This window comes from Montipora foliosa, chromosome 5 (genome assembly GCF_036669935.1).
Source record: "Montipora foliosa isolate CH-2021 chromosome 5, ASM3666993v2, whole genome shotgun sequence".
Classification (NCBI taxonomy): Eukaryota; Metazoa; Cnidaria; class Anthozoa; order Scleractinia; family Acroporidae; genus Montipora; species Montipora foliosa.
In genome coordinates, this window is record NC_090873.1 from 18,236,759 (window position 1) to 18,308,847 (window position 72,089).

The following is a 72,089-nucleotide window of genomic DNA, read 5'->3' on the forward strand; positions in this document are numbered from 1 at the left end:
TGCAGTGTTTGCAGCAGTTTTCCAGTAAAAACAGCAAAAACGTTTATCATGACCAATTTTTAAAAAAGTTAAAATTACAGTGCCAGTGCAAAATTGTGCAAAACGTTCGTTTTAGCCTCTAAATAACACGTTTTATGAAAACTGCTATTTTGCAGTGTTTGCAGCAGTTTTCCAGTAAAAACAGCAAAAACGTTTATCATGACCAATTTTTAAAAAAGTTAAAATTACAGTGCCAGTGCAAAATTGTGCAAAACGTTCGTTTTAGCCTCTAAATAACACGTTTTATGAAAACTGCTATTTTGCAGTGTTTGCAGCAGTTTTCCAGTAAAAACAGCAAAAACGTTTATCATGACCAATTTTTAAAAAAGTTAAAATTACAGTGCCAGTGCAAAATTGTGCAAAACGTTCGTTTTAGCCTCTAAATAACACGTTTTATGAAAACTGCTATTTTGCAGTGTTTGCAGCAGTTTTCCAGTAAAAACAGCAAAAACGTTTATCATGACCAATTTTTAAAAAAGTTAAAATTACAGTGCCAGTGCAAAATTGTGCAAAACGTTCGTTTTAGCCTCTAAATAACACGTTTTATGAAAACTGCTATTTTGCAGTGTTTGCAGCAGTTTTCCAGTAAAAACAGCAAAAACGTTTATCATGACCAATTTTTAAAAAAGTTAAAATTACAGTGCCAGTGCAAAATTGTGCAAAACGTTCGTTTTAGCCTCTAAATAACACGTTTTATGAAAACTGCTATTTTGCAGTGTTTGCAGCAGTTTTCCAGTAAAAACAGCAAAAACGTTTATCATGACCAATTTTTAAAAAAGTTAAAATTACAGTGCCAGTGCAAAATTGTGCAAAACGTTCGTTTTAGCCTCTAAATAACACGTTTTATGAAAACTGCTATTTTGCAGTGTTTGCAGCAGTTTTCCAGTAAAAACAGCAAAAACGTTTATCATGACCAATTTTTAAAAAAGTTAAAATTACAGTGCCAGTGCAAAATTGTGCAAAACGTTCGTTTTAGCCTCTAAATAACACGTTTTATGAAAACTGCTATTTTGCAGTGTTTGCAGCAGTTTTCCAGTAAAAACAGCAAAAACGTTTATCATGACCAATTTTTAAAAAAGTTAAAATTACAGTGCCAGTGCAAAATTGTGCAAAACGTTCGTTTTAGCCTCTAAATAACACGTTTTATGAAAACTGCTATTTTGCAGTGTTTGCAGCAGTTTTCCAGTAAAAACAGCAAAAACGTTTATCATGACCAATTTTTAAAAAAGTTAAAATTACAGTGCCAGTGCAAAATTGTGCAAAACGTTCGTTTTAGCCTCTAAATAACACGTTTTATGAAAACTGCTATTTTGCAGTGTTTGCAGCAGTTTTCCAGTAAAAACAGCAAAAACGTTTATCATGACCAATTTTTAAAAAAGTTAAAATTACAGTGCCAGTGCAAAATTGTGCAAAACGTTCGTTTTAGCCTCTAAATAACACGTTTTATGAAAACTGCTATTTTGCAGTGTTTGCAGCAGTTTTCCAGTAAAAACAGCAAAAACGTTTATCATGACCAATTTTTAAAAAAGTTAAAATTACAGTGCCAGTGCAAAATTGTGCAAAACGTTCGTTTTAGCCTCTAAATAACACGTTTTATGAAAACTGCTATTTTGCAGTGTTTGCAGCAGTTTTCCAGTAAAAACAGCAAAAACGTTTATCATGACCAATTTTTAAAAAAGTTAAAATTACAGTGCCAGTGCAAAATTGTGCAAAACGTTCGTTTTAGCCTCTAAATAACACGTTTTATGAAAACTGCTATTTTGCAGTGTTTGCAGCAGTTTTCCAGTAAAAACAGCAAAAACGTTTATCATGACCAATTTTTAAAAAAGTTAAAATTACAGTGCCAGTGCAAAATTGTGCAAAACGTTCGTTTTAGCCTCTAAATAACACGTTTTATGAAAACTGCTATTTTGCAGTGTTTGCAGCAGTTTTCCAGTAAAAACAGCAAAAACGTTTATCATGACCAATTTTTAAAAAAGTTAAAATTACAGTGCCAGTGCAAAATTGTGCAAAACGTTCGTTTTAGCCTCTAAATAACACGTTTTATGAAAACTGCTATTTTGCAGTGTTTGCAGCAGTTTTCCAGTAAAAACAGCAAAAACGTTTATCATGACCAATTTTTAAAAAAGTTAAAATTACAGTGCCAGTGCAAAATTGTGCAAAACGTTCGTTTTAGCCTCTAAATAACACGTTTTATGAAAACTGCTATTTTGCAGTGTTTGCAGCAGTTTTCCAGTAAAAACAGCAAAAACGTTTATCATGACCAATTTTTAAAAAAGTTAAAATTACAGTGCCAGTGCAAAATTGTGCAAAACGTTCGTTTTAGCCTCTAAATAACACGTTTTATGAAAACTGCTATTTTGCAGTGTTTGCAGCAGTTTTCCAGTAAAAACAGCAAAAACGTTTATCATGACCAATTTTTAAAAAAGTTAAAATTACAGTGCCAGTGCAAAATTGTGCAAAACGTTCGTTTTAGCCTCTAAATAACACGTTTTATGAAAACTGCTATTTTGCAGTGTTTGCAGCAGTTTTCCAGTAAAAACAGCAAAAACGTTTATCATGACCAATTTTTAAAAAAGTTAAAATTACAGTGCCAGTGCAAAATTGTGCAAAACGTTCGTTTTAGCCTCTAAATAACACGTTTTATGAAAACTGCTATTTTGCAGTGTTTGCAGCAGTTTTCCAGTAAAAACAGCAAAAACGTTTATCATGACCAATTTTTAAAAAAGTTAAAATTACAGTGCCAGTGCAAAATTGTGCAAAACGTTCGTTTTAGCCTCTAAATAACACGTTTTATGAAAACTGCTATTTTGCAGTGTTTGCAGCAGTTTTCCAGTAAAAACAGCAAAAACGTTTATCATGACCAATTTTTAAAAAAGTTAAAATTACAGTGCCAGTGCAAAATTGTGCAAAACGTTCGTTTTAGCCTCTAAATAACACGTTTTATGAAAACTGCTATTTTGCAGTGTTTGCAGCAGTTTTCCAGTAAAAACAGCAAAAACGTTTATCATGACCAATTTTTAAAAAAGTTAAAATTACAGTGCCAGTGCAAAATTGTGCAAAACGTTCGTTTTAGCCTCTAAATAACACGTTTTATGAAAACTGCTATTTTGCAGTGTTTGCAGCAGTTTTCCAGTAAAAACAGCAAAAACGTTTATCATGACCAATTTTTAAAAAAGTTAAAATTACAGTGCCAGTGCAAAATTGTGCAAAACGTTCGTTTTAGCCTCTAAATAACACGTTTTATGAAAACTGCTATTTTGCAGTGTTTGCAGCAGTTTTCCAGTAAAAACAGCAAAAACGTTTATCATGACCAATTTTTAAAAAAGTTAAAATTACAGTGCCAGTGCAAAATTGTGCAAAACGTTCGTTTTAGCCTCTAAATAACACGTTTTATGAAAACTGCTATTTTGCAGTGTTTGCAGCAGTTTTCCAGTAAAAACAGCAAAAACGTTTATCATGACCAATTTTTAAAAAAGTTAAAATTACAGTGCCAGTGCAAAATTGTGCAAAACGTTCGTTTTAGCCTCTAAATAACACGTTTTATGAAAACTGCTATTTTGCAGTGTTTGCAGCAGTTTTCCAGTAAAAACAGCAAAAACGTTTATCATGACCAATTTTTAAAAAAGTTAAAATTACAGTGCCAGTGCAAAATTGTGCAAAACGTTCGTTTTAGCCTCTAAATAACACGTTTTATGAAAACTGCTATTTTGCAGTGTTTGCAGCAGTTTTCCAGTAAAAACAGCAAAAACGTTTATCATGACCAATTTTTAAAAAAGTTAAAATTACAGTGCCAGTGCAAAATTGTGCAAAACGTTCGTTTTAGCCTCTAAATAACACGTTTTATGAAAACTGCTATTTTGCAGTGTTTGCAGCAGTTTTCCAGTAAAAACAGCAAAAACGTTTATCATGACCAATTTTTAAAAAAGTTAAAATTACAGTGCCAGTGCAAAATTGTGCAAAACGTTCGTTTTAGCCTCTAAATAACACGTTTTATGAAAACTGCTATTTTGCAGTGTTTGCAGCAGTTTTCCAGTAAAAACAGCAAAAACGTTTATCATGACCAATTTTTAAAAAAGTTAAAATTACAGTGCCAGTGCAAAATTGTGCAAAACGTTCGTTTTAGCCTCTAAATAACACGTTTTATGAAAACTGCTATTTTGCAGTGTTTGCAGCAGTTTTCCAGTAAAAACAGCAAAAACGTTTATCATGACCAATTTTTAAAAAAGTTAAAATTACAGTGCCAGTGCAAAATTGTGCAAAACGTTCGTTTTAGCCTCTAAATAACACGTTTTATGAAAACTGCTATTTTGCAGTGTTTGCAGCAGTTTTCCAGTAAAAACAGCAAAAACGTTTATCATGACCAATTTTTAAAAAAGTTAAAATTACAGTGCCAGTGCAAAATTGTGCAAAACGTTCGTTTTAGCCTCTAAATAACACGTTTTATGAAAACTGCTATTTTGCAGTGTTTGCAGCAGTTTTCCAGTAAAAACAGCAAAAACGTTTATCATGACCAATTTTTAAAAAAGTTAAAATTACAGTGCCAGTGCAAAATTGTGCAAAACGTTCGTTTTAGCCTCTAAATAACACGTTTTATGAAAACTGCTATTTTGCAGTGTTTGCAGCAGTTTTCCAGTAAAAACAGCAAAAACGTTTATCATGACCAATTTTTAAAAAAGTTAAAATTACAGTGCCAGTGCAAAATTGTGCAAAACGTTCGTTTTAGCCTCTAAATAACACGTTTTATGAAAACTGCTATTTTGCAGTGTTTGCAGCAGTTTTCCAGTAAAAACAGCAAAAACGTTTATCATGACCAATTTTTAAAAAAGTTAAAATTACAGTGCCAGTGCAAAATTGTGCAAAACGTTCGTTTTAGCCTCTAAATAACACGTTTTATGAAAACTGCTATTTTGCAGTGTTTGCAGCAGTTTTCCAGTAAAAACAGCAAAAACGTTTATCATGACCAATTTTTAAAAAAGTTAAAATTACAGTGCCAGTGCAAAATTGTGCAAAACGTTCGTTTTAGCCTCTAAATAACACGTTTTATGAAAACTGCTATTTTGCAGTGTTTGCAGCAGTTTTCCAGTAAAAACAGCAAAAACGTTTATCATGACCAATTTTTAAAAAAGTTAAAATTACAGTGCCAGTGCAAAATTGTGCAAAACGTTCGTTTTAGCCTCTAAATAACACGTTTTATGAAAACTGCTATTTTGCAGTGTTTGCAGCAGTTTTCCAGTAAAAACAGCAAAAACGTTTATCATGACCAATTTTTAAAAAAGTTAAAATTACAGTGCCAGTGCAAAATTGTGCAAAACGTTCGTTTTAGCCTCTAAATAACACGTTTTATGAAAACTGCTATTTTGCAGTGTTTGCAGCAGTTTTCCAGTAAAAACAGCAAAAACGTTTATCATGACCAATTTTTAAAAAAGTTAAAATTACAGTGCCAGTGCAAAATTGTGCAAAACGTTCGTTTTAGCCTCTAAATAACACGTTTTATGAAAACTGCTATTTTGCAGTGTTTGCAGCAGTTTTCCAGTAAAAACAGCAAAAACGTTTATCATGACCAATTTTTAAAAAAGTTAAAATTACAGTGCCAGTGCAAAATTGTGCAAAACGTTCGTTTTAGCCTCTAAATAACACGTTTTATGAAAACTGCTATTTTGCAGTGTTTGCAGCAGTTTTCCAGTAAAAACAGCAAAAACGTTTATCATGACCAATTTTTAAAAAAGTTAAAATTACAGTGCCAGTGCAAAATTGTGCAAAACGTTCGTTTTAGCCTCTAAATAACACGTTTTATGAAAACTGCTATTTTGCAGTGTTTGCAGCAGTTTTCCAGTAAAAACAGCAAAAACGTTTATCATGACCAATTTTTAAAAAAGTTAAAATTACAGTGCCAGTGCAAAATTGTGCAAAACGTTCGTTTTAGCCTCTAAATAACACGTTTTATGAAAACTGCTATTTTGCAGTGTTTGCAGCAGTTTTCCAGTAAAAACAGCAAAAACGTTTATCATGACCAATTTTTAAAAAAGTTAAAATTACAGTGCCAGTGCAAAATTGTGCAAAACGTTCGTTTTAGCCTCTAAATAACACGTTTTATGAAAACTGCTATTTTGCAGTGTTTGCAGCAGTTTTCCAGTAAAAACAGCAAAAACGTTTATCATGACCAATTTTTAAAAAAGTTAAAATTACAGTGCCAGTGCAAAATTGTGCAAAACGTTCGTTTTAGCCTCTAAATAACACGTTTTATGAAAACTGCTATTTTGCAGTGTTTGCAGCAGTTTTCCAGTAAAAACAGCAAAAACGTTTATCATGACCAATTTTTAAAAAAGTTAAAATTACAGTGCCAGTGCAAAATTGTGCAAAACGTTCGTTTTAGCCTCTAAATAACACGTTTTATGAAAACTGCTATTTTGCAGTGTTTGCAGCAGTTTTCCAGTAAAAACAGCAAAAACGTTTATCATGACCAATTTTTAAAAAAGTTAAAATTACAGTGCCAGTGCAAAATTGTGCAAAACGTTCGTTTTAGCCTCTAAATAACACGTTTTATGAAAACTGCTATTTTGCAGTGTTTGCAGCAGTTTTCCAGTAAAAACAGCAAAAACGTTTATCATGACCAATTTTTAAAAAAGTTAAAATTACAGTGCCAGTGCAAAATTGTGCAAAACGTTCGTTTTAGCCTCTAAATAACACGTTTTATGAAAACTGCTATTTTGCAGTGTTTGCAGCAGTTTTCCAGTAAAAACAGCAAAAACGTTTATCATGACCAATTTTTAAAAAAGTTAAAATTACAGTGCCAGTGCAAAATTGTGCAAAACGTTCGTTTTAGCCTCTAAATAACACGTTTTATGAAAACTGCTATTTTGCAGTGTTTGCAGCAGTTTTCCAGTAAAAACAGCAAAAACGTTTATCATGACCAATTTTAAAAAAGTTAAAATTACAGTGCCAGTGCAAAATTGTGCAAAACGTTCGTTTTAGCCTCTAAATAACACGTTTTATGAAAACTGCTATTTTGCAGTGTTTGCAGCAGTTTTCCAGTAAAAACAGCAAAAACGTTTATCATGACCAATTTTTAAAAAAGTTAAAATTACAGTGCCAGTGCAAAATTGTGCAAAACGTTCGTTTTAGCCTCTAAATAACACGTTTTATGAAAACTGCTATTTTGCAGTGTTTGCAGCAGTTTTCCAGTAAAAACAGCAAAAACGTTTATCATGACCAATTTTTAAAAAAGTTAAAATTACAGTGCCAGTGCAAAATTGTGCAAAACGTTCGTTTTAGCCTCTAAATAACACGTTTTATGAAAACTGCTATTTTGCAGTGTTTGCAGCAGTTTTCCAGTAAAAACAGCAAAAACGTTTATCATGACCAATTTTTAAAAAAGTTAAAATTACAGTGCCAGTGCAAAATTGTGCAAAACGTTCGTTTTAGCCTCTAAATAACACGTTTTATGAAAACTGCTATTTTGCAGTGTTTGCAGCAGTTTTCCAGTAAAAACAGCAAAAACGTTTATCATGACCAATTTTTAAAAAAGTTAAAATTACAGTGCCAGTGCAAAATTGTGCAAAACGTTCGTTTTAGCCTCTAAATAACACGTTTTATGAAAACTGCTATTTTGCAGTGTTTGCAGCAGTTTTCCAGTAAAAACAGCAAAAACGTTTATCATGACCAATTTTTAAAAAAGTTAAAATTACAGTGCCAGTGCAAAATTGTGCAAAACGTTCGTTTTAGCCTCTAAATAACACGTTTTATGAAAACTGCTATTTTGCAGTGTTTGCAGCAGTTTTCCAGTAAAAACAGCAAAAACGTTTATCATGACCAATTTTTAAAAAAGTTAAAATTACAGTGCCAGTGCAAAATTGTGCAAAACGTTCGTTTTAGCCTCTAAATAACACGTTTTATGAAAACTGCTATTTTGCAGTGTTTGCAGCAGTTTTCCAGTAAAAACAGCAAAAACGTTTATCATGACCAATTTTTAAAAAAGTTAAAATTACAGTGCCAGTGCAAAATTGTGCAAAACGTTCGTTTTAGCCTCTAAATAACACGTTTTATGAAAACTGCTATTTTGCAGTGTTTGCAGCAGTTTTCCAGTAAAAACAGCAAAAACGTTTATCATGACCAATTTTTAAAAAAGTTAAAATTACAGTGCCAGTGCAAAATTGTGCAAAACGTTCGTTTTAGCCTCTAAATAACACGTTTTATGAAAACTGCTATTTTGCAGTGTTTGCAGCAGTTTTCCAGTAAAAACAGCAAAAACGTTTATCATGACCAATTTTTAAAAAAGTTAAAATTACAGTGCCAGTGCAAAATTGTGCAAAACGTTCGTTTTAGCCTCTAAATAACACGTTTTATGAAAACTGCTATTTTGCAGTGTTTGCAGCAGTTTTCCAGTAAAAACAGCAAAAACGTTTATCATGACCAATTTTTAAAAAAGTTAAAATTACAGTGCCAGTGCAAAATTGTGCAAAACGTTCGTTTTAGCCTCTAAATAACACGTTTTATGAAAACTGCTATTTTGCAGTGTTTGCAGCAGTTTTCCAGTAAAAACAGCAAAAACGTTTATCATGACCAATTTTTAAAAAAGTTAAAATTACAGTGCCAGTGCAAAATTGTGCAAAACGTTCGTTTTAGCCTCTAAATAACACGTTTTATGAAAACTGCTATTTTGCAGTGTTTGCAGCAGTTTTCCAGTAAAAACAGCAAAAACGTTTATCATGACCAATTTTTAAAAAAGTTAAAATTACAGTGCCAGTGCAAAATTGTGCAAAACGTTCGTTTTAGCCTCTAAATAACACGTTTTATGAAAACTGCTATTTTGCAGTGTTTGCAGCAGTTTTCCAGTAAAAACAGCAAAAACGTTTATCATGACCAATTTTTAAAAAAGTTAAAATTACAGTGCCAGTGCAAAATTGTGCAAAACGTTCGTTTTAGCCTCTAAATAACACGTTTTATGAAAACTGCTATTTTGCAGTGTTTGCAGCAGTTTTCCAGTAAAAACAGCAAAAACGTTTATCATGACCAATTTTTAAAAAAGTTAAAATTACAGTGCCAGTGCAAAATTGTGCAAAACGTTCGTTTTAGCCTCTAAATAACACGTTTTATGAAAACTGCTATTTTGCAGTGTTTGCAGCAGTTTTCCAGTAAAAACAGCAAAAACGTTTATCATGACCAATTTTTAAAAAAGTTAAAATTACAGTGCCAGTGCAAAATTGTGCAAAACGTTCGTTTTAGCCTCTAAATAACACGTTTTATGAAAACTGCTATTTTGCAGTGTTTGCAGCAGTTTTCCAGTAAAAACAGCAAAAACGTTTATCATGACCAATTTTTAAAAAAGTTAAAATTACAGTGCCAGTGCAAAATTGTGCAAAACGTTCGTTTTAGCCTCTAAATAACACGTTTTATGAAAACTGCTATTTTGCAGTGTTTGCAGCAGTTTTCCAGTAAAAACAGCAAAAACGTTTATCATGACCAATTTTTAAAAAAGTTAAAATTACAGTGCCAGTGCAAAATTGTGCAAAACGTTCGTTTTAGCCTCTAAATAACACGTTTTATGAAAACTGCTATTTTGCAGTGTTTGCAGCAGTTTTCCAGTAAAAACAGCAAAAACGTTTATCATGACCAATTTTTAAAAAAGTTAAAATTACAGTGCCAGTGCAAAATTGTGCAAAACGTTCGTTTTAGCCTCTAAATAACACGTTTTATGAAAACTGCTATTTTGCAGTGTTTGCAGCAGTTTTCCAGTAAAAACAGCAAAAACGTTTATCATGACCAATTTTTAAAAAAGTTAAAATTACAGTGCCAGTGCAAAATTGTGCAAAACGTTCGTTTTAGCCTCTAAATAACACGTTTTATGAAAACTGCTATTTTGCAGTGTTTGCAGCAGTTTTCCAGTAAAAACAGCAAAAACGTTTATCATGACCAATTTTTAAAAAAGTTAAAATTACAGTGCCAGTGCAAAATTGTGCAAAACGTTCGTTTTAGCCTCTAAATAACACGTTTTATGAAAACTGCTATTTTGCAGTGTTTGCAGCAGTTTTCCAGTAAAAACAGCAAAAACGTTTATCATGACCAATTTTTAAAAAAGTTAAAATTACAGTGCCAGTGCAAAATTGTGCAAAACGTTCGTTTTAGCCTCTAAATAACACGTTTTATGAAAACTGCTATTTTGCAGTGTTTGCAGCAGTTTTCCAGTAAAAACAGCAAAAACGTTTATCATGACCAATTTTTAAAAAAGTTAAAATTACAGTGCCAGTGCAAAATTGTGCAAAACGTTCGTTTTAGCCTCTAAATAACACGTTTTATGAAAACTGCTATTTTGCAGTGTTTGCAGCAGTTTTCCAGTAAAAACAGCAAAAACGTTTATCATGACCAATTTTTAAAAAAGTTAAAATTACAGTGCCAGTGCAAAATTGTGCAAAACGTTCGTTTTAGCCTCTAAATAACACGTTTTATGAAAACTGCTATTTTGCAGTGTTTGCAGCAGTTTTCCAGTAAAAACAGCAAAAACGTTTATCATGACCAATTTTTAAAAAAGTTAAAATTACAGTGCCAGTGCAAAATTGTGCAAAACGTTCGTTTTAGCCTCTAAATAACACGTTTTATGAAAACTGCTATTTTGCAGTGTTTGCAGCAGTTTTCCAGTAAAAACAGCAAAAACGTTTATCATGACCAATTTTTAAAAAAGTTAAAATTACAGTGCCAGTGCAAAATTGTGCAAAACGTTCGTTTTAGCCTCTAAATAACACGTTTTATGAAAACTGCTATTTTGCAGTGTTTGCAGCAGTTTTCCAGTAAAAACAGCAAAAACGTTTATCATGACCAATTTTTAAAAAAGTTAAAATTACAGTGCCAGTGCAAAATTGTGCAAAACGTTCGTTTTAGCCTCTAAATAACACGTTTTATGAAAACTGCTATTTTGCAGTGTTTGCAGCAGTTTTCCAGTAAAAACAGCAAAAACGTTTATCATGACCAATTTTTAAAAAAGTTAAAATTACAGTGCCAGTGCAAAATTGTGCAAAACGTTCGTTTTAGCCTCTAAATAACACGTTTTATGAAAACTGCTATTTTGCAGTGTTTGCAGCAGTTTTCCAGTAAAAACAGCAAAAACGTTTATCATGACCAATTTTTAAAAAAGTTAAAATTACAGTGCCAGTGCAAAATTGTGCAAAACGTTCGTTTTAGCCTCTAAATAACACGTTTTATGAAAACTGCTATTTTGCAGTGTTTGCAGCAGTTTTCCAGTAAAAACAGCAAAAACGTTTATCATGACCAATTTTTAAAAAAGTTAAAATTACAGTGCCAGTGCAAAATTGTGCAAAACGTTCGTTTTAGCCTCTAAATAACACGTTTTATGAAAACTGCTATTTTGCAGTGTTTGCAGCAGTTTTCCAGTAAAAACAGCAAAAACGTTTATCATGACCAATTTTTAAAAAAGTTAAAATTACAGTGCCAGTGCAAAATTGTGCAAAACGTTCGTTTTAGCCTCTAAATAACACGTTTTATGAAAACTGCTATTTTGCAGTGTTTGCAGCAGTTTTCCAGTAAAAACAGCAAAAACGTTTATCATGACCAATTTTTAAAAAAGTTAAAATTACAGTGCCAGTGCAAAATTGTGCAAAACGTTCGTTTTAGCCTCTAAATAACACGTTTTATGAAAACTGCTATTTTGCAGTGTTTGCAGCAGTTTTCCAGTAAAAACAGCAAAAACGTTTATCATGACCAATTTTTAAAAAAGTTAAAATTACAGTGCCAGTGCAAAATTGTGCAAAACGTTCGTTTTAGCCTCTAAATAACACGTTTTATGAAAACTGCTATTTTGCAGTGTTTGCAGCAGTTTTCCAGTAAAAACAGCAAAAACGTTTATCATGACCAATTTTTAAAAAAGTTAAAATTACAGTGCCAGTGCAAAATTGTGCAAAACGTTCGTTTTAGCCTCTAAATAACACGTTTTATGAAAACTGCTATTTTGCAGTGTTTGCAGCAGTTTTCCAGTAAAAACAGCAAAAACGTTTATCATGACCAATTTTTAAAAAAGTTAAAATTACAGTGCCAGTGCAAAATTGTGCAAAACGTTCGTTTTAGCCTCTAAATAACACGTTTTATGAAAACTGCTATTTTGCAGTGTTTGCAGCAGTTTTCCAGTAAAAACAGCAAAAACGTTTATCATGACCAATTTTTAAAAAAGTTAAAATTACAGTGCCAGTGCAAAATTGTGCAAAACGTTCGTTTTAGCCTCTAAATAACACGTTTTATGAAAACTGCTATTTTGCAGTGTTTGCAGCAGTTTTCCAGTAAAAACAGCAAAAACGTTTATCATGACCAATTTTTAAAAAAGTTAAAATTACAGTGCCAGTGCAAAATTGTGCAAAACGTTCGTTTTAGCCTCTAAATAACACGTTTTATGAAAACTGCTATTTTGCAGTGTTTGCAGCAGTTTTCCAGTAAAAACAGCAAAAACGTTTATCATGACCAATTTTTAAAAAAGTTAAAATTACAGTGCCAGTGCAAAATTGTGCAAAACGTTCGTTTTAGCCTCTAAATAACACGTTTTATGAAAACTGCTATTTTGCAGTGTTTGCAGCAGTTTTCCAGTAAAAACAGCAAAAACGTTTATCATGACCAATTTTTAAAAAAGTTAAAATTACAGTGCCAGTGCAAAATTGTGCAAAACGTTCGTTTTAGCCTCTAAATAACACGTTTTATGAAAACTGCTATTTTGCAGTGTTTGCAGCAGTTTTCCAGTAAAAACAGCAAAAACGTTTATCATGACCAATTTTTAAAAAAGTTAAAATTACAGTGCCAGTGCAAAATTGTGCAAAACGTTCGTTTTAGCCTCTAAATAACACGTTTTATGAAAACTGCTATTTTGCAGTGTTTGCAGCAGTTTTCCAGTAAAAACAGCAAAAACGTTTATCATGACCAATTTTTAAAAAAGTTAAAATTACAGTGCCAGTGCAAAATTGTGCAAAACGTTCGTTTTAGCCTCTAAATAACACGTTTTATGAAAACTGCTATTTTGCAGTGTTTGCAGCAGTTTTCCAGTAAAAACAGCAAAAACGTTTATCATGACCAATTTTTAAAAAAGTTAAAATTACAGTGCCAGTGCAAAATTGTGCAAAACGTTCGTTTTAGCCTCTAAATAACACGTTTTATGAAAACTGCTATTTTGCAGTGTTTGCAGCAGTTTTCCAGTAAAAACAGCAAAAACGTTTATCATGACCAATTTTTAAAAAAGTTAAAATTACAGTGCCAGTGCAAAATTGTGCAAAACGTTCGTTTTAGCCTCTAAATAACACGTTTTATGAAAACTGCTATTTTGCAGTGTTTGCAGCAGTTTTCCAGTAAAAACAGCAAAAACGTTTATCATGACCAATTTTTAAAAAAGTTAAAATTACAGTGCCAGTGCAAAATTGTGCAAAACGTTCGTTTTAGCCTCTAAATAACACGTTTTATGAAAACTGCTATTTTGCAGTGTTTGCAGCAGTTTTCCAGTAAAAACAGCAAAAACGTTTATCATGACCAATTTTTAAAAAAGTTAAAATTACAGTGCCAGTGCAAAATTGTGCAAAACGTTCGTTTTAGCCTCTAAATAACACGTTTTATGAAAACTGCTATTTTGCAGTGTTTGCAGCAGTTTTCCAGTAAAAACAGCAAAAACGTTTATCATGACCAATTTTTAAAAAAGTTAAAATTACAGTGCCAGTGCAAAATTGTGCAAAACGTTCGTTTTAGCCTCTAAATAACACGTTTTATGAAAACTGCTATTTTGCAGTGTTTGCAGCAGTTTTCCAGTAAAAACAGCAAAAACGTTTATCATGACCAATTTTTAAAAAAGTTAAAATTACAGTGCCAGTGCAAAATTGTGCAAAACGTTCGTTTTAGCCTCTAAATAACACGTTTTATGAAAACTGCTATTTTGCAGTGTTTGCAGCAGTTTTCCAGTAAAAACAGCAAAAACGTTTATCATGACCAATTTTTAAAAAGTTAAAATTACAGTGCCAGTGCAAAATTGTGCAAAACGTTCGTTTTAGCCTCTAAATAACACGTTTTATGAAAACTGCTATTTTGCAGTGTTTGCAGCAGTTTTCCAGTAAAAACAGCAAAAACGTTTATCATGACCAATTTTTAAAAAAGTTAAAATTACAGTGCCAGTGCAAAATTGTGCAAAACGTTCGTTTTAGCCTCTAAATAACACGTTTTATGAAAACTGCTATTTTGCAGTGTTTGCAGCAGTTTTCCAGTAAAAACAGCAAAAACGTTTATCATGACCAATTTTTAAAAAAGTTAAAATTACAGTGCCAGTGCAAAATTGTGCAAAACGTTCGTTTTAGCCTCTAAATAACACGTTTTATGAAAACTGCTATTTTGCAGTGTTTGCAGCAGTTTTCCAGTAAAAACAGCAAAAACGTTTATCATGACCAATTTTTAAAAAAGTTAAAATTACAGTGCCAGTGCAAAATTGTGCAAAACGTTCGTTTTAGCCTCTAAATAACACGTTTTATGAAAACTGCTATTTTGCAGTGTTTGCAGCAGTTTTCCAGTAAAAACAGCAAAAACGTTTATCATGACCAATTTTTAAAAAAGTTAAAATTACAGTGCCAGTGCAAAATTGTGCAAAACGTTCGTTTTAGCCTCTAAATAACACGTTTTATGAAAACTGCTATTTTGCAGTGTTTGCAGCAGTTTTCCAGTAAAAACAGCAAAAACGTTTATCATGACCAATTTTTAAAAAAGTTAAAATTACAGTGCCAGTGCAAAATTGTGCAAAACGTTCGTTTTAGCCTCTAAATAACACGTTTTATGAAAACTGCTATTTTGCAGTGTTTGCAGCAGTTTTCCAGTAAAAACAGCAAAAACGTTTATCATGACCAATTTTTAAAAAAGTTAAAATTACAGTGCCAGTGCAAAATTGTGCAAAACGTTCGTTTTAGCCTCTAAATAACACGTTTTATGAAAACTGCTATTTTGCAGTGTTTGCAGCAGTTTTCCAGTAAAAACAGCAAAAACGTTTATCATGACCAATTTTTAAAAAAGTTAAAATTACAGTGCCAGTGCAAAATTGTGCAAAACGTTCGTTTTAGCCTCTAAATAACACGTTTTATGAAAACTGCTATTTTGCAGTGTTTGCAGCAGTTTTCCAGTAAAAACAGCAAAAACGTTTATCATGACCAATTTTTAAAAAAGTTAAAATTACAGTGCCAGTGCAAAATTGTGCAAAACGTTCGTTTTAGCCTCTAAATAACACGTTTTATGAAAACTGCTATTTTGCAGTGTTTGCAGCAGTTTTCCAGTAAAAACAGCAAAAACGTTTATCATGACCAATTTTTAAAAAAGTTAAAATTACAGTGCCAGTGCAAAATTGTGCAAAACGTTCGTTTTAGCCTCTAAATAACACGTTTTATGAAAACTGCTATTTTGCAGTGTTTGCAGCAGTTTTCCAGTAAAAACAGCAAAAACGTTTATCATGACCAATTTTTAAAAAAGTTAAAATTACAGTGCCAGTGCAAAATTGTGCAAAACGTTCGTTTTAGCCTCTAAATAACACGTTTTATGAAAACTGCTATTTTGCAGTGTTTGCAGCAGTTTTCCAGTAAAAACAGCAAAAACGTTTATCATGACCAATTTTTAAAAAAGTTAAAATTACAGTGCCAGTGCAAAATTGTGCAAAACGTTCGTTTTAGCCTCTAAATAACACGTTTTATGAAAACTGCTATTTTGCAGTGTTTGCAGCAGTTTTCCAGTAAAAACAGCAAAAACGTTTATCATGACCAATTTTTAAAAAAGTTAAAATTACAGTGCCAGTGCAAAATTGTGCAAAACGTTCGTTTTAGCCTCTAAATAACACGTTTTATGAAAACTGCTATTTTGCAGTGTTTGCAGCAGTTTTCCAGTAAAAACAGCAAAAACGTTTATCATGACCAATTTTTAAAAAAGTTAAAATTACAGTGCCAGTGCAAAATTGTGCAAAACGTTCGTTTTAGCCTCTAAATAACACGTTTTATGAAAACTGCTATTTTGCAGTGTTTGCAGCAGTTTTCCAGTAAAAACAGCAAAAACGTTTATCATGACCAATTTTTAAAAAAGTTAAAATTACAGTGCCAGTGCAAAATTGTGCAAAACGTTCGTTTTAGCCTCTAAATAACACGTTTTATGAAAACTGCTATTTTGCAGTGTTTGCAGCAGTTTTCCAGTAAAAACAGCAAAAACGTTTATCATGACCAATTTTTAAAAAAGTTAAAATTACAGTGCCAGTGCAAAATTGTGCAAAACGTTCGTTTTAGCCTCTAAATAACACGTTTTATGAAAACTGCTATTTTGCAGTGTTTGCAGCAGTTTTCCAGTAAAAACAGCAAAAACGTTTATCATGACCAATTTTTAAAAAAGTTAAAATTACAGTGCCAGTGCAAAATTGTGCAAAACGTTCGTTTTAGCCTCTAAATAACACGTTTTATGAAAACTGCTATTTTGCAGTGTTTGCAGCAGTTTTCCAGTAAAAACAGCAAAAACGTTTATCATGACCAATTTTTAAAAAAGTTAAAATTACAGTGCCAGTGCAAAATTGTGCAAAACGTTCGTTTTAGCCTCTAAATAACACGTTTTATGAAAACTGCTATTTTGCAGTGTTTGCAGCAGTTTTCCAGTAAAAACAGCAAAAACGTTTATCATGACCAATTTTTAAAAAAGTTAAAATTACAGTGCCAGTGCAAAATTGTGCAAAACGTTCGTTTTAGCCTCTAAATAACACGTTTTATGAAAACTGCTATTTTGCAGTGTTTGCAGCAGTTTTCCAGTAAAAACAGCAAAAACGTTTATCATGACCAATTTTTAAAAAAGTTAAAATTACAGTGCCAGTGCAAAATTGTGCAAAACGTTCGTTTTAGCCTCTAAATAACACGTTTTATGAAAACTGCTATTTTGCAGTGTTTGCAGCAGTTTTCCAGTAAAAACAGCAAAAACGTTTATCATGACCAATTTTTAAAAAAGTTAAAATTACAGTGCCAGTGCAAAATTGTGCAAAACGTTCGTTTTAGCCTCTAAATAACACGTTTTATGAAAACTGCTATTTTGCAGTGTTTGCAGCAGTTTTCCAGTAAAAACAGCAAAAACGTTTATCATGACCAATTTTTAAAAAAGTTAAAATTACAGTGCCAGTGCAAAATTGTGCAAAACGTTCGTTTTAGCCTCTAAATAACACGTTTTATGAAAACTGCTATTTTGCAGTGTTTGCAGCAGTTTTCCAGTAAAAACAGCAAAAACGTTTATCATGACCAATTTTTAAAAAAGTTAAAATTACAGTGCCAGTGCAAAATTGTGCAAAACGTTCGTTTTAGCCTCTAAATAACACGTTTTATGAAAACTGCTATTTTGCAGTGTTTGCAGCAGTTTTCCAGTAAAAACAGCAAAAACGTTTATCATGACCAATTTTTAAAAAAGTTAAAATTACAGTGCCAGTGCAAAATTGTGCAAAACGTTCGTTTTAGCCTCTAAATAACACGTTTTATGAAAACTGCTATTTTGCAGTGTTTGCAGCAGTTTTCCAGTAAAAACAGCAAAAACGTTTATCATGACCAATTTTTAAAAAAGTTAAAATTACAGTGCCAGTGCAAAATTGTGCAAAACGTTCGTTTTAGCCTCTAAATAACACGTTTTATGAAAACTGCTATTTTGCAGTGTTTGCAGCAGTTTTCCAGTAAAAACAGCAAAAACGTTTATCATGACCAATTTTTAAAAAAGTTAAAATTACAGTGCCAGTGCAAAATTGTGCAAAACGTTCGTTTTAGCCTCTAAATAACACGTTTTATGAAAACTGCTATTTTGCAGTGTTTGCAGCAGTTTTCCAGTAAAAACAGCAAAAACGTTTATCATGACCAATTTTTAAAAAAGTTAAAATTACAGTGCCAGTGCAAAATTGTGCAAAACGTTCGTTTTAGCCTCTAAATAACACGTTTTATGAAAACTGCTATTTTGCAGTGTTTGCAGCAGTTTTCCAGTAAAAACAGCAAAAACGTTTATCATGACCAATTTTTAAAAAAGTTAAAATTACAGTGCCAGTGCAAAATTGTGCAAAACGTTCGTTTTAGCCTCTAAATAACACGTTTTATGAAAACTGCTATTTTGCAGTGTTTGCAGCAGTTTTCCAGTAAAAACAGCAAAAACGTTTATCATGACCAATTTTTAAAAAAGTTAAAATTACAGTGCCAGTGCAAAATTGTGCAAAACGTTCGTTTTAGCCTCTAAATAACACGTTTTATGAAAACTGCTATTTTGCAGTGTTTGCAGCAGTTTTCCAGTAAAAACAGCAAAAACGTTTATCATGACCAATTTTTAAAAAAGTTAAAATTACAGTGCCAGTGCAAAATTGTGCAAAACGTTCGTTTTAGCCTCTAAATAACACGTTTTATGAAAACTGCTATTTTGCAGTGTTTGCAGCAGTTTTCCAGTAAAAACAGCAAAAACGTTTATCATGACCAATTTTTAAAAAAGTTAAAATTACAGTGCCAGTGCAAAATTGTGCAAAACGTTCGTTTTAGCCTCTAAATAACACGTTTTATGAAAACTGCTATTTTGCAGTGTTTGCAGCAGTTTTCCAGTAAAAACAGCAAAAACGTTTATCATGACCAATTTTTAAAAAAGTTAAAATTACAGTGCCAGTGCAAAATTGTGCAAAACGTTCGTTTTAGCCTCTAAATAACACGTTTTATGAAAACTGCTATTTTGCAGTGTTTGCAGCAGTTTTCCAGTAAAAACAGCAAAAACGTTTATCATGACCAATTTTTAAAAAAGTTAAAATTACAGTGCCAGTGCAAAATTGTGCAAAACGTTCGTTTTAGCCTCTAAATAACACGTTTTATGAAAACTGCTATTTTGCAGTGTTTGCAGCAGTTTTCCAGTAAAAACAGCAAAAACGTTTATCATGACCAATTTTTAAAAAAGTTAAAATTACAGTGCCAGTGCAAAATTGTGCAAAACGTTCGTTTTAGCCTCTAAATAACACGTTTTATGAAAACTGCTATTTTGCAGTGTTTGCAGCAGTTTTCCAGTAAAAACAGCAAAAACGTTTATCATGACCAATTTTTAAAAAAGTTAAAATTACAGTGCCAGTGCAAAATTGTGCAAAACGTTCGTTTTAGCCTCTAAATAACACGTTTTATGAAAACTGCTATTTTGCAGTGTTTGCAGCAGTTTTCCAGTAAAAACAGCAAAAACGTTTATCATGACCAATTTTTAAAAAAGTTAAAATTACAGTGCCAGTGCAAAATTGTGCAAAACGTTCGTTTTAGCCTCTAAATAACACGTTTTATGAAAACTGCTATTTTGCAGTGTTTGCAGCAGTTTTCCAGTAAAAACAGCAAAAACGTTTATCATGACCAATTTTTAAAAAAGTTAAAATTACAGTGCCAGTGCAAAATTGTGCAAAACGTTCGTTTTAGCCTCTAAATAACACGTTTTATGAAAACTGCTATTTTGCAGTGTTTGCAGCAGTTTTCCAGTAAAAACAGCAAAAACGTTTATCATGACCAATTTTTAAAAAAGTTAAAATTACAGTGCCAGTGCAAAATTGTGCAAAACGTTCGTTTTAGCCTCTAAATAACACGTTTTATGAAAACTGCTATTTTGCAGTGTTTGCAGCAGTTTTCCAGTAAAAACAGCAAAAACGTTTATCATGACCAATTTTTAAAAAAGTTAAAATTACAGTGCCAGTGCAAAATTGTGCAAAACGTTCGTTTTAGCCTCTAAATAACACGTTTTATGAAAACTGCTATTTTGCAGTGTTTGCAGCAGTTTTCCAGTAAAAACAGCAAAAACGTTTATCATGACCAATTTTTAAAAAAGTTAAAATTACAGTGCCAGTGCAAAATTGTGCAAAACGTTCGTTTTAGCCTCTAAATAACACGTTTTATGAAAACTGCTATTTTGCAGTGTTTGCAGCAGTTTTCCAGTAAAAACAGCAAAAACGTTTATCATGACCAATTTTTAAAAAAGTTAAAATTACAGTGCCAGTGCAAAATTGTGCAAAACGTTCGTTTTAGCCTCTAAATAACACGTTTTATGAAAACTGCTATTTTGCAGTGTTTGCAGCAGTTTTCCAGTAAAAACAGCAAAAACGTTTATCATGACCAATTTTTAAAAAAGTTAAAATTACAGTGCCAGTGCAAAATTGTGCAAAACGTTCGTTTTAGCCTCTAAATAACACGTTTTATGAAAACTGCTATTTTGCAGTGTTTGCAGCAGTTTTCCAGTAAAAACAGCAAAAACGTTTATCATGACCAATTTTTAAAAAAGTTAAAATTACAGTGCCAGTGCAAAATTGTGCAAAACGTTCGTTTTAGCCTCTAAATAACACGTTTTATGAAAACTGCTATTTTGCAGTGTTTGCAGCAGTTTTCCAGTAAAAACAGCAAAAACGTTTATCATGACCAATTTTTAAAAAAGTTAAAATTACAGTGCCAGTGCAAAATTGTGCAAAACGTTCGTTTTAGCCTCTAAATAACACGTTTTATGAAAACTGCTATTTTGCAGTGTTTGCAGCAGTTTTCCAGTAAAAACAGCAAAAACGTTTATCATGACCAATTTTTAAAAAAGTTAAAATTACAGTGCCAGTGCAAAATTGTGCAAAACGTTCGTTTTAGCCTCTAAATAACACGTTTTATGAAAACTGCTATTTTGCAGTGTTTGCAGCAGTTTTCCAGTAAAAACAGCAAAAACGTTTATCATGACCAATTTTTAAAAAAGTTAAAATTACAGTGCCAGTGCAAAATTGTGCAAAACGTTCGTTTTAGCCTCTAAATAACACGTTTTATGAAAACTGCTATTTTGCAGTGTTTGCAGCAGTTTTCCAGTAAAAACAGCAAAAACGTTTATCATGACCAATTTTTAAAAAAGTTAAAATTACAGTGCCAGTGCAAAATTGTGCAAAACGTTCGTTTTAGCCTCTAAATAACACGTTTTATGAAAACTGCTATTTTGCAGTGTTTGCAGCAGTTTTCCAGTAAAAACAGCAAAAACGTTTATCATGACCAATTTTTAAAAAAGTTAAAATTACAGTGCCAGTGCAAAATTGTGCAAAACGTTCGTTTTAGCCTCTAAATAACACGTTTTATGAAAACTGCTATTTTGCAGTGTTTGCAGCAGTTTTCCAGTAAAAACAGCAAAAACGTTTATCATGACCAATTTTTAAAAAAGTTAAAATTACAGTGCCAGTGCAAAATTGTGCAAAACGTTCGTTTTAGCCTCTAAATAACACGTTTTATGAAAACTGCTATTTTGCAGTGTTTGCAGCAGTTTTCCAGTAAAAACAGCAAAAACGTTTATCATGACCAATTTTTAAAAAAGTTAAAATTACAGTGCCAGTGCAAAATTGTGCAAAACGTTCGTTTTAGCCTCTAAATAACACGTTTTATGAAAACTGCTATTTTGCAGTGTTTGCAGCAGTTTTCCAGTAAAAACAGCAAAAACGTTTATCATGACCAATTTTTAAAAAAGTTAAAATTACAGTGCCAGTGCAAAATTGTGCAAAACGTTCGTTTTAGCCTCTAAATAACACGTTTTATGAAAACTGCTATTTTGCAGTGTTTGCAGCAGTTTTCCAGTAAAAACAGCAAAAACGTTTATCATGACCAATTTTTAAAAAAGTTAAAATTACAGTGCCAGTGCAAAATTGTGCAAAACGTTCGTTTTAGCCTCTAAATAACACGTTTTATGAAAACTGCTATTTTGCAGTGTTTGCAGCAGTTTTCCAGTAAAAACAGCAAAAACGTTTATCATGACCAATTTTTAAAAAAGTTAAAATTACAGTGCCAGTGCAAAATTGTGCAAAACGTTCGTTTTAGCCTCTAAATAACACGTTTTATGAAAACTGCTATTTTGCAGTGTTTGCAGCAGTTTTCCAGTAAAAACAGCAAAAACGTTTATCATGACCAATTTTTAAAAAAGTTAAAATTACAGTGCCAGTGCAAAATTGTGCAAAACGTTCGTTTTAGCCTCTAAATAACACGTTTTATGAAAACTGCTATTTTGCAGTGTTTGCAGCAGTTTTCCAGTAAAAACAGCAAAAACGTTTATCATGACCAATTTTTAAAAAAGTTAAAATTACAGTGCCAGTGCAAAATTGTGCAAAACGTTCGTTTTAGCCTCTAAATAACACGTTTTATGAAAACTGCTATTTTGCAGTGTTTGCAGCAGTTTTCCAGTAAAAACAGCAAAAACGTTTATCATGACCAATTTTTAAAAAAGTTAAAATTACAGTGCCAGTGCAAAATTGTGCAAAACGTTCGTTTTAGCCTCTAAATAACACGTTTTATGAAAACTGCTATTTTGCAGTGTTTGCAGCAGTTTTCCAGTAAAAACAGCAAAAACGTTTATCATGACCAATTTTTAAAAAAGTTAAAATTACAGTGCCAGTGCAAAATTGTGCAAAACGTTCGTTTTAGCCTCTAAATAACACGTTTTATGAAAACTGCTATTTTGCAGTGTTTGCAGCAGTTTTCCAGTAAAAACAGCAAAAACGTTTATCATGACCAATTTTTAAAAAAGTTAAAATTACAGTGCCAGTGCAAAATTGTGCAAAACGTTCGTTTTAGCCTCTAAATAACACGTTTTATGAAAACTGCTATTTTGCAGTGTTTGCAGCAGTTTTCCAGTAAAAACAGCAAAAACGTTTATCATGACCAATTTTTAAAAAAGTTAAAATTACAGTGCCAGTGCAAAATTGTGCAAAACGTTCGTTTTAGCCTCTAAATAACACGTTTTATGAAAACTGCTATTTTGCAGTGTTTGCAGCAGTTTTCCAGTAAAAACAGCAAAAACGTTTATCATGACCAATTTTTAAAAAAGTTAAAATTACAGTGCCAGTGCAAAATTGTGCAAAACGTTCGTTTTAGCCTCTAAATAACACGTTTTATGAAAACTGCTATTTTGCAGTGTTTGCAGCAGTTTTCCAGTAAAAACAGCAAAAACGTTTATCATGACCAATTTTTAAAAAAGTTAAAATTACAGTGCCAGTGCAAAATTGTGCAAAACGTTCGTTTTAGCCTCTAAATAACACGTTTTATGAAAACTGCTATTTTGCAGTGTTTGCAGCAGTTTTCCAGTAAAAACAGCAAAAACGTTTATCATGACCAATTTTTAAAAAAGTTAAAATTACAGTGCCAGTGCAAAATTGTGCAAAACGTTCGTTTTAGCCTCTAAATAACACGTTTTATGAAAACTGCTATTTTGCAGTGTTTGCAGCAGTTTTCCAGTAAAAACAGCAAAAACGTTTATCATGACCAATTTTTAAAAAAGTTAAAATTACAGTGCCAGTGCAAAATTGTGCAAAACGTTCGTTTTAGCCTCTAAATAACACGTTTTATGAAAACTGCTATTTTGCAGTGTTTGCAGCAGTTTTCCAGTAAAAACAGCAAAAACGTTTATCATGACCAATTTTTAAAAAAGTTAAAATTACAGTGCCAGTGCAAAATTGTGCAAAACGTTCGTTTTAGCCTCTAAATAACACGTTTTATGAAAACTGCTATTTTGCAGTGTTTGCAGCAGTTTTCCAGTAAAAACAGCAAAAACGTTTATCATGACCAATTTTTAAAAAAGTTAAAATTACAGTGCCAGTGCAAAATTGTGCAAAACGTTCGTTTTAGCCTCTAAATAACACGTTTTATGAAAACTGCTATTTTGCAGTGTTTGCAGCAGTTTTCCAGTAAAAACAGCAAAAACGTTTATCATGACCAATTTTTAAAAAAGTTAAAATTACAGTGCCAGTGCAAAATTGTGCAAAACGTTCGTTTTAGCCTCTAAATAACACGTTTTATGAAAACTGCTATTTTGCAGTGTTTGCAGCAGTTTTCCAGTAAAAACAGCAAAAACGTTTATCATGACCAATTTTTAAAAAAGTTAAAATTACAGTGCCAGTGCAAAATTGTGCAAAACGTTCGTTTTAGCCTCTAAATAACACGTTTTATGAAAACTGCTATTTTGCAGTGTTTGCAGCAGTTTTCCAGTAAAAACAGCAAAAACGTTTATCATGACCAATTTTTAAAAAAGTTAAAATTACAGTGCCAGTGCAAAATTGTGCAAAACGTTCGTTTTAGCCTCTAAATAACACGTTTTATGAAAACTGCTATTTTGCAGTGTTTGCAGCAGTTTTCCAGTAAAAACAGCAAAAACGTTTATCATGACCAATTTTTAAAAAAGTTAAAATTACAGTGCCAGTGCAAAATTGTGCAAAACGTTCGTTTTAGCCTCTAAATAACACGTTTTATGAAAACTGCTATTTTGCAGTGTTTGCAGCAGTTTTCCAGTAAAAACAGCAAAAACGTTTATCATGACCAATTTTTAAAAAAGTTAAAATTACAGTGCCAGTGCAAAATTGTGCAAAACGTTCGTTTTAGCCTCTAAATAACACGTTTTATGAAAACTGCTATTTTGCAGTGTTTGCAGCAGTTTTCCAGTAAAAACAGCAAAAACGTTTATCATGACCAATTTTTAAAAAAGTTAAAATTACAGTGCCAGTGCAAAATTGTGCAAAACGTTCGTTTTAGCCTCTAAATAACACGTTTTATGAAAACTGCTATTTTGCAGTGTTTGCAGCAGTTTTCCAGTAAAAACAGCAAAAACGTTTATCATGACCAATTTTTAAAAAAGTTAAAATTACAGTGCCAGTGCAAAATTGTGCAAAACGTTCGTTTTAGCCTCTAAATAACACGTTTTATGAAAACTGCTATTTTGCAGTGTTTGCAGCAGTTTTCCAGTAAAAACAGCAAAAACGTTTATCATGACCAATTTTTAAAAAAGTTAAAATTACAGTGCCAGTGCAAAATTGTGCAAAACGTTCGTTTTAGCCTCTAAATAACACGTTTTATGAAAACTGCTATTTTGCAGTGTTTGCAGCAGTTTTCCAGTAAAAACAGCAAAAACGTTTATCATGACCAATTTTTAAAAAAGTTAAAATTACAGTGCCAGTGCAAAATTGTGCAAAACGTTCGTTTTAGCCTCTAAATAACACGTTTTATGAAAACTGCTATTTTGCAGTGTTTGCAGCAGTTTTCCAGTAAAAACAGCAAAAACGTTTATCATGACCAATTTTTAAAAAAGTTAAAATTACAGTGCCAGTGCAAAATTGTGCAAAACGTTCGTTTTAGCCTCTAAATAACACGTTTTATGAAAACTGCTATTTTGCAGTGTTTGCAGCAGTTTTCCAGTAAAAACAGCAAAAACGTTTATCATGACCAATTTTTAAAAAAGTTAAAATTACAGTGCCAGTGCAAAATTGTGCAAAACGTTCGTTTTAGCCTCTAAATAACACGTTTTATGAAAACTGCTATTTTGCAGTGTTTGCAGCAGTTTTCCAGTAAAAACAGCAAAAACGTTTATCATGACCAATTTTTAAAAAAGTTAAAATTACAGTGCCAGTGCAAAATTGTGCAAAACGTTCGTTTTAGCCTCTAAATAACACGTTTTATGAAAACTGCTATTTTGCAGTGTTTGCAGCAGTTTTCCAGTAAAAACAGCAAAAACGTTTATCATGACCAATTTTTAAAAAAGTTAAAATTACAGTGCCAGTGCAAAATTGTGCAAAACGTTCGTTTTAGCCTCTAAATAACACGTTTTATGAAAACTGCTATTTTGCAGTGTTTGCAGCAGTTTTCCAGTAAAAACAGCAAAAACGTTTATCATGACCAATTTTTAAAAAAGTTAAAATTACAGTGCCAGTGCAAAATTGTGCAAAACGTTCGTTTTAGCCTCTAAATAACACGTTTTATGAAAACTGCTATTTTGCAGTGTTTGCAGCAGTTTTCCAGTAAAAACAGCAAAAACGTTTATCATGACCAATTTTTAAAAAAGTTAAAATTACAGTGCCAGTGCAAAATTGTGCAAAACGTTCGTTTTAGCCTCTAAATAACACGTTTTATGAAAACTGCTATTTTGCAGTGTTTGCAGCAGTTTTCCAGTAAAAACAGCAAAAACGTTTATCATGACCAATTTTTAAAAAAGTTAAAATTACAGTGCCAGTGCAAAATTGTGCAAAACGTTCGTTTTAGCCTCTAAATAACACGTTTTATGAAAACTGCTATTTTGCAGTGTTTGCAGCAGTTTTCCAGTAAAAACAGCAAAAACGTTTATCATGACCAATTTTTAAAAAAGTTAAAATTACAGTGCCAGTGCAAAATTGTGCAAAACGTTCGTTTTAGCCTCTAAATAACACGTTTTATGAAAACTGCTATTTTGCAGTGTTTGCAGCAGTTTTCCAGTAAAAACAGCAAAAACGTTTATCATGACCAATTTTTAAAAAAGTTAAAATTACAGTGCCAGTGCAAAATTGTGCAAAACGTTCGTTTTAGCCTCTAAATAACACGTTTTATGAAAACTGCTATTTTGCAGTGTTTGCAGCAGTTTTCCAGTAAAAACAGCAAAAACGTTTATCATGACCAATTTTTAAAAAAGTTAAAATTACAGTGCCAGTGCAAAATTGTGCAAAACGTTCGTTTTAGCCTCTAAATAACACGTTTTATGAAAACTGCTATTTTGCAGTGTTTGCAGCAGTTTTCCAGTAAAAACAGCAAAAACGTTTATCATGACCAATTTTTAAAAAAGTTAAAATTACAGTGCCAGTGCAAAATTGTGCAAAACGTTCGTTTTAGCCTCTAAATAACACGTTTTATGAAAACTGCTATTTTGCAGTGTTTGCAGCAGTTTTCCAGTAAAAACAGCAAAAACGTTTATCATGACCAATTTTTAAAAAAGTTAAAATTACAGTGCCAGTGCAAAATTGTGCAAAACGTTCGTTTTAGCCTCTAAATAACACGTTTTATGAAAACTGCTATTTTGCAGTGTTTGCAGCAGTTTTCCAGTAAAAACAGCAAAAACGTTTATCATGACCAATTTTTAAAAAAGTTAAAATTACAGTGCCAGTGCAAAATTGTGCAAAACGTTCGTTTTAGCCTCTAAATAACACGTTTTATGAAAACTGCTATTTTGCAGTGTTTGCAGCAGTTTTCCAGTAAAAACAGCAAAAACGTTTATCATGACCAATTTTTAAAAAAGTTAAAATTACAGTGCCAGTGCAAAATTGTGCAAAACGTTCGTTTTAGCCTCTAAATAACACGTTTTATGAAAACTGCTATTTTGCAGTGTTTGCAGCAGTTTTCCAGTAAAAACAGCAAAAACGTTTATCATGACCAATTTTTAAAAAAGTTAAAATTACAGTGCCAGTGCAAAATTGTGCAAAACGTTCGTTTTAGCCTCTAAATAACACGTTTTATGAAAACTGCTATTTTGCAGTGTTTGCAGCAGTTTTCCAGTAAAAACAGCAAAAACGTTTATCATGACCAATTTTTAAAAAAGTTAAAATTACAGTGCCAGTGCAAAATTGTGCAAAACGTTCGTTTTAGCCTCTAAATAACACGTTTTATGAAAACTGCTATTTTGCAGTGTTTGCAGCAGTTTTCCAGTAAAAACAGCAAAAACGTTTATCATGACCAATTTTTAAAAAAGTTAAAATTACAGTGCCAGTGCAAAATTGTGCAAAACGTTCGTTTTAGCCTCTAAATAACACGTTTTATGAAAACTGCTATTTTGCAGTGTTTGCAGCAGTTTTCCAGTAAAAACAGCAAAAACGTTTATCATGACCAATTTTTAAAAAAGTTAAAATTACAGTGCCAGTGCAAAATTGTGCAAAACGTTCGTTTTAGCCTCTAAATAACACGTTTTATGAAAACTGCTATTTTGCAGTGTTTGCAGCAGTTTTCCAGTAAAAACAGCAAAAACGTTTATCATGACCAATTTTTAAAAAAGTTAAAATTACAGTGCCAGTGCAAAATTGTGCAAAACGTTCGTTTTAGCCTCTAAATAACACGTTTTATGAAAACTGCTATTTTGCAGTGTTTGCAGCAGTTTTCCAGTAAAAACAGCAAAAACGTTTATCATGACCAATTTTTAAAAAAGTTAAAATTACAGTGCCAGTGCAAAATTGTGCAAAACGTTCGTTTTAGCCTCTAAATAACACGTTTTATGAAAACTGCTATTTTGCAGTGTTTGCAGCAGTTTTCCAGTAAAAACAGCAAAAACGTTTATCATGACCAATTTTTAAAAAAGTTAAAATTACAGTGCCAGTGCAAAATTGTGCAAAACGTTCGTTTTAGCCTCTAAATAACACGTTTTATGAAAACTGCTATTTTGCAGTGTTTGCAGCAGTTTTCCAGTAAAAACAGCAAAAACGTTTATCATGACCAATTTTTAAAAAAGTTAAAATTACAGTGCCAGTGCAAAATTGTGCAAAACGTTCGTTTTAGCCTCTAAATAACACGTTTTATGAAAACTGCTATTTTGCAGTGTTTGCAGCAGTTTTCCAGTAAAAACAGCAAAAACGTTTATCATGACCAATTTTTAAAAAAGTTAAAATTACAGTGCCAGTGCAAAATTGTGCAAAACGTTCGTTTTAGCCTCTAAATAACACGTTTTATGAAAACTGCTATTTTGCAGTGTTTGCAGCAGTTTTCCAGTAAAAACAGCAAAAACGTTTATCATGACCAATTTTTAAAAAAGTTAAAATTACAGTGCCAGTGCAAAATTGTGCAAAACGTTCGTTTTAGCCTCTAAATAACACGTTTTATGAAAACTGCTATTTTGCAGTGTTTGCAGCAGTTTTCCAGTAAAAACAGCAAAAACGTTTATCATGACCAATTTTTAAAAAAGTTAAAATTACAGTGCCAGTGCAAAATTGTGCAAAACGTTCGTTTTAGCCTCTAAATAACACGTTTTATGAAAACTGCTATTTTGCAGTGTTTGCAGCAGTTTTCCAGTAAAAACAGCAAAAACGTTTATCATGACCAATTTTTAAAAAAGTTAAAATTACAGTGCCAGTGCAAAATTGTGCAAAACGTTCGTTTTAGCCTCTAAATAACACGTTTTATGAAAACTGCTATTTTGCAGTGTTTGCAGCAGTTTTCCAGTAAAAACAGCAAAAACGTTTATCATGACCAATTTTTAAAAAAGTTAAAATTACAGTGCCAGTGCAAAATTGTGCAAAACGTTCGTTTTAGCCTCTAAATAACACGTTTTATGAAAACTGCTATTTTGCAGTGTTTGCAGCAGTTTTCCAGTAAAAACAGCAAAAACGTTTATCATGACCAATTTTTAAAAAAGTTAAAATTACAGTGCCAGTGCAAAATTGTGCAAAACGTTCGTTTTAGCCTCTAAATAACACGTTTTATGAAAACTGCTATTTTGCAGTGTTTGCAGCAGTTTTCCAGTAAAAACAGCAAAAACGTTTATCATGACCAATTTTTAAAAAAGTTAAAATTACAGTGCCAGTGCAAAATTGTGCAAAACGTTCGTTTTAGCCTCTAAATAACACGTTTTATGAAAACTGCTATTTTGCAGTGTTTGCAGCAGTTTTCCAGTAAAAACAGCAAAAACGTTTATCATGACCAATTTTTAAAAAAGTTAAAATTACAGTGCCAGTGCAAAATTGTGCAAAACGTTCGTTTTAGCCTCTAAATAACACGTTTTATGAAAACTGCTATTTTGCAGTGTTTGCAGCAGTTTTCCAGTAAAAACAGCAAAAACGTTTATCATGACCAATTTTTAAAAAAGTTAAAATTACAGTGCCAGTGCAAAATTGTGCAAAACGTTCGTTTTAGCCTCTAAATAACACGTTTTATGAAAACTGCTATTTTGCAGTGTTTGCAGCAGTTTTCCAGTAAAAACAGCAAAAACGTTTATCATGACCAATTTTTAAAAAAGTTAAAATTACAGTGCCAGTGCAAAATTGTGCAAAACGTTCGTTTTAGCCTCTAAATAACACGTTTTATGAAAACTGCTATTTTGCAGTGTTTGCAGCAGTTTTCCAGTAAAAACAGCAAAAACGTTTATCATGACCAATTTTTAAAAAAGTTAAAATTACAGTGCCAGTGCAAAATTGTGCAAAACGTTCGTTTTAGCCTCTAAATAACACGTTTTATGAAAACTGCTATTTTGCAGTGTTTGCAGCAGTTTTCCAGTAAAAACAGCAAAAACGTTTATCATGACCAATTTTTAAAAAAGTTAAAATTACAGTGCCAGTGCAAAATTGTGCAAAACGTTCGTTTTAGCCTCTAAATAACACGTTTTATGAAAACTGCTATTTTGCAGTGTTTGCAGCAGTTTTCCAGTAAAAACAGCAAAAACGTTTATCATGACCAATTTTTAAAAAAGTTAAAATTACAGTGCCAGTGCAAAATTGTGCAAAACGTTCGTTTTAGCCTCTAAATAACACGTTTTATGAAAACTGCTATTTTGCAGTGTTTGCAGCAGTTTTCCAGTAAAAACAGCAAAAACGTTTATCATGACCAATTTTTAAAAAAGTTAAAATTACAGTGCCAGTGCAAAATTGTGCAAAACGTTCGTTTTAGCCTCTAAATAACACGTTTTATGAAAACTGCTATTTTGCAGTGTTTGCAGCAGTTTTCCAGTAAAAACAGCAAAAACGTTTATCATGACCAATTTTTAAAAAAGTTAAAATTACAGTGCCAGTGCAAAATTGTGCAAAACGTTCGTTTTAGCCTCTAAATAACACGTTTTATGAAAACTGCTATTTTGCAGTGTTTGCAGCAGTTTTCCAGTAAAAACAGCAAAAACGTTTATCATGACCAATTTTTAAAAAAGTTAAAATTACAGTGCCAGTGCAAAATTGTGCAAAACGTTCGTTTTAGCCTCTAAATAACACGTTTTATGAAAACTGCTATTTTGCAGTGTTTGCAGCAGTTTTCCAGTAAAAACAGCAAAAACGTTTATCATGACCAATTTTTAAAAAAGTTAAAATTACAGTGCCAGTGCAAAATTGTGCAAAACGTTCGTTTTAGCCTCTAAATAACACGTTTTATGAAAACTGCTATTTTGCAGTGTTTGCAGCAGTTTTCCAGTAAAAACAGCAAAAACGTTTATCATGACCAATTTTTAAAAAAGTTAAAATTACAGTGCCAGTGCAAAATTGTGCAAAACGTTCGTTTTAGCCTCTAAATAACACGTTTTATGAAAACTGCTATTTTGCAGTGTTTGCAGCAGTTTTCCAGTAAAAACAGCAAAAACGTTTATCATGACCAATTTTTAAAAAAGTTAAAATTACAGTGCCAGTGCAAAATTGTGCAAAACGTTCGTTTTAGCCTCTAAATAACACGTTTTATGAAAACTGCTATTTTGCAGTGTTTGCAGCAGTTTTCCAGTAAAAACAGCAAAAACGTTTATCATGACCAATTTTTAAAAAAGTTAAAATTACAGTGCCAGTGCAAAATTGTGCAAAACGTTCGTTTTAGCCTCTAAATAACACGTTTTATGAAAACTGCTATTTTGCAGTGTTTGCAGCAGTTTTCCAGTAAAAACAGCAAAAACGTTTATCATGACCAATTTTTAAAAAAGTTAAAATTACAGTGCCAGTGCAAAATTGTGCAAAACGTTCGTTTTAGCCTCTAAATAACACGTTTTATGAAAACTGCTATTTTGCAGTGTTTGCAGCAGTTTTCCAGTAAAAACAGCAAAAACGTTTATCATGACCAATTTTTAAAAAAGTTAAAATTACAGTGCCAGTGCAAAATTGTGCAAAACGTTCGTTTTAGCCTCTAAATAACACGTTTTATGAAAACTGCTATTTTGCAGTGTTTGCAGCAGTTTTCCAGTAAAAACAGCAAAAACGTTTATCATGACCAATTTTTAAAAAAGTTAAAATTACAGTGCCAGTGCAAAATTGTGCAAAACGTTCGTTTTAGCCTCTAAATAACACGTTTTATGAAAACTGCTATTTTGCAGTGTTTGCAGCAGTTTTCCAGTAAAAACAGCAAAAACGTTTATCATGACCAATTTTTAAAAAAGTTAAAATTACAGTGCCAGTGCAAAATTGTGCAAAACGTTCGTTTTAGCCTCTAAATAACACGTTTTATGAAAACTGCTATTTTGCAGTGTTTGCAGCAGTTTTCCAGTAAAAACAGCAAAAACGTTTATCATGACCAATTTTTAAAAAAGTTAAAATTACAGTGCCAGTGCAAAATTGTGCAAAACGTTCGTTTTAGCCTCTAAATAACACGTTTTATGAAAACTGCTATTTTGCAGTGTTTGCAGCAGTTTTCCAGTAAAAACAGCAAAAACGTTTATCATGACCAATTTTTAAAAAAGTTAAAATTACAGTGCCAGTGCAAAATTGTGCAAAACGTTCGTTTTAGCCTCTAAATAACACGTTTTATGAAAACTGCTATTTTGCAGTGTTTGCAGCAGTTTTCCAGTAAAAACAGCAAAAACGTTTATCATGACCAATTTTTAAAAAAGTTAAAATTACAGTGCCAGTGCAAAATTGTGCAAAACGTTCGTTTTAGCCTCTAAATAACACGTTTTATGAAAACTGCTATTTTGCAGTGTTTGCAGCAGTTTTCCAGTAAAAACAGCAAAAACGTTTATCATGACCAATTTTTAAAAAAGTTAAAATTACAGTGCCAGTGCAAAATTGTGCAAAACGTTCGTTTTAGCCTCTAAATAACACGTTTTATGAAAACTGCTATTTTGCAGTGTTTGCAGCAGTTTTCCAGTAAAAACAGCAAAAACGTTTATCATGACCAATTTTTAAAAAAGTTAAAATTACAGTGCCAGTGCAAAATTGTGCAAAACGTTCGTTTTAGCCTCTAAATAACACGTTTTATGAAAACTGCTATTTTGCAGTGTTTGCAGCAGTTTTCCAGTAAAAACAGCAAAAACGTTTATCATGACCAATTTTTAAAAAAGTTAAAATTACAGTGCCAGTGCAAAATTGTGCAAAACGTTCGTTTTAGCCTCTAAATAACACGTTTTATGAAAACTGCTATTTTGCAGTGTTTGCAGCAGTTTTCCAGTAAAAACAGCAAAAACGTTTATCATGACCAATTTTTAAAAAAGTTAAAATTACAGTGCCAGTGCAAAATTGTGCAAAACGTTCGTTTTAGCCTCTAAATAACACGTTTTATGAAAACTGCTATTTTGCAGTGTTTGCAGCAGTTTTCCAGTAAAAACAGCAAAAACGTTTATCATGACCAATTTTTAAAAAAGTTAAAATTACAGTGCCAGTGCAAAATTGTGCAAAACGTTCGTTTTAGCCTCTAAATAACACGTTTTATGAAAACTGCTATTTTGCAGTGTTTGCAGCAGTTTTCCAGTAAAAACAGCAAAAACGTTTATCATGACCAATTTTTAAAAAAGTTAAAATTACAGTGCCAGTGCAAAATTGTGCAAAACGTTCGTTTTAGCCTCTAAATAACACGTTTTATGAAAACTGCTATTTTGCAGTGTTTGCAGCAGTTTTCCAGTAAAAACAGCAAAAACGTTTATCATGACCAATTTTTAAAAAAGTTAAAATTACAGTGCCAGTGCAAAATTGTGCAAAACGTTCGTTTTAGCCTCTAAATAACACGTTTTATGAAAACTGCTATTTTGCAGTGTTTGCAGCAGTTTTCCAGTAAAAACAGCAAAAACGTTTATCATGACCAATTTTTAAAAAAGTTAAAATTACAGTGCCAGTGCAAAATTGTGCAAAACGTTCGTTTTAGCCTCTAAATAACACGTTTTATGAAAACTGCTATTTTGCAGTGTTTGCAGCAGTTTTCCAGTAAAAACAGCAAAAACGTTTATCATGACCAATTTTTAAAAAAGTTAAAATTACAGTGCCAGTGCAAAATTGTGCAAAACGTTCGTTTTAGCCTCTAAATAACACGTTTTATGAAAACTGCTATTTTGCAGTGTTTGCAGCAGTTTTCCAGTAAAAACAGCAAAAACGTTTATCATGACCAATTTTTAAAAAAGTTAAAATTACAGTGCCAGTGCAAAATTGTGCAAAACGTTCGTTTTAGCCTCTAAATAACACGTTTTATGAAAACTGCTATTTTGCAGTGTTTGCAGCAGTTTTCCAGTAAAAACAGCAAAAACGTTTATCATGACCAATTTTTAAAAAAGTTAAAATTACAGTGCCAGTGCAAAATTGTGCAAAACGTTCGTTTTAGCCTCTAAATAACACGTTTTATGAAAACTGCTATTTTGCAGTGTTTGCAGCAGTTTTCCAGTAAAAACAGCAAAAACGTTTATCATGACCAATTTTTAAAAAAGTTAAAATTACAGTGCCAGTGCAAAATTGTGCAAAACGTTCGTTTTAGCCTCTAAATAACACGTTTTATGAAAACTGCTATTTTGCAGTGTTTGCAGCAGTTTTCCAGTAAAAACAGCAAAAACGTTTATCATGACCAATTTTTAAAAAAGTTAAAATTACAGTGCCAGTGCAAAATTGTGCAAAACGTTCGTTTTAGCCTCTAAATAACACGTTTTATGAAAACTGCTATTTTGCAGTGTTTGCAGCAGTTTTCCAGTAAAAACAGCAAAAACGTTTATCATGACCAATTTTTAAAAAAGTTAAAATTACAGTGCCAGTGCAAAATTGTGCAAAACGTTCGTTTTAGCCTCTAAATAACACGTTTTATGAAAACTGCTATTTTGCAGTGTTTGCAGCAGTTTTCCAGTAAAAACAGCAAAAACGTTTATCATGACCAATTTTTAAAAAAGTTAAAATTACAGTGCCAGTGCAAAATTGTGCAAAACGTTCGTTTTAGCCTCTAAATAACACGTTTTATGAAAACTGCTATTTTGCAGTGTTTGCAGCAGTTTTCCAGTAAAAACAGCAAAAACGTTTATCATGACCAATTTTTAAAAAAGTTAAAATTACAGTGCCAGTGCAAAATTGTGCAAAACGTTCGTTTTAGCCTCTAAATAACACGTTTTATGAAAACTGCTATTTTGCAGTGTTTGCAGCAGTTTTCCAGTAAAAACAGCAAAAACGTTTATCATGACCAATTTTTAAAAAAGTTAAAATTACAGTGCCAGTGCAAAATTGTGCAAAACGTTCGTTTTAGCCTCTAAATAACACGTTTTATGAAAACTGCTATTTTGCAGTGTTTGCAGCAGTTTTCCAGTAAAAACAGCAAAAACGTTTATCATGACCAATTTTTAAAAAAGTTAAAATTACAGTGCCAGTGCAAAATTGTGCAAAACGTTCGTTTTAGCCTCTAAATAACACGTTTTATGAAAACTGCTATTTTGCAGTGTTTGCAGCAGTTTTCCAGTAAAAACAGCAAAAACGTTTATCATGACCAATTTTTAAAAAAGTTAAAATTACAGTGCCAGTGCAAAATTGTGCAAAACGTTCGTTTTAGCCTCTAAATAACACGTTTTATGAAAACTGCTATTTTGCAGTGTTTGCAGCAGTTTTCCAGTAAAAACAGCAAAAACGTTTATCATGACCAATTTTTAAAAAAGTTAAAATTACAGTGCCAGTGCAAAATTGTGCAAAACGTTCGTTTTAGCCTCTAAATAACACGTTTTATGAAAACTGCTATTTTGCAGTGTTTGCAGCAGTTTTCCAGTAAAAACAGCAAAAACGTTTATCATGACCAATTTTTAAAAAAGTTAAAATTACAGTGCCAGTGCAAAATTGTGCAAAACGTTCGTTTTAGCCTCTAAATAACACGTTTTATGAAAACTGCTATTTTGCAGTGTTTGCAGCAGTTTTCCAGTAAAAACAGCAAAAACGTTTATCATGACCAATTTTTAAAAAAGTTAAAATTACAGTGCCAGTGCAAAATTGTGCAAAACGTTCGTTTTAGCCTCTAAATAACACGTTTTATGAAAACTGCTATTTTGCAGTGTTTGCAGCAGTTTTCCAGTAAAAACAGCAAAAACGTTTATCATGACCAATTTTTAAAAAAGTTAAAATTACAGTGCCAGTGCAAAATTGTGCAAAACGTTCGTTTTAGCCTCTAAATAACACGTTTTATGAAAACTGCTATTTTGCAGTGTTTGCAGCAGTTTTCCAGTAAAAACAGCAAAAACGTTTATCATGACCAATTTTTAAAAAAGTTAAAATTACAGTGCCAGTGCAAAATTGTGCAAAACGTTCGTTTTAGCCTCTAAATAACACGTTTTATGAAAACTGCTATTTTGCAGTGTTTGCAGCAGTTTTCCAGTAAAAACAGCAAAAACGTTTATCATGACCAATTTTTAAAAAAGTTAAAATTACAGTGCCAGTGCAAAATTGTGCAAAACGTTCGTTTTAGCCTCTAAATAACACGTTTTATGAAAACTGCTATTTTGCAGTGTTTGCAGCAGTTTTCCAGTAAAAACAGCAAAAACGTTTATCATGACCAATTTTTAAAAAAGTTAAAATTACAGTGCCAGTGCAAAATTGTGCAAAACGTTCGTTTTAGCCTCTAAATAACACGTTTTATGAAAACTGCTATTTTGCAGTGTTTGCAGCAGTTTTCCAGTAAAAACAGCAAAAACGTTTATCATGACCAATTTTTAAAAAAGTTAAAATTACAGTGCCAGTGCAAAATTGTGCAAAACGTTCGTTTTAGCCTCTAAATAACACGTTTTATGAAAACTGCTATTTTGCAGTGTTTGCAGCAGTTTTCCAGTAAAAACAGCAAAAACGTTTATCATGACCAATTTTTAAAAAAGTTAAAATTACAGTGCCAGTGCAAAATTGTGCAAAACGTTCGTTTTAGCCTCTAAATAACACGTTTTATGAAAACTGCTATTTTGCAGTGTTTGCAGCAGTTTTCCAGTAAAAACAGCAAAAACGTTTATCATGACCAATTTTTAAAAAAGTTAAAATTACAGTGCCAGTGCAAAATTGTGCAAAACGTTCGTTTTAGCCTCTAAATAACACGTTTTATGAAAACTGCTATTTTGCAGTGTTTGCAGCAGTTTTCCAGTAAAAACAGCAAAAACGTTTATCATGACCAATTTTTAAAAAAGTTAAAATTACAGTGCCAGTGCAAAATTGTGCAAAACGTTCGTTTTAGCCTCTAAATAACACGTTTTATGAAAACTGCTATTTTGCAGTGTTTGCAGCAGTTTTCCAGTAAAAACAGCAAAAACGTTTATCATGACCAATTTTTAAAAAAGTTAAAATTACAGTGCCAGTGCAAAATTGTGCAAAACGTTCGTTTTAGCCTCTAAATAACACGTTTTATGAAAACTGCTATTTTGCAGTGTTTGCAGCAGTTTTCCAGTAAAAACAGCAAAAACGTTTATCATGACCAATTTTTAAAAAAGTTAAAATTACAGTGCCAGTGCAAAATTGTGCAAAACGTTCGTTTTAGCCTCTAAATAACACGTTTTATGAAAACTGCTATTTTGCAGTGTTTGCAGCAGTTTTCCAGTAAAAACAGCAAAAACGTTTATCATGACCAATTTTTAAAAAAGTTAAAATTACAGTGCCAGTGCAAAATTGTGCAAAACGTTCGTTTTAGCCTCTAAATAACACGTTTTATGAAAACTGCTATTTTGCAGTGTTTGCAGCAGTTTTCCAGTAAAAACAGCAAAAACGTTTATCATGACCAATTTTTAAAAAAGTTAAAATTACAGTGCCAGTGCAAAATTGTGCAAAACGTTCGTTTTAGCCTCTAAATAACACGTTTTATGAAAACTGCTATTTTGCAGTGTTTGCAGCAGTTTTCCAGTAAAAACAGCAAAAACGTTTATCATGACCAATTTTTAAAAAAGTTAAAATTACAGTGCCAGTGCAAAATTGTGCAAAACGTTCGTTTTAGCCTCTAAATAACACGTTTTATGAAAACTGCTATTTTGCAGTGTTTGCAGCAGTTTTCCAGTAAAAACAGCAAAAACGTTTATCATGACCAATTTTTAAAAAAGTTAAAATTACAGTGCCAGTGCAAAATTGTGCAAAACGTTCGTTTTAGCCTCTAAATAACACGTTTTATGAAAACTGCTATTTTGCAGTGTTTGCAGCAGTTTTCCAGTAAAAACAGCAAAAACGTTTATCATGACCAATTTTTAAAAAAGTTAAAATTACAGTGCCAGTGCAAAATTGTGCAAAACGTTCGTTTTAGCCTCTAAATAACACGTTTTATGAAAACTGCTATTTTGCAGTGTTTGCAGCAGTTTTCCAGTAAAAACAGCAAAAACGTTTATCATGACCAATTTTTAAAAAAGTTAAAATTACAGTGCCAGTGCAAAATTGTGCAAAACGTTCGTTTTAGCCTCTAAATAACACGTTTTATGAAAACTGCTATTTTGCAGTGTTTGCAGCAGTTTTCCAGTAAAAACAGCAAAAACGTTTATCATGACCAATTTTTAAAAAAGTTAAAATTACAGTGCCAGTGCAAAATTGTGCAAAACGTTCGTTTTAGCCTCTAAATAACACGTTTTATGAAAACTGCTATTTTGCAGTGTTTGCAGCAGTTTTCCAGTAAAAACAGCAAAAACGTTTATCATGACCAATTTTTAAAAAAGTTAAAATTACAGTGCCAGTGCAAAATTGTGCAAAACGTTCGTTTTAGCCTCTAAATAACACGTTTTATGAAAACTGCTATTTTGCAGTGTTTGCAGCAGTTTTCCAGTAAAAACAGCAAAAACGTTTATCATGACCAATTTTTAAAAAAGTTAAAATTACAGTGCCAGTGCAAAATTGTGCAAAACGTTCGTTTTAGCCTCTAAATAACACGTTTTATGAAAACTGCTATTTTGCAGTGTTTGCAGCAGTTTTCCAGTAAAAACAGCAAAAACGTTTATCATGACCAATTTTTAAAAAAGTTAAAATTACAGTGCCAGTGCAAAATTGTGCAAAACGTTCGTTTTAGCCTCTAAATAACACGTTTTATGAAAACTGCTATTTTGCAGTGTTTGCAGCAGTTTTCCAGTAAAAACAGCAAAAACGTTTATCATGACCAATTTTTAAAAAAGTTAAAATTACAGTGCCAGTGCAAAATTGTGCAAAACGTTCGTTTTAGCCTCTAAATAACACGTTTTATGAAAACTGCTATTTTGCAGTGTTTGCAGCAGTTTTCCAGTAAAAACAGCAAAAACGTTTATCATGACCAATTTTTAAAAAAGTTAAAATTACAGTGCCAGTGCAAAATTGTGCAAAACGTTCGTTTTAGCCTCTAAATAACACGTTTTATGAAAACTGCTATTTTGCAGTGTTTGCAGCAGTTTTCCAGTAAAAACAGCAAAAACGTTTATCATGACCAATTTTTAAAAAAGTTAAAATTACAGTGCCAGTGCAAAATTGTGCAAAACGTTCGTTTTAGCCTCTAAATAACACGTTTTATGAAAACTGCTATTTTGCAGTGTTTGCAGCAGTTTTCCAGTAAAAACAGCAAAAACGTTTATCATGACCAATTTTTAAAAAAGTTAAAATTACAGTGCCAGTGCAAAATTGTGCAAAACGTTCGTTTTAGCCTCTAAATAACACGTTTTATGAAAACTGCTATTTTGCAGTGTTTGCAGCAGTTTTCCAGTAAAAACAGCAAAAACGTTTATCATGACCAATTTTTAAAAAAGTTAAAATTACAGTGCCAGTGCAAAATTGTGCAAAACGTTCGTTTTAGCCTCTAAATAACACGTTTTATGAAAACTGCTATTTTGCAGTGTTTGCAGCAGTTTTCCAGTAAAAACAGCAAAAACGTTTATCATGACCAATTTTTAAAAAAGTTAAAATTACAGTGCCAGTGCAAAATTGTGCAAAACGTTCGTTTTAGCCTCTAAATAACACGTTTTATGAAAACTGCTATTTTGCAGTGTTTGCAGCAGTTTTCCAGTAAAAACAGCAAAAACGTTTATCATGACCAATTTTTAAAAAAGTTAAAATTACAGTGCCAGTGCAAAATTGTGCAAAACGTTCGTTTTAGCCTCTAAATAACACGTTTTATGAAAACTGCTATTTTGCAGTGTTTGCAGCAGTTTTCCAGTAAAAACAGCAAAAACGTTTATCATGACCAATTTTTAAAAAAGTTAAAATTACAGTGCCAGTGCAAAATTGTGCAAAACGTTCGTTTTAGCCTCTAAATAACACGTTTTATGAAAACTGCTATTTTGCAGTGTTTGCAGCAGTTTTCCAGTAAAAACAGCAAAAACGTTTATCATGACCAATTTTTAAAAAAGTTAAAATTACAGTGCCAGTGCAAAATTGTGCAAAACGTTCGTTTTAGCCTCTAAATAACACGTTTTATGAAAACTGCTATTTTGCAGTGTTTGCAGCAGTTTTCCAGTAAAAACAGCAAAAACGTTTATCATGACCAATTTTTAAAAAAGTTAAAATTACAGTGCCAGTGCAAAATTGTGCAAAACGTTCGTTTTAGCCTCTAAATAACACGTTTTATGAAAACTGCTATTTTGCAGTGTTTGCAGCAGTTTTCCAGTAAAAACAGCAAAAACGTTTATCATGACCAATTTTTAAAAAAGTTAAAATTACAGTGCCAGTGCAAAATTGTGCAAAACGTTCGTTTTAGCCTCTAAATAACACGTTTTATGAAAACTGCTATTTTGCAGTGTTTGCAGCAGTTTTCCAGTAAAAACAGCAAAAACGTTTATCATGACCAATTTTTAAAAAAGTTAAAATTACAGTGCCAGTGCAAAATTGTGCAAAACGTTCGTTTTAGCCTCTAAATAACACGTTTTATGAAAACTGCTATTTTGCAGTGTTTGCAGCAGTTTTCCAGTAAAAACAGCAAAAACGTTTATCATGACCAATTTTTAAAAAAGTTAAAATTACAGTGCCAGTGCAAAATTGTGCAAAACGTTCGTTTTAGCCTCTAAATAACACGTTTTATGAAAACTGCTATTTTGCAGTGTTTGCAGCAGTTTTCCAGTAAAAACAGCAAAAACGTTTATCATGACCAATTTTTAAAAAAGTTAAAATTACAGTGCCAGTGCAAAATTGTGCAAAACGTTCGTTTTAGCCTCTAAATAACACGTTTTATGAAAACTGCTATTTTGCAGTGTTTGCAGCAGTTTTCCAGTAAAAACAGCAAAAACGTTTATCATGACCAATTTTTAAAAAAGTTAAAATTACAGTGCCAGTGCAAAATTGTGCAAAACGTTCGTTTTAGCCTCTAAATAACACGTTTTATGAAAACTGCTATTTTGCAGTGTTTGCAGCAGTTTTCCAGTAAAAACAGCAAAAACGTTTATCATGACCAATTTTTAAAAAAGTTAAAATTACAGTGCCAGTGCAAAATTGTGCAAAACGTTCGTTTTAGCCTCTAAATAACACGTTTTATGAAAACTGCTATTTTGCAGTGTTTGCAGCAGTTTTCCAGTAAAAACAGCAAAAACGTTTATCATGACCAATTTTTAAAAAAGTTAAAATTACAGTGCCAGTGCAAAATTGTGCAAAACGTTCGTTTTAGCCTCTAAATAACACGTTTTATGAAAACTGCTATTTTGCAGTGTTTGCAGCAGTTTTCCAGTAAAAACAGCAAAAACGTTTATCATGACCAATTTTTAAAAAAGTTAAAATTACAGTGCCAGTGCAAAATTGTGCAAAACGTTCGTTTTAGCCTCTAAATAACACGTTTTATGAAAACTGCTATTTTGCAGTGTTTGCAGCAGTTTTCCAGTAAAAACAGCAAAAACGTTTATCATGACCAATTTTTAAAAAAGTTAAAATTACAGTGCCAGTGCAAAATTGTGCAAAACGTTCGTTTTAGCCTCTAAATAACACGTTTTATGAAAACTGCTATTTTGCAGTGTTTGCAGCAGTTTTCCAGTAAAAACAGCAAAAACGTTTATCATGACCAATTTTTAAAAAAGTTAAAATTACAGTGCCAGTGCAAAATTGTGCAAAACGTTCGTTTTAGCCTCTAAATAACACGTTTTATGAAAACTGCTATTTTGCAGTGTTTGCAGCAGTTTTCCAGTAAAAACAGCAAAAACGTTTATCATGACCAATTTTTAAAAAAGTTAAAATTACAGTGCCAGTGCAAAATTGTGCAAAACGTTCGTTTTAGCCTCTAAATAACACGTTTTATGAAAACTGCTATTTTGCAGTGTTTGCAGCAGTTTTCCAGTAAAAACAGCAAAAACGTTTATCATGACCAATTTTTAAAAAAGTTAAAATTACAGTGCCAGTGCAAAATTGTGCAAAACGTTCGTTTTAGCCTCTAAATAACACGTTTTATGAAAACTGCTATTTTGCAGTGTTTGCAGCAGTTTTCCAGTAAAAACAGCAAAAACGTTTATCATGACCAATTTTTAAAAAAGTTAAAATTACAGTGCCAGTGCAAAATTGTGCAAAACGTTCGTTTTAGCCTCTAAATAACACGTTTTATGAAAACTGCTATTTTGCAGTGTTTGCAGCAGTTTTCCAGTAAAAACAGCAAAAACGTTTATCATGACCAATTTTTAAAAAAGTTAAAATTACAGTGCCAGTGCAAAATTGTGCAAAACGTTCGTTTTAGCCTCTAAATAACACGTTTTATGAAAACTGCTATTTTGCAGTGTTTGCAGCAGTTTTCCAGTAAAAACAGCAAAAACGTTTATCATGACCAATTTTTAAAAAAGTTAAAATTACAGTGCCAGTGCAAAATTGTGCAAAACGTTCGTTTTAGCCTCTAAATAACACGTTTTATGAAAACTGCTATTTTGCAGTGTTTGCAGCAGTTTTCCAGTAAAAACAGCAAAAACGTTTATCATGACCAATTTTTAAAAAAGTTAAAATTACAGTGCCAGTGCAAAATTGTGCAAAACGTTCGTTTTAGCCTCTAAATAACACGTTTTATGAAAACTGCTATTTTGCAGTGTTTGCAGCAGTTTTCCAGTAAAAACAGCAAAAACGTTTATCATGACCAATTTTTAAAAAAGTTAAAATTACAGTGCCAGTGCAAAATTGTGCAAAACGTTCGTTTTAGCCTCTAAATAACACGTTTTATGAAAACTGCTATTTTGCAGTGTTTGCAGCAGTTTTCCAGTAAAAACAGCAAAAACGTTTATCATGACCAATTTTTAAAAAAGTTAAAATTACAGTGCCAGTGCAAAATTGTGCAAAACGTTCGTTTTAGCCTCTAAATAACACGTTTTATGAAAACTGCTATTTTGCAGTGTTTGCAGCAGTTTTCCAGTAAAAACAGCAAAAACGTTTATCATGACCAATTTTTAAAAAAGTTAAAATTACAGTGCCAGTGCAAAATTGTGCAAAACGTTCGTTTTAGCCTCTAAATAACACGTTTTATGAAAACTGCTATTTTGCAGTGTTTGCAGCAGTTTTCCAGTAAAAACAGCAAAAACGTTTATCATGACCAATTTTTAAAAAAGTTAAAATTACAGTGCCAGTGCAAAATTGTGCAAAACGTTCGTTTTAGCCTCTAAATAACACGTTTTATGAAAACTGCTATTTTGCAGTGTTTGCAGCAGTTTTCCAGTAAAAACAGCAAAAACGTTTATCATGACCAATTTTTAAAAAAGTTAAAATTACAGTGCCAGTGCAAAATTGTGCAAAACGTTCGTTTTAGCCTCTAAATAACACGTTTTATGAAAACTGCTATTTTGCAGTGTTTGCAGCAGTTTTCCAGTAAAAACAGCAAAAACGTTTATCATGACCAATTTTTAAAAAAGTTAAAATTACAGTGCCAGTGCAAAATTGTGCAAAACGTTCGTTTTAGCCTCTAAATAACACGTTTTATGAAAACTGCTATTTTGCAGTGTTTGCAGCAGTTTTCCAGTAAAAACAGCAAAAACGTTTATCATGACCAATTTTTAAAAAAGTTAAAATTACAGTGCCAGTGCAAAATTGTGCAAAACGTTCGTTTTAGCCTCTAAATAACACGTTTTATGAAAACTGCTATTTTGCAGTGTTTGCAGCAGTTTTCCAGTAAAAACAGCAAAAACGTTTATCATGACCAATTTTTAAAAAAGTTAAAATTACAGTGCCAGTGCAAAATTGTGCAAAACGTTCGTTTTAGCCTCTAAATAACACGTTTTATGAAAACTGCTATTTTGCAGTGTTTGCAGCAGTTTTCCAGTAAAAACAGCAAAAACGTTTATCATGACCAATTTTTAAAAAAGTTAAAATTACAGTGCCAGTGCAAAATTGTGCAAAACGTTCGTTTTAGCCTCTAAATAACACGTTTTATGAAAACTGCTATTTTGCAGTGTTTGCAGCAGTTTTCCAGTAAAAACAGCAAAAACGTTTATCATGACCAATTTTTAAAAAAGTTAAAATTACAGTGCCAGTGCAAAATTGTGCAAAACGTTCGTTTTAGCCTCTAAATAACACGTTTTATGAAAACTGCTATTTTGCAGTGTTTGCAGCAGTTTTCCAGTAAAAACAGCAAAAACGTTTATCATGACCAATTTTTAAAAAAGTTAAAATTACAGTGCCAGTGCAAAATTGTGCAAAACGTTCGTTTTAGCCTCTAAATAACACGTTTTATGAAAACTGCTATTTTGCAGTGTTTGCAGCAGTTTTCCAGTAAAAACAGCAAAAACGTTTATCATGACCAATTTTTAAAAAAGTTAAAATTACAGTGCCAGTGCAAAATTGTGCAAAACGTTCGTTTTAGCCTCTAAATAACACGTTTTATGAAAACTGCTATTTTGCAGTGTTTGCAGCAGTTTTCCAGTAAAAACAGCAAAAACGTTTATCATGACCAATTTTTAAAAAAGTTAAAATTACAGTGCCAGTGCAAAATTGTGCAAAACGTTCGTTTTAGCCTCTAAATAACACGTTTTATGAAAACTGCTATTTTGCAGTGTTTGCAGCAGTTTTCCAGTAAAAACAGCAAAAACGTTTATCATGACCAATTTTTAAAAAAGTTAAAATTACAGTGCCAGTGCAAAATTGTGCAAAACGTTCGTTTTAGCCTCTAAATAACACGTTTTATGAAAACTGCTATTTTGCAGTGTTTGCAGCAGTTTTCCAGTAAAAACAGCAAAAACGTTTATCATGACCAATTTTTAAAAAAGTTAAAATTACAGTGCCAGTGCAAAATTGTGCAAAACGTTCGTTTTAGCCTCTAAATAACACGTTTTATGAAAACTGCTATTTTGCAGTGTTTGCAGCAGTTTTCCAGTAAAAACAGCAAAAACGTTTATCATGACCAATTTTTAAAAAAGTTAAAATTACAGTGCCAGTGCAAAATTGTGCAAAACGTTCGTTTTAGCCTCTAAATAACACGTTTTATGAAAACTGCTATTTTGCAGTGTTTGCAGCAGTTTTCCAGTAAAAACAGCAAAAACGTTTATCATGACCAATTTTTAAAAAAGTTAAAATTACAGTGCCAGTGCAAAATTGTGCAAAACGTTCGTTTTAGCCTCTAAATAACACGTTTTATGAAAACTGCTATTTTGCAGTGTTTGCAGCAGTTTTCCAGTAAAAACAGCAAAAACGTTTATCATGACCAATTTTTAAAAAAGTTAAAATTACAGTGCCAGTGCAAAATTGTGCAAAACGTTCGTTTTAGCCTCTAAATAACACGTTTTATGAAAACTGCTATTTTGCAGTGTTTGCAGCAGTTTTCCAGTAAAAACAGCAAAAACGTTTATCATGACCAATTTTTAAAAAAGTTAAAATTACAGTGCCAGTGCAAAATTGTGCAAAACGTTCGTTTTAGCCTCTAAATAACACGTTTTATGAAAACTGCTATTTTGCAGTGTTTGCAGCAGTTTTCCAGTAAAAACAGCAAAAACGTTTATCATGACCAATTTTTAAAAAAGTTAAAATTACAGTGCCAGTGCAAAATTGTGCAAAACGTTCGTTTTAGCCTCTAAATAACACGTTTTATGAAAACTGCTATTTTGCAGTGTTTGCAGCAGTTTTCCAGTAAAAACAGCAAAAACGTTTATCATGACCAATTTTTAAAAAAGTTAAAATTACAGTGCCAGTGCAAAATTGTGCAAAACGTTCGTTTTAGCCTCTAAATAACACGTTTTATGAAAACTGCTATTTTGCAGTGTTTGCAGCAGTTTTCCAGTAAAAACAGCAAAAACGTTTATCATGACCAATTTTTAAAAAAGTTAAAATTACAGTGCCAGTGCAAAATTGTGCAAAACGTTCGTTTTAGCCTCTAAATAACACGTTTTATGAAAACTGCTATTTTGCAGTGTTTGCAGCAGTTTTCCAGTAAAAACAGCAAAAACGTTTATCATGACCAATTTTTAAAAAAGTTAAAATTACAGTGCCAGTGCAAAATTGTGCAAAACGTTCGTTTTAGCCTCTAAATAACACGTTTTATGAAAACTGCTATTTTGCAGTGTTTGCAGCAGTTTTCCAGTAAAAACAGCAAAAACGTTTATCATGACCAATTTTTAAAAAAGTTAAAATTACAGTGCCAGTGCAAAATTGTGCAAAACGTTCGTTTTAGCCTCTAAATAACACGTTTTATGAAAACTGCTATTTTGCAGTGTTTGCAGCAGTTTTCCAGTAAAAACAGCAAAAACGTTTATCATGACCAATTTTTAAAAAAGTTAAAATTACAGTGCCAGTGCAAAATTGTGCAAAACGTTCGTTTTAGCCTCTAAATAACACGTTTTATGAAAACTGCTATTTTGCAGTGTTTGCAGCAGTTTTCCAGTAAAAACAGCAAAAACGTTTATCATGACCAATTTTTAAAAAAGTTAAAATTACAGTGCCAGTGCAAAATTGTGCAAAACGTTCGTTTTAGCCTCTAAATAACACGTTTTATGAAAACTGCTATTTTGCAGTGTTTGCAGCAGTTTTCCAGTAAAAACAGCAAAAACGTTTATCATGACCAATTTTTAAAAAAGTTAAAATTACAGTGCCAGTGCAAAATTGTGCAAAACGTTCGTTTTAGCCTCTAAATAACACGTTTTATGAAAACTGCTATTTTGCAGTGTTTGCAGCAGTTTTCCAGTAAAAACAGCAAAAACGTTTATCATGACCAATTTTTAAAAAAGTTAAAATTACAGTGCCAGTGCAAAATTGTGCAAAACGTTCGTTTTAGCCTCTAAATAACACGTTTTATGAAAACTGCTATTTTGCAGTGTTTGCAGCAGTTTTCCAGTAAAAACAGCAAAAACGTTTATCATGACCAATTTTTAAAAAAGTTAAAATTACAGTGCCAGTGCAAAATTGTGCAAAACGTTCGTTTTAGCCTCTAAATAACACGTTTTATGAAAACTGCTATTTTGCAGTGTTTGCAGCAGTTTTCCAGTAAAAACAGCAAAAACGTTTATCATGACCAATTTTTAAAAAAGTTAAAATTACAGTGCCAGTGCAAAATTGTGCAAAACGTTCGTTTTAGCCTCTAAATAACACGTTTTATGAAAACTGCTATTTTGCAGTGTTTGCAGCAGTTTTCCAGTAAAAACAGCAAAAACGTTTATCATGACCAATTTTTAAAAAAGTTAAAATTACAGTGCCAGTGCAAAATTGTGCAAAACGTTCGTTTTAGCCTCTAAATAACACGTTTTATGAAAACTGCTATTTTGCAGTGTTTGCAGCAGTTTTCCAGTAAAAACAGCAAAAACGTTTATCATGACCAATTTTTAAAAAAGTTAAAATTACAGTGCCAGTGCAAAATTGTGCAAAACGTTCGTTTTAGCCTCTAAATAACACGTTTTATGAAAACTGCTATTTTGCAGTGTTTGCAGCAGTTTTCCAGTAAAAACAGCAAAAACGTTTATCATGACCAATTTTTAAAAAAGTTAAAATTACAGTGCCAGTGCAAAATTGTGCAAAACGTTCGTTTTAGCCTCTAAATAACACGTTTTATGAAAACTGCTATTTTGCAGTGTTTGCAGCAGTTTTCCAGTAAAAACAGCAAAAACGTTTATCATGACCAATTTTTAAAAAAGTTAAAATTACAGTGCCAGTGCAAAATTGTGCAAAACGTTCGTTTTAGCCTCTAAATAACACGTTTTATGAAAACTGCTATTTTGCAGTGTTTGCAGCAGTTTTCCAGTAAAAACAGCAAAAACGTTTATCATGACCAATTTTTAAAAAAGTTAAAATTACAGTGCCAGTGCAAAATTGTGCAAAACGTTCGTTTTAGCCTCTAAATAACACGTTTTATGAAAACTGCTATTTTGCAGTGTTTGCAGCAGTTTTCCAGTAAAAACAGCAAAAACGTTTATCATGACCAATTTTTAAAAAAGTTAAAATTACAGTGCCAGTGCAAAATTGTGCAAAACGTTCGTTTTAGCCTCTAAATAACACGTTTTATGAAAACTGCTATTTTGCAGTGTTTGCAGCAGTTTTCCAGTAAAAACAGCAAAAACGTTTATCATGACCAATTTTTAAAAAAGTTAAAATTACAGTGCCAGTGCAAAATTGTGCAAAACGTTCGTTTTAGCCTCTAAATAACACGTTTTATGAAAACTGCTATTTTGCAGTGTTTGCAGCAGTTTTCCAGTAAAAACAGCAAAAACGTTTATCATGACCAATTTTTAAAAAAGTTAAAATTACAGTGCCAGTGCAAAATTGTGCAAAACGTTCGTTTTAGCCTCTAAATAACACGTTTTATGAAAACTGCTATTTTGCAGTGTTTGCAGCAGTTTTCCAGTAAAAACAGCAAAAACGTTTATCATGACCAATTTTTAAAAAAGTTAAAATTACAGTGCCAGTGCAAAATTGTGCAAAACGTTCGTTTTAGCCTCTAAATAACACGTTTTATGAAAACTGCTATTTTGCAGTGTTTGCAGCAGTTTTCCAGTAAAAACAGCAAAAACGTTTATCATGACCAATTTTTAAAAAAGTTAAAATTACAGTGCCAGTGCAAAATTGTGCAAAACGTTCGTTTTAGCCTCTAAATAACACGTTTTATGAAAACTGCTATTTTGCAGTGTTTGCAGCAGTTTTCCAGTAAAAACAGCAAAAACGTTTATCATGACCAATTTTTAAAAAAGTTAAAATTACAGTGCCAGTGCAAAATTGTGCAAAACGTTCGTTTTAGCCTCTAAATAACACGTTTTATGAAAACTGCTATTTTGCAGTGTTTGCAGCAGTTTTCCAGTAAAAACAGCAAAAACGTTTATCATGACCAATTTTTAAAAAAGTTAAAATTACAGTGCCAGTGCAAAATTGTGCAAAACGTTCGTTTTAGCCTCTAAATAACACGTTTTATGAAAACTGCTATTTTGCAGTGTTTGCAGCAGTTTTCCAGTAAAAACAGCAAAAACGTTTATCATGACCAATTTTTAAAAAAGTTAAAATTACAGTGCCAGTGCAAAATTGTGCAAAACGTTCGTTTTAGCCTCTAAATAACACGTTTTATGAAAACTGCTATTTTGCAGTGTTTGCAGCAGTTTTCCAGTAAAAACAGCAAAAACGTTTATCATGACCAATTTTTAAAAAAGTTAAAATTACAGTGCCAGTGCAAAATTGTGCAAAACGTTCGTTTTAGCCTCTAAATAACACGTTTTATGAAAACTGCTATTTTGCAGTGTTTGCAGCAGTTTTCCAGTAAAAACAGCAAAAACGTTTATCATGACCAATTTTTAAAAAAGTTAAAATTACAGTGCCAGTGCAAAATTGTGCAAAACGTTCGTTTTAGCCTCTAAATAACACGTTTTATGAAAACTGCTATTTTGCAGTGTTTGCAGCAGTTTTCCAGTAAAAACAGCAAAAACGTTTATCATGACCAATTTTTAAAAAAGTTAAAATTACAGTGCCAGTGCAAAATTGTGCAAAACGTTCGTTTTAGCCTCTAAATAACACGTTTTATGAAAACTGCTATTTTGCAGTGTTTGCAGCAGTTTTCCAGTAAAAACAGCAAAAACGTTTATCATGACCAATTTTTAAAAAAGTTAAAATTACAGTGCCAGTGCAAAATTGTGCAAAACGTTCGTTTTAGCCTCTAAATAACACGTTTTATGAAAACTGCTATTTTGCAGTGTTTGCAGCAGTTTTCCAGTAAAAACAGCAAAAACGTTTATCATGACCAATTTTTAAAAAAGTTAAAATTACAGTGCCAGTGCAAAATTGTGCAAAACGTTCGTTTTAGCCTCTAAATAACACGTTTTATGAAAACTGCTATTTTGCAGTGTTTGCAGCAGTTTTCCAGTAAAAACAGCAAAAACGTTTATCATGACCAATTTTTAAAAAAGTTAAAATTACAGTGCCAGTGCAAAATTGTGCAAAACGTTCGTTTTAGCCTCTAAATAACACGTTTTATGAAAACTGCTATTTTGCAGTGTTTGCAGCAGTTTTCCAGTAAAAACAGCAAAAACGTTTATCATGACCAATTTTTAAAAAAGTTAAAATTACAGTGCCAGTGCAAAATTGTGCAAAACGTTCGTTTTAGCCTCTAAATAACACGTTTTATGAAAACTGCTATTTTGCAGTGTTTGCAGCAGTTTTCCAGTAAAAACAGCAAAAACGTTTATCATGACCAATTTTTAAAAAAGTTAAAATTACAGTGCCAGTGCAAAATTGTGCAAAACGTTCGTTTTAGCCTCTAAATAACACGTTTTATGAAAACTGCTATTTTGCAGTGTTTGCAGCAGTTTTCCAGTAAAAACAGCAAAAACGTTTATCATGACCAATTTTTAAAAAAGTTAAAATTACAGTGCCAGTGCAAAATTGTGCAAAACGTTCGTTTTAGCCTCTAAATAACACGTTTTATGAAAACTGCTATTTTGCAGTGTTTGCAGCAGTTTTCCAGTAAAAACAGCAAAAACGTTTATCATGACCAATTTTTAAAAAAGTTAAAATTACAGTGCCAGTGCAAAATTGTGCAAAACGTTCGTTTTAGCCTCTAAATAACACGTTTTATGAAAACTGCTATTTTGCAGTGTTTGCAGCAGTTTTCCAGTAAAAACAGCAAAAACGTTTATCATGACCAATTTTTAAAAAAGTTAAAATTACAGTGCCAGTGCAAAATTGTGCAAAACGTTCGTTTTAGCCTCTAAATAACACGTTTTATGAAAACTGCTATTTTGCAGTGTTTGCAGCAGTTTTCCAGTAAAAACAGCAAAAACGTTTATCATGACCAATTTTTAAAAAAGTTAAAATTACAGTGCCAGTGCAAAATTGTGCAAAACGTTCGTTTTAGCCTCTAAATAACACGTTTTATGAAAACTGCTATTTTGCAGTGTTTGCAGCAGTTTTCCAGTAAAAACAGCAAAAACGTTTATCATGACCAATTTTTAAAAAAGTTAAAATTACAGTGCCAGTGCAAAATTGTGCAAAACGTTCGTTTTAGCCTCTAAATAACACGTTTTATGAAAACTGCTATTTTGCAGTGTTTGCAGCAGTTTTCCAGTAAAAACAGCAAAAACGTTTATCATGACCAATTTTTAAAAAAGTTAAAATTACAGTGCCAGTGCAAAATTGTGCAAAACGTTCGTTTTAGCCTCTAAATAACACGTTTTATGAAAACTGCTATTTTGCAGTGTTTGCAGCAGTTTTCCAGTAAAAACAGCAAAAACGTTTATCATGACCAATTTTTAAAAAAGTTAAAATTACAGTGCCAGTGCAAAATTGTGCAAAACGTTCGTTTTAGCCTCTAAATAACACGTTTTATGAAAACTGCTATTTTGCAGTGTTTGCAGCAGTTTTCCAGTAAAAACAGCAAAAACGTTTATCATGACCAATTTTTAAAAAAGTTAAAATTACAGTGCCAGTGCAAAATTGTGCAAAACGTTCGTTTTAGCCTCTAAATAACACGTTTTATGAAAACTGCTATTTTGCAGTGTTTGCAGCAGTTTTCCAGTAAAAACAGCAAAAACGTTTATCATGACCAATTTTTAAAAAAGTTAAAATTACAGTGCCAGTGCAAAATTGTGCAAAACGTTCGTTTTAGCCTCTAAATAACACGTTTTATGAAAACTGCTATTTTGCAGTGTTTGCAGCAGTTTTCCAGTAAAAACAGCAAAAACGTTTATCATGACCAATTTTTAAAAAAGTTAAAATTACAGTGCCAGTGCAAAATTGTGCAAAACGTTCGTTTTAGCCTCTAAATAACACGTTTTATGAAAACTGCTATTTTGCAGTGTTTGCAGCAGTTTTCCAGTAAAAACAGCAAAAACGTTTATCATGACCAATTTTTAAAAAAGTTAAAATTACAGTGCCAGTGCAAAATTGTGCAAAACGTTCGTTTTAGCCTCTAAATAACACGTTTTATGAAAACTGCTATTTTGCAGTGTTTGCAGCAGTTTTCCAGTAAAAACAGCAAAAACGTTTATCATGACCAATTTTTAAAAAAGTTAAAATTACAGTGCCAGTGCAAAATTGTGCAAAACGTTCGTTTTAGCCTCTAAATAACACGTTTTATGAAAACTGCTATTTTGCAGTGTTTGCAGCAGTTTTCCAGTAAAAACAGCAAAAACGTTTATCATGACCAATTTTTAAAAAAGTTAAAATTACAGTGCCAGTGCAAAATTGTGCAAAACGTTCGTTTTAGCCTCTAAATAACACGTTTTATGAAAACTGCTATTTTGCAGTGTTTGCAGCAGTTTTCCAGTAAAAACAGCAAAAACGTTTATCATGACCAATTTTTAAAAAAGTTAAAATTACAGTGCCAGTGCAAAATTGTGCAAAACGTTCGTTTTAGCCTCTAAATAACACGTTTTATGAAAACTGCTATTTTGCAGTGTTTGCAGCAGTTTTCCAGTAAAAACAGCAAAAACGTTTATCATGACCAATTTTTAAAAAAGTTAAAATTACAGTGCCAGTGCAAAATTGTGCAAAACGTTCGTTTTAGCCTCTAAATAACACGTTTTATGAAAACTGCTATTTTGCAGTGTTTGCAGCAGTTTTCCAGTAAAAACAGCAAAAACGTTTATCATGACCAATTTTTAAAAAAGTTAAAATTACAGTGCCAGTGCAAAATTGTGCAAAACGTTCGTTTTAGCCTCTAAATAACACGTTTTATGAAAACTGCTATTTTGCAGTGTTTGCAGCAGTTTTCCAGTAAAAACAGCAAAAACGTTTATCATGACCAATTTTTAAAAAAGTTAAAATTACAGTGCCAGTGCAAAATTGTGCAAAACGTTCGTTTTAGCCTCTAAATAACACGTTTTATGAAAACTGCTATTTTGCAGTGTTTGCAGCAGTTTTCCAGTAAAAACAGCAAAAACGTTTATCATGACCAATTTTTAAAAAAGTTAAAATTACAGTGCCAGTGCAAAATTGTGCAAAACGTTCGTTTTAGCCTCTAAATAACACGTTTTATGAAAACTGCTATTTTGCAGTGTTTGCAGCAGTTTTCCAGTAAAAACAGCAAAAACGTTTATCATGACCAATTTTTAAAAAAGTTAAAATTACAGTGCCAGTGCAAAATTGTGCAAAACGTTCGTTTTAGCCTCTAAATAACACGTTTTATGAAAACTGCTATTTTGCAGTGTTTGCAGCAGTTTTCCAGTAAAAACAGCAAAAACGTTTATCATGACCAATTTTTAAAAAAGTTAAAATTACAGTGCCAGTGCAAAATTGTGCAAAACGTTCGTTTTAGCCTCTAAATAACACGTTTTATGAAAACTGCTATTTTGCAGTGTTTGCAGCAGTTTTCCAGTAAAAACAGCAAAAACGTTTATCATGACCAATTTTTAAAAAAGTTAAAATTACAGTGCCAGTGCAAAATTGTGCAAAACGTTCGTTTTAGCCTCTAAATAACACGTTTTATGAAAACTGCTATTTTGCAGTGTTTGCAGCAGTTTTCCAGTAAAAACAGCAAAAACGTTTATCATGACCAATTTTTAAAAAAGTTAAAATTACAGTGCCAGTGCAAAATTGTGCAAAACGTTCGTTTTAGCCTCTAAATAACACGTTTTATGAAAACTGCTATTTTGCAGTGTTTGCAGCAGTTTTCCAGTAAAAACAGCAAAAACGTTTATCATGACCAATTTTTAAAAAAGTTAAAATTACAGTGCCAGTGCAAAATTGTGCAAAACGTTCGTTTTAGCCTCTAAATAACACGTTTTATGAAAACTGCTATTTTGCAGTGTTTGCAGCAGTTTTCCAGTAAAAACAGCAAAAACGTTTATCATGACCAATTTTTAAAAAAGTTAAAATTACAGTGCCAGTGCAAAATTGTGCAAAACGTTCGTTTTAGCCTCTAAATAACACGTTTTATGAAAACTGCTATTTTGCAGTGTTTGCAGCAGTTTTCCAGTAAAAACAGCAAAAACGTTTATCATGACCAATTTTTAAAAAAGTTAAAATTACAGTGCCAGTGCAAAATTGTGCAAAACGTTCGTTTTAGCCTCTAAATAACACGTTTTATGAAAACTGCTATTTTGCAGTGTTTGCAGCAGTTTTCCAGTAAAAACAGCAAAAACGTTTATCATGACCAATTTTTAAAAAAGTTAAAATTACAGTGCCAGTGCAAAATTGTGCAAAACGTTCGTTTTAGCCTCTAAATAACACGTTTTATGAAAACTGCTATTTTGCAGTGTTTGCAGCAGTTTTCCAGTAAAAACAGCAAAAACGTTTATCATGACCAATTTTTAAAAAAGTTAAAATTACAGTGCCAGTGCAAAATTGTGCAAAACGTTCGTTTTAGCCTCTAAATAACACGTTTTATGAAAACTGCTATTTTGCAGTGTTTGCAGCAGTTTTCCAGTAAAAACAGCAAAAACGTTTATCATGACCAATTTTTAAAAAAGTTAAAATTACAGTGCCAGTGCAAAATTGTGCAAAACGTTCGTTTTAGCCTCTAAATAACACGTTTTATGAAAACTGCTATTTTGCAGTGTTTGCAGCAGTTTTCCAGTAAAAACAGCAAAAACGTTTATCATGACCAATTTTAAAAAAGTTAAAATTACAGTGCCAGTGCAAAATTGTGCAAAACGTTCGTTTTAGCCTCTAAATAACACGTTTTATGAAAACTGCTATTTTGCAGTGTTTGCAGCAGTTTTCCAGTAAAAACAGCAAAAACGTTTATCATGACCAATTTTTAAAAAAGTTAAAATTACAGTGCCAGTGCAAAATTGTGCAAAACGTTCGTTTTAGCCTCTAAATAACACGTTTTATGAAAACTGCTATTTTGCAGTGTTTGCAGCAGTTTTCCAGTAAAAACAGCAAAAACGTTTATCATGACCAATTTTTAAAAAAGTTAAAATTACAGTGCCAGTGCAAAATTGTGCAAAACGTTCGTTTTAGCCTCTAAATAACACGTTTTATGAAAACTGCTATTTTGCAGTGTTTGCAGCAGTTTTCCAGTAAAAACAGCAAAAACGTTTATCATGACCAATTTTTAAAAAGTTAAAATTACAGTGCCAGTGCAAAATTGTGCAAAACGTTCGTTTTAGCCTCTAAATAACACGTTTTATGAAAACTGCTATTTTGCAGTGTTTGCAGCAGTTTTCCAGTAAAAACAGCAAAAACGTTTATCATGACCAATTTTTAAAAAAGTTAAAATTACAGTGCCAGTGCAAAATTGTGCAAAACGTTCGTTTTAGCCTCTAAATAACACGTTTTATGAAAACTGCTATTTTGCAGTGTTTGCAGCAGTTTTCCAGTAAAAACAGCAAAAACGTTTATCATGACCAATTTTTAAAAAAGTTAAAATTACAGTGCCAGTGCAAAATTGTGCAAAACGTTCGTTTTAGCCTCTAAATAACACGTTTTATGAAAACTGCTATTTTGCAGTGTTTGCAGCAGTTTTCCAGTAAAAACAGCAAAAACGTTTATCATGACCAATTTTTAAAAAAGTTAAAATTACAGTGCCAGTGCAAAATTGTGCAAAACGTTCGTTTTAGCCTCTAAATAACACGTTTTATGAAAACTGCTATTTTGCAGTGTTTGCAGCAGTTTTCCAGTAAAAACAGCAAAAACGTTTATCATGACCAATTTTAAAAAAGTTAAAATTACAGTGCCAGTGCAAAATTGTGCAAAACGTTCGTTTTAGCCTCTAAATAACACGTTTTATGAAAACTGCTATTTTGCAGTGTTTGCAGCAGTTTTCCAGTAAAAACAGCAAAAACGTTTATCATGACCAATTTTTAAAAAAGTTAAAATTACAGTGCCAGTGCAAAATTGTGCAAAACGTTCGTTTTAGCCTCTAAATAACACGTTTTATGAAAACTGCTATTTTGCAGTGTTTGCAGCAGTTTTCCAGTAAAAACAGCAAAAACGTTTATCATGACCAATTTTTAAAAAAGTTAAAATTACAGTGCCAGTGCAAAATTGTGCAAAACGTTCGTTTTAGCCTCTAAATAACACGTTTTATGAAAACTGCTATTTTGCAGTGTTTGCAGCAGTTTTCCAGTAAAAACAGCAAAAACGTTTATCATGACCAATTTTTAAAAAAGTTAAAATTACAGTGCCAGTGCAAAATTGTGCAAAACGTTCGTTTTAGCCTCTAAATAACACGTTTTATGAAAACTGCTATTTTGCAGTGTTTGCAGCAGTTTTCCAGTAAAAACAGCAAAAACGTTTATCATGACCAATTTTAAAAAAGTTAAAATTACAGTGCCAGTGCAAAATTGTGCAAAACGTTCGTTTTAGCCTCTAAATAACACGTTTTATGAAAACTGCTATTTTGCAGTGTTTGCAGCAGTTTTCCAGTAAAAACAGCAAAAACGTTTATCATGACCAATTTTTAAAAAAGTTAAAATTACAGTGCCAGTGCAAAATTGTGCAAAACGTTCGTTTTAGCCTCTAAATAACACGTTTTATGAAAACTGCTATTTTGCAGTGTTTGCAGCAGTTTTCCAGTAAAAACAGCAAAAACGTTTATCATGACCAATTTTTAAAAAAGTTAAAATTACAGTGCCAGTGCAAAATTGTGCAAAACGTTCGTTTTAGCCTCTAAATAACACGTTTTATGAAAACTGCTATTTTGCAGTGTTTGCAGCAGTTTTCCAGTAAAAACAGCAAAAACGTTTATCATGACCAATTTTTAAAAAAGTTAAAATTACAGTGCCAGTGCAAAATTGTGCAAAACGTTCGTTTTAGCCTCTAAATAACACGTTTTATGAAAACTGCTATTTTGCAGTGTTTGCAGCAGTTTTCCAGTAAAAACAGCAAAAACGTTTATCATGACCAATTTTAAAAAAGTTAAAATTACAGTGCCAGTGCAAAATTGTGCAAAACGTTCGTTTTAGCCTCTAAATAACACGTTTTATGAAAACTGCTATTTTGCAGTGTTTGCAGCAGTTTTCCAGTAAAAACAGCAAAAACGTTTATCATGACCAATTTTTAAAAAAGTTAAAATTACAGTGCCAGTGCAAAATTGTGCAAAACGTTCGTTTTAGCCTCTAAATAACACGTTTTATGAAAACTGCTATTTTGCAGTGTTTGCAGCAGTTTTCCAGTAAAAACAGCAAAAACGTTTATCATGACCAATTTTTAAAAAGTTAAAATTACAGTGCCAGTGCAAAATTGTGCAAAACGTTCGTTTTAGCCTCTAAATAACACGTTTTATGAAAACTGCTATTTTGCAGTGTTTGCAGCAGTTTTCCAGTAAAAACAGCAAAAACGTTTATCATGACCAATTTTTAAAAAAGTTAAAATTACAGTGCCAGTGCAAAATTGTGCAAAACGTTCGTTTTAGCCTCTAAATAACACGTTTTATGAAAACTGCTATTTTGCAGTGTTTGCAGCAGTTTTCCAGTAAAAACAGCAAAAACGTTTATCATGACCAATTTTTAAAAAAGTTAAAATTACAGTGCCAGTGCAAAATTGTGCAAAACGTTCGTTTTAGCCTCTAAATAACACGTTTTATGAAAACTGCTATTTTGCAGTGTTTGCAGCAGTTTTCCAGTAAAAACAGCAAAAACGTTTATCATGACCAATTTTAAAAAAGTTAAAATTACAGTGCCAGTGCAAAATTGTGCAAAACGTTCGTTTTAGCCTCTAAATAACACGTTTTATGAAAACTGCTATTTTGCAGTGTTTGCAGCAGTTTTCCAGTAAAAACAGCAAAAACGTTTATCATGACCAATTTTTAAAAAAGTTAAAATTACAGTGCCAGTGCAAAATTGTGCAAAACGTTCGTTTTAGCCTCTAAATAACACGTTTTATGAAAACTGCTATTTTGCAGTGTTTGCAGCAGTTTTCCAGTAAAAACAGCAAAAACGTTTATCATGACCAATTTTTAAAAAAGTTAAAATTACAGTGCCAGTGCAAAATTGTGCAAAACGTTCGTTTTAGCCTCTAAATAACACGTTTTATGAAAACTGCTATTTTGCAGTGTTTGCAGCAGTTTTCCAGTAAAAACAGCAAAAACGTTTATCATGACCAATTTTTAAAAAAGTTAAAATTACAGTGCCAGTGCAAAATTGTGCAAAACGTTCGTTTTAGCCTCTAAATAACACGTTTTATGAAAACTGCTATTTTGCAGTGTTTGCAGCAGTTTTCCAGTAAAAACCGAAAAACGTTTATCATGACCAATTTTTAAAAAAGTTAAAATTACAGTGCCAGTGCAAAATTGTGCAAAACGTTCGTTTTAGCCTCTAAATAACACGTTTTATGAAAACTGCTATTTTGCAGTGTTTGCAGCAGTTTTCCAGTAAAAACAGCAAAAACGTTTATCATGACCAATTTTTAAAAAAGTTAAAATTACAGTGCCAGTGCAAAATTGTGCAAAACGTTCGTTTTAGCCTCTAAATAACACTTTAAAAACTGCTATTTTGCAGTGTTTGCAGCAGTTTTCCAGTAAAAACAGCAAAAACGTTTATCATGACCAATTTTAAAAAAGTTAAAATTACAGTGCCAGTGCAAAATTGTGCAAAACGTTCGTTTTAGCCTCTAAATAACACGTTTTATGAAAACTGCTATTTTGCAGTGTTTGCAGCAGTTTTCCAGTAAAAACAGCAAAAACGTTTATCATGACCAATTTTTAAAAAAGTTAAAATTACAGTGCCAGTGCAAAATTGTGCAAAACGTTCGTTTTAGCCTCTAAATAACACGTTTTATGAAAACTGCTATTTTGCAGTGTTTGCAGCAGTTTTCCAGTAAAAACAGCAAAAACGTTTATCATGACCAATTTTTAAAAAAGTTAAAATTACAGTGCCAGTGCAAAATTGTGCAAAACGTTCGTTTTAGCCTCTAAATAACACGTTTTATGAAAACTGCTATTTTGCAGTGTTTGCAGCAGTTTTCCAGTAAAAACAGCAAAAACGTTTATCATGACCAATTTTTAAAAAAGTTAAAATTACAGTGCCAGTGCAAAATTGTGCAAAACGTTCGTTTTAGCCTCTAAATAACACGTTTTATGAAAACTGCTATTTTGCAGTGTTTGCAGCAGTTTTCCAGTAAAAACAGCAAAAACGTTTATCATGACCAATTACAGTGCCAGTGCAAAATTGTGCAAAACGTTCGTTTTAGCCTCTAAATAACACGTTTTATGAAAACTGCTATTTTGCAGTGTTTGCAGCAGTTTTCCAGTAAAAAAAAAAAAAACGTTTATCATGACCAATTTTAAAAAAGTTAAAATTACAGTGCCAGTGCAAAATTGTGCAAAACGTTCGTTTTAGCCTCTAAATAACACGTTTTATGAAAACTGCTATTTTGCAGTGTTTGCAGCAGTTTTCCAGTAAAAACAGCAAAAACGTTTATCATGACCAATTTTAAAAAAGTTAAAATTACAGTGCCAGTGCAAAATTGTGCAAAACGTTCGTTTTAGCCTAAATAACACGTTTTATAAAAACTGCTAATTTGCAGTGTTTGCAGCAGTTTTCCAGTAAAAACAGCAAAAACGTTTATCATGACCAATTTTTAAAAAAGTTAAAAAATACAGTGCCAGTGCAAAATTGTGCAAAACGTTCGTTTTAGCCTCTAAATAACACGTTTTATGAAAACTGCTATTTTGCAGTGTTTGCAGCAGTTTTCCAGTAAAAACAGCAAAAACGTTTATCATGACCAATTTTTAAAAAAGTTAAAATTACAGTGCCAGTGCAAAATTGTGCAAAACGTTCGTTTTAGCCTCTAAATAACACGTTTTATGAAAACTGCTATTTTGCAGTGTTTGCAGCAGTTTTCCAGTAAAAACAGCAAAAACGTTTATCATGACCAATTTTTAAAAAAGTTAAAATTACAGTGCCAGTGCAAAATTGTGCAAAACGTTCGTTTTAGCCTCTAAATAACACGTTTTATGAAAACTGCTATTTTGCAGTGTTTGCAGCAGTTTTCCAGTAAAAACAGCAAAAACGTTTATCATGACCAATTTTTAAAAAAGTTAAAATTACAGTGCCAGTGCAAAATTGTGCAAAACGTTCGTTTTAGCCTCTAAATAACACGTTTTATGAAAACTGCTATTTTGCAGTGTTTGCAGCAGTTTTCCAGTAAAAACAGCAAAAACGTTTATCATGACCAATTTTTAAAAAGTTAAAATTACAGTGCCAGTGCAAAATTGTGCAAAACGTTCGTTTTAGCCTCTAAATAACACGTTTTATGAAAACTGCTATTTTGCAGTGTTTGCAGCAGTTTTCCAGTAAAAACAGCAAAAACGTTTATCATGACCAATTTTTAAAAAAGTTAAAATTACAGTGCCAGTGCAAAATTGTGCAAAACGTTCGTTTTAGCCTCTAAATAACACGTTTTATGAAAACTGCTATTTTGCAGTGTTTGCAGCAGTTTTCCAGTAAAAACAGCAAAAACGTTTATCATGACCAATTTTTAAAAAAGTTAAAATTACAGTGCCAGTGCAAAATTGTGCAAAACGTTCGTTTTAGCCTCTAAATAACACGTTTTATGAAAACTGCTATTTTGCAGTGTTTGCAGCAGTTTTCCAGTAAAAACAGCAAAAACGTTTATCATGACCAATTTTTAAAAAAGTTAAAATTACAGTGCCAGTGCAAAATTGTGCAAAACGTTCGTTTTAGCCTCTAAATAACACGTTTTATGAAAACTGCTATTTTGCAGTGTTTGCAGCAGTTTTCCAGTAAAAACAGCAAAAACGTTTATCATGACCAATTTTTAAAAAAGTTAAAATTACAGTGCCAGTGCAAAATTGTGCAAAACGTTCGTTTTAGCCTCTAAATAACACGTTTTATGAAAACTGCTATTTTGCAGTGTTTGCAGCAGTTTTCCAGTAAAAACAGCAAAAACGTTTATCATGACCAATTTTAAAAAAGTTAAAATTACAGTGCCAGTGCAAAATTGTGCAAAACGTTCGTTTTAGCCTCTAAATAACACGTTTTATGAAAACTGCTATTTTGCAGTGTTTGCAGCAGTTTTCCAGTAAAAACAGCAAAAACGTTTATCATGACCAATTTTTAAAAAAGTTAAAATTACAGTGCCAGTGCAAAATTGTGCAAAACGTTCGTTTTAGCCTCTAAATAACACGTTTTATGAAAACTGCTATTTTGCAGTGTTTGCAGCAGTTTTCCAGTAAAAACAGCAAAAACGTTTATCATGACCAATTTTTAAAAAAGTTAAAATTACAGTGCCAGTGCAAAATTGTGCAAAACGTTCGTTTTAGCCTCTAAATAACACGTTTTATGAAAACTGCTATTTTGCAGTGTTTGCAGCAGTTTTCCAGTAAAAACAGCAAAAACGTTTATCATGACCAATTTTAAAAAAGTTAAAATTACAGTGCCAGTGCAAAATTGTGCAAAACGTTCGTTTTAGCCTCTAAATAACACGTTTTAAAAAAATGCTATTTTGCAGTGTTTGCAGCAGTTTTCCAGTAAAAACAGCAAAAACGTTTATCATGACCAATTTTTAAAAAAGTTAAAATTACAGTGCCAGTGCAAAATTGTGCAAAACGTTCGTTTTAGCCTCTAAATAACACGTTTTATGAAAACTGCTATTTTGCAGTGTTTGCAGCAGTTTTCCAGTAAAAACAGCAAAAACGTTTATCATGACCAATTTTAAAAAAGTTAAAATTACAGTGCCAGTGCAAAATTGTGCAAAACGTTCGTTTTAGCCTCTAAATAACACGTTTTATGAAAACTGCTATTTTGCAGTGTTTGCAGCAGTTTTCCAGTAAAAACAGCAAAAACGTTTATCATGACCAATTTTTAAAAAAGTTAAAATTACAGTGCCAGTGCAAAATTGTGCAAAACGTTCGTTTTAGCCTCTAAATAACACGTTTTATGAAAACTGCTATTTTGCAGTGTTTGCAGCAGTTTTCCAGTAAAAACAGCAAAAACGTTTATCATGACCAATTTTTAAAAAAGTTAAAATTACAGTGCCAGTGCAAAATTGTGCAAAACGTTCGTTTTAGCCTCTAAATAACACGTTTTATGAAAACTGCTATTTTGCAGTGTTTGCAGCAGTTTTCCAGTAAAAACAGCAAAAACGTTTATCATGACCAATTTTTAAAAAAGTTAAAATTACAGTGCCAGTGCAAAATTGTGCAAAACGTTCGTTTTAGCCTCTAAATAACACGTTTTATGAAAACTGCTATTTTGCAGTGTTTGCAGCAGTTTTCCAGTAAAAACAGCAAAAACGTTTATCATGACCAATTTTAAAAAAGTTAAAATTACAGTGCCAGTGCAAAATTGTGCAAAACGTTCGTTTTAGCCTCTAAATAACACGTTTTATGAAAACTGCTATTTTGCAGTGTTTGCAGCAGTTTTCCAGTAAAAACAGCAAAAACGTTTATCATGACCAATTTTTAAAAAAGTTAAAATTACAGTGCCAGTGCAAAATTGTGCAAAACGTTCGTTTTAGCCTCTAAATAACACGTTTTATGAAAACTGCTATTTTGCAGTGTTTGCAGCAGTTTTCCAGTAAAAACAGCAAAAACGTTTATCATGACCAATTTTTAAAAAAGTTAAAATTACAGTGCCAGTGCAAAATTGTGCAAAACGTTCGTTTTAGCCTCTAAATAACACGTTTTATGAAAACTGCTATTTTGCAGTGTTTGCAGCAGTTTTCCAGTAAAAACAGCAAAAACGTTTATCATGACCAATTTTTAAAAAAGTTAAAATTACAGTGCCAGTGCAAAATTGTGCAAAACGTTCGTTTTAGCCTCTAAATAACACGTTTTATGAAAACTGCTATTTTGCAGTGTTTGCAGCAGTTTTCCAGTAAAAACAGCAAAAACGTTTATCATGACCAATTTTTAAAAAGTTAAAATTACAGTGCCAGTGCAAAATTGTGCAAAACGTTCGTTTTAGCCTCTAAATAACACGTTTTATGAAAACTGCTATTTTGCAGTGTTTGCAGCAGTTTTCCAGTAAAAACAGCAAAAACGTTTATCATGACCAATTTTTAAAAAGTTAAAATTACAGTGCCAGTGCAAAATTGTGCAAAACGTTCGTTTTAGCCTCTAAATAACACGTTTTATGAAAACTGCTATTTTGCAGTGTTTGCAGCAGTTTTCCAGTAAAAACAGCAAAAACGTTTATCATGACCAAATTACAGTGCCAGTGCAAAATTGTGCAAAACGTTCGTTTTAGCCTCTAAATAACACGTTTTATGAAAACTGCTATTTTGCAGTGTTTGCAGCAGTTTTCCAGTAAAAACAGCAAAAACGTTTATCATGACCAATTTTTAAAAAAGTTAAAATTACAGTGCCAGTGCAAAATTGTGCAAAACGTTCGTTTTAGCCTCTAAATAACACGTTTTATGAAAACTGCTATTTTGCAGTGTTTGCAGCAGTTTTCCAGTAAAAACAGCAAAAACGTTTATCATGACCAATTTTTAAAAAAGTTAAAATTACAGTGCCAGTGCAAAATTGTGCAAAACGTTCGTTTTAGCCTCTAAATAACACGTTTTATGAAAACTGCTATTTTGCAGTGTTTGCAGCAGTTTTCCAGTAAAAACAGCAAAAACGTTTATCATGACCAATTTTTAAAAAAGTTAAAATTACAGTGCCAGTGCAAAATTGTGCAAAACGTTCGTTTTAGCCTCTAAATAACACGTTTTATGAAAACTGCTAATTTTGCAGTGTTTGCAGCAGTTTTCCAGTAAAAACAGCAAAAACGTTTATCATGACCAATTTTTAAAAAAGTTAAAATTACAGTGCCAGTGCAAAATTGTGCAAAACGTTCGTTTTAGCCTCTAAATAACACGTTTTATGAAAACTGCTATTTTGCAGTGTTTGCAGCAGTTTTCCAGTAAAAACAGCAAAAACGTTTATCATGACCAATTTTTAAAAAAGTTAAAATTACAGTGCCAGTGCAAAATTGTGCAAAACGTTCGTTTTAGCCTCTAAATAACACGTTTTATGAAAACTGCTATTTTGCAGTGTTTGCAGCAGTTTTCCAGTAAAAACAGCAAAAACGTTTATCATGACCAATTTTAAAAAAGTTAAAATTACAGTGCCAGTGCAAAATTGTGCAAAACGTTCGTTTTAGCCTCTAAATAACACGTTTTATGAAAACTGCTATTTTGCAGTGTTTGCAGCAGTTTTCCAGTAAAAACAGCAAAAACGTTTATCATGACCAATTTTTAAAAAAGTTAAAATTACAGTGCCAGTGCAAAATTGTGCAAAACGTTCGTTTTAGCCTCTAAATAACACGTTTTATGAAAACTGCTATTTTGCAGTGTTTGCAGCAGTTTTCCAGTAAAAACAGCAAAAACGTTTATCATGACCAATTTTTAAAAAAGTTAAAATTACAGTGCCAGTGCAAAATTGTGCAAAACGTTCGTTTTAGCCTCTAAATAACACGTTTTATGAAAACTGCTATTTTGCAGTGTTTGCAGCAGTTTTCCAGTAAAAACAGCAAAAACGTTTATCATGACCAAAGTTAAAATTACAGTGCCAGTGCAAAATTGTGCAAAACGTTCGTTTTAGCCTCTAAATAACACGTTTTATGAAAACTGCTATTTTGCAGTGTTTGCAGCAGTTTTCCAGTAAAAACAGCAAAAACGTTTATCATGACCAATTTTTAAAAAAGTTAAAATTACAGTGCCAGTGCAAAATTGTGCAAAACGTTCGTTTTAGCCTCTAAATAACACGTTTTATGAAAACTGCTATTTTGCAGTGTTTGCAGCAGTTTTCCAGTAAAAACAGCAAAAACGTTTATCATGACCAAATTTTAAAAAAGTTAAAATTACAGTGCCAGTGCAAAATTGTGCAAAACGTTCGTTTTAGCCTCTAAATAACACGTTTTATGAAAACTGCTATTTTGCAGTGTTTGCAGCAGTTTTCCAGTAAAAACAGCAAAAACGTTTATCATGACCAATTTTTAAAAAAGTTAAAATTACAGTGCCAGTGCAAAATTGTGCAAAACGTTCGTTTTAGCCTCTAAATAACACGTTTTATGAAAACTGCTATTTTGCAGTGTTTGCAGCAGTTTTCCAGTAAAAACAGCAAAAACGTTTATCATGACCAATTTTTAAAAAAGTTAAAATTACAGTGCCAGTGCAAAATTGTGCAAAACGTTCGTTTTAGCCTCTAAATAACACGTTTTATGAAAACTGCTATTTTGCAGTGTTTGCAGCAGTTTTCCAGTAAAAACAGCAAAAACGTTTATCATGACCAATTTTTAAAAAGTTAAAATTACAGTGCCAGTGCAAAATTGTGCAAAACGTTCGTTTTAGCCTCTAAATAACACGTTTTATGAAAACTGCTATTTTGCAGTGTTTGCAGCAGTTTTCCAGTAAAAACAGCAAAAACGTTTATCATGACCAATTTTTAAAAAAGTTAAAATTACAGTGCCAGTGCAAAATTGTGCAAAACGTTCGTTTTAGCCTCTAAATAACACGTTTTATGAAAACTGCTATTTTGCAGTGTTTGCAGCAGTTTTCCAGTAAAAACAGCAAAAACGTTTATCATGACCAATTTTTAAAAAGTTAAAATTACAGTGCCAGTGCAAAATTGTGCAAAACGTTCGTTTTAGCCTCTAAATAACACGTTTTATGAAAACTGCTATTTTGCAGTGTTTGCAGCAGTTTTCCAGTAAAAACAGCAAAAACGTTTATCATGACCAATTTTTAAAAGTTAAAATTACAGTGCCAGTGCAAAATTGTGCAAAACGTTCGTTTTAGCCTCTAAATAACACGTTTTATGAAAACTGCTATTTTGCAGTGTTTGCAGCAGTTTTCCAGTAAAAACAGCAAAAACGTTTATCATGACCAATTTTTAAAAAAGTTAAAATTACAGTGCCAGTGCAAAATTGTGCAAAACGTTCGTTTTAGCCTCTAAATAACACGTTTTATGAAAACTGCTATTTTGCAGTGTTTGCAGCAGTTTTCCAGTAAAAACAGCAAAAACGTTTATCATGACAAAAGTTAAAATTACAGTGCCAGTGCAAAATTGTGCAAAACGTTCGTTTTAGCCTCTAAATAACACGTTTTATGAAAACTGCTATTTTGCAGTGTTTGCAGCAGTTTTCCAGTAAAAACAGCAAAAACGTTTATCATGACCAATTTTAAAAAAGTTAAAATTACAGTGCCAGTGCAAAATTGTGCAAAACGTTCGTTTTAGCCTCAAAATAACACGTTTTATGAAAACTGCTATTTTGCAGTGTTTGCAGCAGTTTTCCAGTAAAAACAGCAAAAACGTTTATCATGACCAATTTTTAAAAAAGTTAAAATTACAGTGCCAGTGCAAAATTGTGCAAAACGTTCGTTTTAGCCTCTAAATAACACGTTTTATGAAAACTGCTATTTTGCAGTGTTTGCAGCAGTTTTCCAGTAAAAACAGCAAAAACGTTTATCATGACCAATTTTTAAAAAAGTTAAAATTACAGTGCCAGTGCAAAATTGTGCAAAACGTTCGTTTTAGCCTCTAAATAACACGTTTTATGAAAACTGCTATTTTGCAGTGTTTGCAGCAGTTTTCCAGTAAAAACAGCAAAAACGTTTATCATGACCAATTTTTAAAAAAGTTAAAATTACAGTGCCAGTGCAAAATTGTGCAAAACGTTCGTTTTAGCCTCTAAATAACACGTTTTATGAAAACTGCTATTTTGCAGTGTTTGCAGCAGTTTTCCAGTAAAAACAGCAAAAACGTTTATCATGACCAATTTTTAAAAAAGTTAAAATTACAGTGCCAGTGCAAAATTGTGCAAAACGTTCGTTTTAGCCTCTAAATAACACGTTTTATGAAAACTGCTATTTTGCAGTGTTTGCAGCAGTTTTCCAGTAAAAACAGCAAAAACGTTTATCATGACCAATTTTTAAAAAGTTAAAATTACAGTGCCAGTGCAAAATTGTGCAAAACGTTCGTTTTAGCCTCTAAATAACACGTTTTATGAAAACTGCTATTTTGCAGTGTTTGCAGCAGTTTTCCAGTAAAAACAGCAAAAACGTTTATCATGACCAATTTTTAAAAAAGTTAAAATTACAGTGCCAGTGCAAAATTGTGCAAAACGTTCGTTTTAGCCTCTAAATAACACGTTTTATGAAAACTGCTATTTTGCAGTGTTTGCAGCAGTTTTCCAGTAAAAACAGCAAAAACGTTTATCATGACCAATTTTTAAAAAAGTTAAAATTACAGTGCCAGTGCAAAATTGTGCAAAACGTTCGTTTTAGCCTCTAAATAACACGTTTTATGAAAACTGCTATTTTGCAGTGTTTGCAGCAGTTTTCCAGTAAAAACAGCAAAAACGTTTATCATGACCAATTTTTAAAAAGTTAAAATTACAGTGCCAGTGCAAAATTGTGCAAAACGTTCGTTTTAGCCTCTAAATAACACGTTTTATGAAAACTGCTATTTTGCAGTGTTTGCAGCAGTTTTCCAGTAAAAACAGCAAAAACGTTTATCATGACCAATTTTAAAAAAGTTAAAATTACAGTGCCAGTGCAAAATTGTGCAAAACGTTCGTTTTAGCCTCTAAATAACACGTTTTATGAAAACTGCTATTTTGCAGTGTTTGCAGCAGTTTTCCAGTAAAAACAGCAAAAACGTTTATCATGACCAATTTTTAAAAAAGTTAAAATTACAGTGCCAGTGCAAAATTGTGCAAAACGTTCGTTTTAGCCTCTAAATAACACGTTTTATGAAAACTGCTATTTTGCAGTGTTTGCAGCAGTTTTCCAGTAAAAACAGCAAAAACGTTTATCATGACCAATTTTTAAAAAAGTTAAAATTACAGTGCCAGTGCAAAATTGTGCAAAACGTTCGTTTTAGCCTCTAAATAACACGTTTTATGAAAACTGCTATTTTGCAGTGTTTGCAGCAGTTTTCCAGTAAAAACAGCAAAAACGTTTATCATGACCAATTTTAAAAAAGTTAAAATTACAGTGCCAGTGCAAAATTGTGCAAAACGTTCGTTTTAGCCTCTAAATAACACGTTTTATGAAAACTGCTATTTTGCAGTGTTTGCAGCAGTTTTCCAGTAAAAACAGCAAAAACGTTTATCATGACCAATTTTTAAAAAAGTTAAAATTACAGTGCCAGTGCAAAATTGTGCAAAACGTTCGTTTTAGCCTCTAAATAACACGTTTTATGAAAACTGCTATTTTGCAGTGTTTGCAGCAGTTTTCCAGTAAAAACAGCAAAAACGTTTATCATGACCAATTTTTAAAAAAGTTAAAATTACAGTGCCAGTGCAAAATTGTGCAAAACGTTCGTTTTAGCCTCTAAATAACACGTTTTATAAAAAACTGCTATTTTGCAGTGTTTGCAGCAGTTTTCCAGTAAAAACAGCAAAAACGTTTATCATGACCAATTTTTAAAAAAGTTAAAATTACAGTGCCAGTGCAAAATTGTGCAAAACGTTCGTTTTAGCCTCTAAATAACACGTTTTATGAAAACTGCTATTTTGCAGTGTTTGCAGCAGTTTTCCAGTAAAAACAGCAAAAACGTTTATCATGACCAATTTTAAAAAAGTTAAAATTACAGTGCCAGTGCAAAATTGTGCAAAACGTTCGTTTTAGCCTCTAAATAACACGTTTTATGAAAACTGCTATTTTGCAGTGTTTGCAGCAGTTTTCCAGTAAAAACAGCAAAAACGTTTATCATGACCAATTTTTAAAAAAGTTAAAATTACAGTGCCAGTGCAAAATTGTGCAAAACGTTCGTTTTAGCCTCTAAATAACACGTTTTATGAAAACTGCTATTTTGCAGTGTTTGCAGCAGTTTTCCAGTAAAAACAGCAAAAACGTTTATCATGACCAATTTTTAAAAAAGTTAAAATTACAGTGCCAGTGCAAAATTGTGCAAAACGTTCGTTTTAGCCTCTAAATAACACGTTTTATGAAAACTGCTATTTTGCAGTGTTTGCAGCAGTTTTCAGTAAAAACAGCAAAAACGTTTATCATGACCAATTTTTAAAAAAGTTAAAATTACAGTGCCAGTGCAAAATTGTGCAAAACGTTCGTTTTAGCCTCTAAATAACACGTTTTATGAAAACTGCTATTTTGCAGTGTTTGCAGCAGTTTTCCAGTAAAAACAGCAAAAACGTTTATCATGACCAATTTTTAAAAAGTTAAAATTACAGTGCCAGTGCAAAATTGTGCAAAACGTTCGTTTTAGCCTCTAAATAACACGTTTTATGAAAACTGCTATTTTGCAGTGTTTGCAGGTGTTTGCAGCATTTTTCGAGTAAAAACAGCAAAAACGTTTATCATGACCAAATTTTAAAAAAGTTAAAATTACAGTGCCAGTGCAAAATTGTGCAAAACGTTCGTTTTAGCCTCTAAATAACACGTTTTATGAAAACTGCTATTTTGCAGTGTTTGCAGCAGTTTTCCAGTAAAAACAGCAAAAACGTTTATCATGACCAATTTTTAAAAAAGTTAAAATTACAGTGCCAGTGCAAAATTGTGCAAAACGTTCGTTTTAGCCTCTAAATAACACGTTTTATGAAAACTGCTATTTTGCAGTGTTTGCAGCAGTTTTCCAGTAAAAACAGCAAAAACGTTTATCATGACCAATTTTAAAAAAATTAAAATTACAGTGCCAGTGCAAAATTGTGCAAAACGTTCGTTTTAGCCTCTAAATAACACGTTTATGAAAACTGCTATTTTGCAGTGTTTGCAGCAGTTTTCCAGTAAAAACAGCAAAAACGTTTATCATGACCAATTTTAAAAAAGTTAAAATTACAGTGCCAGTGCAAAATTGTGCAAAACGTTCGTTTTAGCCTCTAAATAACACGTTTTATGAAAACTGCTATTTTGCAGTGTTTGCAGCAGTTTTCCAGTAAAAACAGCAAAAACGTTTATCATGACCAATTTTTAAAAAAGTTAAAATTACAGTGCCAGTGCAAAATTGTGCAAAACGTTCGTTTTAGCCTCTAAATAACACGTTTTATGAAAACTGCTATTTTGCAGTGTTTGCAGCAGTTTTCCAGTAAAAACAGCAAAAACGTTTATCATGACCAATTTTAAAAAAGTTAAAATTACAGTGCCAGTGCAAAATTGTGCAAAACGTTCGTTTTAGCCTCTAAATAACACGTTTTATGAAAACTGCTATTTTGCAGTGTTTGCAGCAGTTTTCCAGTAAAAACAGCAAAAACGTTTATCATGACCAATTTTAAAAAAGTTAAAATTACAGTGCCAGTGCAAAATTGTGCAAAACGTTCGTTTTAGCCTCTAAATAACACGTTTTATGAAAACTGCTATTTTGCAGTGTTTGCAGCAGTTTTCCAGTAAAAACAGCAAAAACGTTTATCATGACCAATTTTTAAAAAAGTTAAAATTACAGTGCCAGTGCAAAATTGTGCAAAACGTTCGTTTTAGCCTCTAAATAACACGTTTTATGAAAACTGCTATTTTGCAGTGTTTGCAGCAGTTTTCCAGTAAAAACAGCAAAAACGTTTATCATGACCAATTTTTAAAAAAGTTAAAATTACAGTGCCAGTGCAAAATTGTGCAAAACGTTCGTTTTAGCCTCTAAATAACACGTTTTATGAAAACTGCTATTTTGCAGTGTTTGCAGCAGTTTTCCAGTAAAAACAGCAAAAACGTTTATCATGACCAATTTTTAAAAAAGTTAAAATTACAGTGCCAGTGCAAAATTGTGCAAAACGTTCGTTTTAGCCTCTAAATAACACGTTTTATGAAAACTGCTATTTTGCAGTGTTTGCAGCAGTTTTCCAGTAAAAACAGCAAAAACGTTTATCATGACCAATTTTTAAAAAAGTTAAAATTACAGTGCCAGTGCAAAATTGTGCAAAACGTTCGTTTTAGCCTCTAAATAACACGTTTTATGAAAACTGCTATTTTGCAGTGTTTGCAGCAGTTTTCCAGTAAAAACAGAAAAAATGTTTATCATGACCAATTTTTAAAAAAGTTAAAATTACAGTGCCAGTGCAAAATTGTGCAAAACGTTCGTTTTAGCCTCTAAATAACACGTTTTATGAAAACTGCTATTTTGCAGTGTTTGCAGCAGTTTTCCAGTAAAAACAGCAAAAACGTTTATCATGACCAATTTTTAAAAAAAGTAAAATTACAGTGCTAGTGCAAAATTGTGCAAAACGTTCGTTTTAGCCTCTAAATAACACGTTTTATGAAAACTGCTATTTTGCAGTGTTTGCAGCAGTTTTCCAGTAAAAACAGCAAAAACGTTTATCATGACCAATTTTTAAAAAGTTAAAATTACAGTGCCAGTGCAAAATTGTGCAAAACGTTCGTTTTAGCCTCTAAATAACACGTTTTATGAAAACTGCTATTTTGCAGTGTTTGCAGCAGTTTTCCAGTAAAAACAGCAAAAACGTTTATCATGACCAATTTTTAAAAAAGTTAAAATTACAGTGCCAGTGCAAAATTGTGCAAAACGTTCGTTTTAGCCTCTAAATAACACGTTTTATGAAAACTGCTATTTTGCAGTGTTTGCAGCAGTTTTCCAGTAAAAACAGCAAAAACGTTTATCATGACCAATTTTTAAAAAAGTTAAAATTACAGTGCCAGTGCAAAATTGTGCAAAACGTTCGTTTTAGCCTCTAAATAACACGTTTTATGAAAACTGCTATTTTGCAGTGTTTGCAGCAGTTTTCCGCTAAAAACAGCAAAAACGTTTATCATGACCAATTTTTAAAAAAGTTAAAATTACAGTGCCAGTGGAAAATTGTGCAAAACGTTCGTTTTAGCCTCTAAATAACACGTTTTATGAAAACTGCTATTTTGCAGTGTTTGCAGCAGTTTTCCAGTAAAAACAGCAAAAACGTTTATCATGACCAATTTTTAAAAAAGTTAAAATTACAGTGCCAGTGCAAAATTGTGCAAAACGTTCGTTTTAGCCTCTAAATAACACGTTTTATGAAAACTGCTATTTTGCAGTGTTTGCAGCAGTTTTCCAGTAAAAACAGCAAAAACGTTTATCATGACCAATTACAGTGCCAGTGCAAAATTGTGCAAAACGTTCGTTTTAGCCTCTAAATAACACGTTTTATGAAAACTGCTATTTTGCAGTGTTTGCAGCAGTTTTCCAGTAAAAACAGCAAAAACGTTTATCATGACCAATTTTTAAAAAAGTTAAAATTACAGTGCCAGTGCAAAATTGTGCAAAACGTTCGTTTTAGCCTCTAAATAACACGTTTTATGAAAACTGCTATTTTGCAGTGTTTGCAGCAGTTTTCCAGTAAAAACAGCAAAAACGTTT